The 72,089-nt window shown below is 31.3% G+C and overlaps 1 protein-coding gene across 2 annotated transcripts; it reads left to right on the forward strand.

Annotated features, from left to right (window-relative positions):
• The first annotated feature begins 25,056 nt into the window (after nucleotides 1-25,056).
• LOC134723466 (angiopoietin-related protein 7-like) lies at nucleotides 25,057-29,933 on the forward strand. 2 transcript variants are annotated; one of them, XM_063587070.1, is made up of 5 exons: nucleotides 25,057-25,534; nucleotides 26,045-26,169; nucleotides 27,449-27,545; nucleotides 28,276-28,446; nucleotides 29,609-29,933. In XM_063587070.1, the coding sequence occupies exons 1-5, from the start codon at nucleotides 25,222-25,224 to the stop codon at nucleotides 29,893-29,895; spliced, it is 993 nt and encodes a 330-aa protein (XP_063443140.1). In that variant the 5' UTR covers nucleotides 25,057-25,221; the 3' UTR covers nucleotides 29,896-29,933. The 2 variants fall into 2 exon arrangements, with proteins under 2 accessions (XP_063443140.1, XP_063443141.1); XM_063587071.1 differs by having other exon boundaries at nucleotides 28,276-28,353.
• Nucleotides 29,934-72,089: the final 42,156 nt, after the last annotated feature.

Raw genomic sequence — 72,089 nt, forward strand, 5'->3', positions numbered from 1 at the left:
TTTATGGTATACCAAATGTAAAGCAACACATATTGAAGTCACCTTATGATTATTGACGAATCATACGTAATAGTGGCTATCGTTTATACATACATGATGAAGTAAATTTAAAGGATAAATCTTACATAAAAAACGCATGTTCAGTTATTCGCATCGTCAGGATTATATCCCCCTTTGAAGTTTTATGGTTGCTCTCTAAGGAATATAGATATAGGAAGATGTGGTGTGAGTGCCAATGAGACAACTCTCCATCCAAATAACAATTTAAAAATTAAACCATTATAGGTTAAAGTACGGCCTTCAACACGGATCCTTGGCTCACACCGAACAACAAGCTATAAAGGGCCCCAAAATTACTAGTGTAAAACCATTCAAACGGGAAACTTTCAATTTTGATTCAAATATAATTACGGCAACTAATTTTGGTGACATCGTTTCCAACTACTGTGTTGTTTTTTTATACTCGTCCTGAATATGCATGAAATATTTGCCACTGGACGTTAAGCAACCAACAATCAATCAATCAATCCAACTACTGTGTCTTGTTCTGTACTACATTTTAAGTATGGTTATCAACAATTTTATATTAACTTATTTCCAGTAATTTCATGTGAACTATTTTCTAAACTTTATCAATAAGTATTTTAAGCCGAAATCATTTCTACATTCCAAAAGTGAATAAAAAAGACATATGGGTCAAATACAGTTTATTATTGGAAGGGACATAAAAAAACAACGTCAGCTGAGCAAAACGCAAGGACATTATACCAATATTCCGAAATAAACAAAAGTTGACATAACATCATCTAAATAAGTACCGATTATCAAGTTGTCTCAATACTGATATCGTAAATTATTTATTGCAAGTCACAATATAAAGCTTTTTGTCGGGTGAGCGCAGCGAACGAGTACAAAAGGCGACATATTGTGTCTAGCAGCTGATATTTTACAATATCACTATGCAGACGAAACGATAATCGATTCATCGTCTTGTATTTGCGCATTTTACATGCTCTATTGTAGTAACAAGCTTTTTCGTTGTTTCATCAGCAAATCTGAAGACGTCTTTATATGTTCCGGTCAAATTTATTATATTCATTATTGAAAATATTATTTACCTTCTGGATATTCTGTGATATTAACTTGAAATACTTAAATTGATGAAACGTATTTTAACAATTGCAAATTAACAAAAAACTGTCAGAGGAGATACAACGATTATGTTAGTACTAAATAAGGTAAAAAAAAAATCCATTTAAACAAACGTTTTTTACTATTTTGACTAGTGTCTTTTTTCAGAGGTTGACATACATTGTACAAGTATATATGAAAAAAAAACAGAAAACATAATTTATAAATGGTTCAATTTACGATATGATTTTTTTTTGTAAACTTATAGATTTGTTTGTTTGAATTTTTTTTTAATTGCTGGTTGCCTAACTACAAGTTATCAATCTTGGTTCAAAAATGGGAGGGGTTACAATTTTAATACCCAAATAAAACATATCGAGAATACATACGATCCGAAAAGAATAATTAAGTAATATTGACTTTTGAAATTGATTCAAATCGTCAAAATCCTGTATAAATATTCGTTCGTTCATCGAGATATGTTCGTTCTTCAATAACCTGGTCATCTAAACTAAGACGTAATTGTGGCTATCTCATGTTTAACATTTATATTTCTTGCCTTACATCTATTCTAATTATTGTGTGCAAAAATGGAAATAGTTGTCAAACATTTAATATTCTTACCCAAAACGGACCTTAATGCCTCTACTCTTTTCTACAATTTATTGGTTTTTATTCGCATTATTGTGTGATAAGCATACAAATGTATCTTAATGCTGTCGACATTTTGAAGTTATATGGATGATTGCTGGATATCACCGATTTGACAGTACTTGAATACAAATGACACAAAATAAACGATGAAAATTTCATATCCTAATATCTTAAATGTTCTTATCTGTTTAGATTAATATTTCGTGTAGTCTTGCCGTTTCGTTTTATGTTATTTCTCTGTTATATCTCTATGGTATTGAATTCACCTTTTTTATTTAGTCGATGTTTTACTGTATACAGTACCTTCATGTATTGTTCAAAACAGCGATGAGACTTCCAGATATTTGTTTGTGCTTTGGTGTTCTTTTTTCATGCAAACAAACACCAAAACCTGTATGATTTTCGAAACATAATTAAACGATGTCTCTTTTAATGTTTTGTAACATAATGCCAGTCCGTCATAGTCAACTTTGAAACCAAAAATCTTTGAAATTGATATACTACCGGTACTCGTGTACATATTTTACCATTTGTCGACCGACAAGGAATCTAAAATTCATGATAATTGCAAACAAATTAGGAGCGCCGCTGAATGAATTTTAAAAGTGTGGCATCAAATTTTTTTCCCTTTTTCTTTTTCTGTGCGTTTGAAATCGCTTGCTCATTATTATACGCTCTCCAACGATATAATTTTTCTAGTTTACTCTTTACACATTCTTATTTTTGCTTAAAATTATGTTAAGGTTTGCTATAACAGTTTGTCTTCAGTTGTATCAATTTTTTCTACACTATTTTGTTGGATTCGATACCTACTTTTCATTGTATAAAGGTGGAGCATATAGCACAACATGGAGATAACTCTGTAAACATCTGTTGCACGATTAAAAAATAAAATTAACAAAAAAAAAAAAAAATCCGAGGAACAATCAAAACTAAAAGTCCCTGATAAAATACCAAATTAAACTGCTGAAACACATAAAACGAATATGTAACAACTGTCATAATCATTGGTACCGACACGGTCTTATGTAGAAAATGATTGATTAACCCTGGTGTTAAAGTTAGCTAAACCTTCTTCTGGAATAAATACTCTAAATGATCAAAATAAGTGTTTATCAAACTTTATATCCATTTAAATTTTTCAGGTAGAGTAAGAGATTACAGTTTCTCTTTTTTATTAAGTCAATGTAAGTATTTTGTAAAAATTTCAGGAAAATTAACGAGCCAAATTAGTAATTAGCCATAACAGATAATTTTACTTACAACATTTCGACTACTGCACAAAATATTTTGAGATTAATTCTTTAATATTTAAATAAACAACACATTACACACGGATGTACGAATTATGCTTTACCAGTGATAACCTAATGTTTTCCGTCAAAACAGATATAATTTATATGTGACACTAGGAAACATAGGAATGTTAAAATTTTGTATACGGCATACATGTAATACTTGAAAGTCGTGTACATTAAAATAAAATTGTTATCTCTTTTAATAAGAATTGAAAATTGAATATGTTTTAATTGTTTCCTTCCAGTTTCTATCAGTTTCTTGATATTTATATTTTGGTATTGCACAATGTTTTCCTCTCAGACTTTTAATGCCGTCTTTCCTTTGAAACTACTTAATGTAAGATATAAATGTACTAATATTTTTATACTTTCAAAAAAAAGGTGATTTTATGAACCGGTCATTTAAGATTGGTGGACAAAAAGAGGAGGGTAGGCTAGGTTTTTTCAGATCAAAATATTTTGATCCCAAATTCGAAAAAAAATAATATAAAATCATCAAGCAAATGACAAAATAAAAAAAATATTCTGAATCCAGATTTTTCCCATACCTTATATTGTAAAAGTTTGAAACCAACATATTTTGATTGTTGCTCTCTTATCTTGATAAGAGATGGTGCCATAAAGGCAACTATAGTATACCACTGTTAAAAAGTCAAAAAATGGTTGAGAACAAAACGGATCCGAGTTACAAACCAAAACATAGAGAACACATCAATGGTAAGAGGAAAGGAATGGAACAACAGAAACACTGAAGTGCGACATAAACAAAATCAAACATACACAAAAACAAACTATTTGATAGGAACTGCCATATTCCTGACTTGGTACATAACATTTTAAGACAAAATGGTTGGTTGAATTTGGTTTTAAGGCTAGCAAACCGTCCGCGTATATAGCAATGTTACAAAACATCGTACAAATGATCAAACTACGTGACAGAAAGTTAGCACAAACAATCGCAATAAAAACTCATCACAGAAAAAGGTAAACAAAATTATACAATAGTTTTTACCACATGTAAACTGCAGAGGTACAGATTATGACATTAAAAACAGTGACGTTTTTTTGTATCAAATATGTTATATTGAAATTCATACAATCATATTCACAATACTAGTAGAACAGTATCATTACAATGACGATATTGAAATGCTATTTATAATAAATACTGTGACAACGTAATGATCATTTGGACAACACAATACTCTATCCTTGGAAAATGAAAGTTAACTCGACCAAACCGAAATATAAGACATATGTGAATCATAACGAAAGACTAGAATTATAACCACTAATGATAAGAAATAACAGATTATACAACCAATTCTACAACAAAAACATTATAAAAAAGAACATACATGTTGAAAAATATTGAGACACGTTTTATCTTAATGAAATTCACACTCGGCAGATCCGTAATATTCGAGTATAGGTCACGTTCGAAACTTATGAAACAGACAACATAGATGTTCAACAACAATCTAAGACGTGGCACACATGTCAGTAGTTATTCTAGACACATCGAATAGATTAACCGCTTCCTGATGGTGTCAATTAAATTTACGGAGTGTCATTTTTAATATTTCCTCCTTATAACTCATTTGGAGCAGTTATAGCGTTAAATGAAATGAAGGAGCAGTGTGTATGTTACTGCTAATAAATCGGATAATTTCGGATAGGAAATTAAACTCATCCCGTTTATTATTTATATATTAGTCATGTTAGTGTTAAGTCGTCCATCTATGTCAATACTGAGGGAAAATTCTAGGTATGAAGCAGTCTTTCTATTTTCAGGAGTATTCTTTATTTCAAGTTCTCTTGCATATATGAATAAAGTTTTCAAAGGTACCAGGGTTATGATTTTATACGCCAGACGCGCGTTTCGTCTACATAAGACTCATCAGAGACGCTCAGATCAAAATAGTTATAAAGCCAAACAAGTACAAAGTTGAATAGAATTGAGGACCAGATATTCCAAAAAATTGCAAGTACTGATTTTAATATGGATTATTCATCTTCGGATTTCAAATGTTTGGCTTTAAGCGTTCCTGATGCAGGTAACTCCAGAAAAGCGCTTCGGATGCAATAAATTATTAAACGTGTTGTTTTCCATTTTTTACATCACTGGGTCGATACCTCTGCTGGAGGACTATCAGTACCCAAGGGTATCATCAGCTCAGAAGTCAGTGCTTCGGTACTAGCATGATATAACAAACTTTACGAAAATTGTCCGTTTACAAATTTTGAAATTATTATGAAACTAAGGTTTCAACTCCCTCAGGCAAAGTTGGCTTTAGATGAATTTGGCTATTTATTTTAGGTATTTTTGACATATAGCTCGTCGACAATTTTCGATACTTATACATCTTAGGATTTCAAATGTTTGGCTTTGAGCGTTCCTGATGAAAGTAAATTCAGAAAAGCGCTTCGGACGCAGTAAATTATTAAACGTGTTGCTTTCCATTTTTTTCTTCAATGATGTACAAAATTATCCCACTTGTCACCTGACAATTTCTTTTTTGTCAAATTTTACTACATTCTGATGCATACAAAGAGTCTTAAAATATCTGATGTTAAAAATTGACACTGGAAATGAACATCATACTAGAATGGGCAAAAGACTACAGCAATGTTTCGCAGGATGTTTAATACACTAAGAATGTTGACCATAAGAGAATTACGTTAAAAAACTTGAGAAAATAAGATATAGCTTGATATCAACTCTCGTTATTTCATTTTGATTATATTAAAATTAAATACTTCGAGTTGATATTAAGCGATATCATATTCTCACTCGATATGATTAAGTCGCTGACAACATATACCTAGAGTTTAACTGAATAAGTATTTGTACTGTAGAATATTGTTAGTGACTGAGCAAAAGTATGCTTTCGTTATTTGATAAGCATAGCATAGCATTTTCTATTAACAACAAATATAGTTCCTACTTACATTCTTTCGACTCCTGCACAAATGTTTAGAAATAATTTTTTAACTTTTGAATCGTTAAATATAATACACACGGATGTATACATATTCATATACCTCTGATAACCTAAACAGACTAACCTCGATATAACACGCTAAAATTGATAATTTGAAAAATATTTCCTGTTTCGAGAGATATTTATAATTCCAACAAGGAAACATAAGAATGTTAAAAATATTTTAACGTAATATTGCTAAAAACCTAATATATGTAGATAAAATGTCAATATCTGTTGCATGGGAATAGATATAGTATATCATGTAGTCTAACTATACAAGTCATATTTTGCATGAAACTTGTGCTACTCTATTGGTTTTCTTATTTTTTCAACCATGCAAACTATTTACATAACATGTGGTTTGTCATTGTTCATTGTTAAAAGTCGATCATATAATCATAAAATAGACGTACCTGAAAAGCGGGACTGTTCATTTACCTGAGTGTTTCCAATACGCTAATATCGATAAACAGGTTCATAACTATATGCAATACATATAACTTACGTATTTTCCGAATAACCAACTATTTTGCTTGAAACAATATACCGACACTGATTGGCCTTTTGTTTTACATGCTTCCAGTGTGCAATATTGTAAACATAACAACTTACCCACTCAAATTAGAGCGTTCTTACGATTTGACGAATGATACGAACGCTTGACGAATCCTACATAAGACTCGTTTAAGGAATGAATTGGTTTGACATAATTTTGGTATCTTAATCAAAGCGTCATGGAACTTTGATGTCACCTCTCCTTAATATAAGCATATTAAAGAAAATTATATTACCTGCACCAACACGTGGTTAACTTGTTTTTTCGTGAGATATAGTAAATCCCATCAAATGTTAACCTTGTCTTTAATGACATTAACATGTTAATCGTAACAAATGTCAAACATGTTTAACTTGCTATAAACCCGTTTAACTCAATATTTCTTCCGGAAAAAGCATGTATCACCTCACAAAAACTGCACTAATAATCATCCAGACGCAAATGCCAAATTAAAGAAAGAATTGAACTTCTACATTGTACTACGTGCTGAAAGACTGAGTTATGCACCAATGGGTAATATCTTGTACATAATATGCATATTAACATTTCTCTAATTAAGTTGCATATATTTATTCATTCCCAATGTCGATTGATGTATCATACTTGACAAATTGATGTATTGTACATGTTCTGTCATTCAGAATCAAAATGCAAAAAAATGTTAAGTAAGTTTCGTTTATCTTTACAAAATAATACACAATATTACTACTCCTTGGAATTAATAAAAAGCAGGCAATGTTGCAATATTTTACGTTTTTGTATCATTTTTATCTTGCTTGCTCTTTATTATAGGGAATCATTTTCTTGTACTATTTTGACTCATATGGAATGAGATTTCCATATAATATATGCTAAATTTATAGATATTTTTAACTTAAAAAAGTGTACAGTTTAAAGGACGCAAAAACCTATCATCTGTTTTGACGTCTGACATCTTGAGATCTGTGTTACTGTTATGATCCATTTAAACTTTTCCAGTGTGTTTTCTTGTAAAATGATTCATGTGATTCATGTTCCACTGTTAATAAAATGCTTTCCAATTTTTTTGCCGGGTATTTTGAATTTTTAAATAGAGTTGATTGAAAAAAAACTCTTTGCCTTTAAAATTTAAAAAAAGAGATATTAATGTCATTCATTTATAAATACAAATACAAATATTATCCTATATTCTTCTTGTTTGGACTGATATTTGAGCATCTCTTATGTGAGATCTCTTTATTTCTCTCTTCTTTCCATTTTTTCGGTTGCAACTATGTGCAACTATCTTATATGTTACTTTCAAAAGATTCGGTCTGCCCGCAATTGTATTTGTTGGTATATTCCCTCTTTTGTTCATTGTTTGAACAGTCATATCGATTTCCTTTGTTGTGATTCTTTCGAAAATGATACATTCTATTTTAAATTTTGATTATGATATGTAGATTTGGTGCAAAACATACAATGATAAGATTTTCAAATTTTGTTAACAAATGGTTCTAAGAGAAGCATGTCTATCTATATCGATGAAATCAATTATGTAACTTCTTTCAAAGATCTTTTTTTTTATTGGTGTTCTACGATAAATTTTCTTATTTTGCATAACCAGTTATTAATTCTGGACTATAAAAGATTCGAAAATTAATCACATATTTCCGAACTAAACTAAAAGTTTGTTTCTTTGACTTTGATTGGACAGCATTAAATTAACAAAATTTATATAAAAAACAGAACACAAATAGTTCTCTCAATACATGTTGGATTCTGATTGAATGTTTAACACTATTTTTGTATGTCTGTTATGTACAGCTGGACAACTATCAATGGTTGTGCATTTGGGTACAAATTGAAAATTAAAAATGAAAATTTTGCAGTTGAAGAAAATAAAAGAATATCAACAAATGAAACCACAATTAAGGAACGTTTATTCTGATATAATTTTTATATGAATTGCATATTAGGGAATACGTTGATATGATCGGTCGATAGGACTTCCGGTAGTTGATCTTGACGTTGTTTATTTTTCGATAGACGACGTTGACCGAACTTCTATTCGTAACCAATGTAAACACGAGCGCGGCGATAATAACACCGACGTTAACAAAATTTATTTTCACTGCACGTTAATCGTTAAATAAAATTATACACAATAACAAGCGTTTGAATGATTATAAGAGTTTTTGCAATTTACTTTTTATCAGATAGCAAATTTCTTTGAGCACATATGTTTGCGTTAACCAACAAATATATTCATGGGGTAGGCCTATTCAATGACATGAAATACACTTTACGTGTGATAGAGGTAACGAGTGTGAAAAAATATATTCCCTATCTCCAATTTTAAAAATTTTAAGGATTAAACGCCTTTTTAAAGGAATTTATTGGTGTATAAACTGGACCATTTCACTCACAAACATATCGGACTTTTATGCAAGAAAATGGATAAAGCGCGAACCAGACGAACCCGAACTGGACACTTTGTCTGAATGGATCATAGCTATTCGATCATGCATTCAGAGGCGCATACAAAAACTACGATGTAATATGAGTACTAGAGTTTCTAACCCTTTCAAGAATCCGGAGGTTGTGGATGCTTTATCCTCTTTGCATGACAAATATGTCATAAAGCCTCCAATAATATTGTCTTCATATGTAAAAAACATTATTTGCAATGTCTCGCTATAGAGCTTGGAATTGATAAAACTACTGGTAATCCTACATATTCTTTAACATCATTTACCAAGGATGAAATTTTACAAAATCATAAATCTGTCCTTCTTTCTTTTTGGTATCAACATCAAAGAAAACGAAGAAAACTTGCCCTCATTATACTGGATACCTAAATTACACAAAACTCCATATAAAGAACGATACATAGCTGGGTCTTCAAAATGTTCGACTAAACATCTTTCTAAAGTATTGACTACTATTCTTTCTACAGTTAAAGATGGGCTTCAAAAATATTGTGAGGAGATATCTTCTACCAGTGGTGTTAACCAGATGTGGATTCTCAAAAATTCGAAAGATCTACTGCTCAACCTTCGATCACAATCTTTGCAATTTTGCAGCAACATAAAAACTTTTGATTTTTCTACGCTATATACTACCATTCCCCATGCTCAGTTGAAAGATCGACTTCACCATCTCTTAAAACAGAGCTTTTTCTATAAAATTGGGAATCGTAGATACAAATTTCTTGTTTTGGGATACAATAATTCATATTTTGTGAAGAATCACACTGAATCTTCCAGAAAATATACTGAAGATGATATTATTAAAATGCTGGACTTTTTGATCGACAATATATTTGTTGAGTTTGGAGGATTTATATTTCAACAGACAGTCGGTATTCCAATGGGTACTAATTGTGCACCCCTGCTGGCTGATTTGTTTTTGTATTCGTATGAAGCAGAATTTATTCAGAACCTCCTAAAAGACAAAAAGAAAAAGCACCTTGCGAAATTCTTTAATTTTACTTTCCGATATATTGATGATGTTTTATCATTGAACAAACCATACTTCAGCCAATACTTACATCTCATATATCCCAGTGAACTTGAAATTAAGGATACTACTGATACTAGAAGGACTGCTTCATACCTTGATCTTTTCCTCAATATTGACGTAGATGGACGACTTCACACGAAAACCTATGATAAACGGGACGATTTCAACTTCCAAATTATCAATTTCCCATTTCTCAGCAGTAACATACCCTCTGCCCCTTCGTATGGTGTTTACATATCACAATTGATACGTTATTCACGTGCTTGTTCACACTATACGGACTTCATATACAGGAGTGTGCTCCTTACGCAGAAACTGCTCCAACAAAGTTATGAGGAGGACAGATTAAAATTGACACTCCGTAAATTTTATGGACACCATCACGAATTGGTGGATCCATATGATGTCTCTTTAACCAAACTAGCTAAGGACATTTTTACCACATGGTAGATTGTGGTTTGTCATTATGTCGTCTTATCTTTTAATTACCAAACGTGACTTATTCCCGATAGTGACTGTTTTGCTGAATGTGAATTCGCATTACTATAAGACGTGTTTCTGTACTTGTTTATCCCAAATTCATGTATTTAGTTTACATGTTTAATGTTATATTTGTAATTCTCATCGGATTTTGTCAAATGTGTTGACGTCTTTTTATTATATTTATGTGTTACGGATAGAAAAATTAATCACCGCCTTTATTAATTATATTAAATTGTGTACGATTATTTACGTTTGAAGTTGGATTCATAACAAACTGAACATATATATATTACAGTTAATTGCTATTAATAAGTATTGCAATATGCATTTTGTTTAAATGAATTATCAGTATTTAGTTCTAATATAATCTTAAATCAATCCTAATTCTATCTCACTTTTGAATGATAGTTTTTCATATGTGACGTCATGCTGTTTCTAAATTTCATAAATTCAAATGTGGCATAACGTTTGTGCCTTTTCGCCATCGTGTGTGACGTCACATTTATTTTAACTACGTTGACGCTTGGACTGATTCGGGTGTGTCTATTCTGTGTTAAACCTAGCATTATGTATTCGGGTTTAGTTTTCTGTAATTAGTTAATACTTCAGTTTCATTATGTATATCTCTTTCATATTCATTTGTTAAAATTTACTGTTTGCAATAGCATGAATTATTCTATATAATAAGGATGTTCTTATCCCGGACATAAAAACAATGCCGTATTTGGCAAAATCTTTTCAACTTTTGATCTTCAGTGCTGTACAACTTTGTACCTTTTTAACTTTCGATCTTTTATATCTGGGCGTTATGTATTCGGGTTTAGTCTTCTGTAATTAGTTAATACTCCAGTTTCTTTATGTATATCTCTTTCATATTCATTTGATAAAATTTACTGTTTGCAATAGCATGAATTGTTCTATATAATAAGAATGTTCTTATCCCGGGCATAAAAACAATGCCGTATTTTGCGAAACCTTTTCAACTTTTGATCTTCAGTGCTGTACAACTTTGTACTTTTTTCACTTTCGATCTTTTATATCTGGGCGTCACTGGTGAGTCTTGTGTGGACAAGACGCGTTTTTGGCGTATTGAATTTTAAACCTGATGCTTTTTGTTATCTATTAATCATGTTTTTCTTTGTCTAATATGTTCTCCTATTTATTTGTATTGTAGTCCTGTAATATTATGTTGTCATTTCAATGTTATATTTAACTTTGCCATTAAAGTGCGAGGTTTGGCATGCCACAAAACCAGGTTCAACCCACCACTTATATTCCCCTTTAAAAGTGTCCTGTACCAAGTCAGGAAGATGGTCATTGTTATATTATTGTTCATTTCTGTGTGTGTTGCATTTTAACGTTGAGTCGTTTGTGTTTTCTCTTATTTTTGAGATAAGACGTGGCACGGTACTTGTCTATCCCAAATTCATGTATTTGGTTTTCATGTTATATTTGTTATTCTCGTGGTGTTTTGTCTGATGCTTGGTCCGTTTCTGTGTGTGTTGCGTTTCGGTGTTGTGTCGTTGTTCTCCTCTTATATTTAATGCGTTTCCCTCGGTTTTAGTTTGTTACCCCAATTTTGTTTTTTGTCCATGGATTTATGAGTTTTGAACAGCGGTATACTACTGTTGCCTTTATTTGTGCAACTTGGTGTTCTGGTAATCCAACATGTTGCTCTGCAAGCTATAACAAGGCATCGAAACAGTTTCAGATATACTCCTGTTGTATCCCGGAAACAGTACCATTTGCAAACAGAAATGTTTTGCGGAAATTACCGGGTAGATATACGTGTTTTATGATTATGTAACATTTATAATGTTGTATTTAACAAACTCGTCAAGAATGCAAAAATCAAATGAAACTTTGAAATCTGTTCTAGGAAAGATAAAAAAATTGTCAAAAGTAGTTGTAACTGATACATATATTTTCATAAATATAACTTTTGTGAGAAATACGTGTTTTTCAAATTATTTATTTGTCTTGTTTTACCGTACTTTATGATATAAACCGTAATTCCCTATGATTAGAGAAATAATGGTAGATTTAGGCATTATTACAGAATTAAATTTAAAAAGTCTTCACCGAAACTAAAACCATTGCAAGAAAAAGTTGCGTTGACAAATTAATTCATATTGATCGGTAGTTTACTTCGTTGGCATATCTCAAAATATAATATTATACTGTATTGCAGTTACATAATAATATTTAAATGTCTTCATCGCCTAATTTAAGTTTGATTTTGTTGATATGCGTAACCTGATGTTTTTACATCATTAATTTGTTTCCATTTGTGTAGGATTAATTTCATTAAAGTTTAAAACATAACGAAAGAAATTAAAAGAAAAATAATAAGCCGCAATGAGGGAAAATAACTAGTCACCAGAACAGAACTGAAAATTTGGATTCGTACCAATAAAAGCGAAACTCATACATGTTGCAACAAGTGGTTTGTAAGAATACTTAAAGGAAAGTCAAATCTGATATTCAGATAATAATCGCAAGCACTGTTGACCTGATATAGTTTTAGTGTTTTGTCTAGAGCCAGATTTATATTAATTCAATGCTAGCAAAATATTTGCTTCTGATTACATAAAAAAAAATCTGAAATATCTTCTTACATCATCAGCTGTTGTTTTTTTTAATTTGGTATGTTATAATTTGGTTATTTTGTATCTTTGTGTTAGAGTTTATATACTACGAACAACGTTAACGCATCTTATCTATATTGTTTGTAATGAAAATATATAGTGACTTGGATTTTCTCATCGGTACTCTTAGATATATATTTATATTTATTTATAACCTTTTATTGAAAAGTTGTTTAATTATGAAACGTGCAAAGGCGCATTATTCATTACAGTTGCCATATCCTTAATAACGAAACAATATGCCCTTGCAAATATGTTAAGTTCCTTAACATGTGTAATAGTGTATCTCCTACAATAGATAAAATAGAATGTGGTATGTTGTTTTTAGTAAACCATGCAATAACAACAATAAAAAGATTTCATAGATTTATATAACCTACAAAATAATTTGTTTAACAATGTTGAGGTTATGATTGGTGTTATTTAAAGTTGTTAATTTTATACATTGTAAGTTTATGTTACATTTGTATTTGAAAATCATATAATATTCATTAAACTTACATAAAACGTATTATCTTATTCTGAAATGTATTTGAATGGAATGCAAAAGAGAGTTCCCTCAGTGTGTGCTAATCTAGAATTTGATAACAAAAAAATGATAAAATGATCTTTTTAAAATATCGAATATTAAACTTCTTTTTGACAGTCTCAAGGATTAATGAATGTTTATGCATCAATTTCGGTATTAATGTTCTGTGCATATTAGCAAAATATATAAGTTCAACAGAAGTATACCGCTGTTCAAAACTCATAAATCCATGGACAAAAAACAAAATCGGGGTAACAAACCAAAACCGAGCGAAACGCATTAAATATAAGAGGAGAACAACGACACAACACCGACACGCAACACACACAGAAACGGACCAAGCATCAGACAAAACACCACGAGAATAACAAATATAACATGAAAACCAAATACAAGAATTTGGGATAGACAAGTACCGTGCCACGTCTTATCTCAATATCTCAAAAATAAGAGAAAACACAAACGACTCAACGTTAAAATGCAACACACAGAGAAACGAACAATAATATAACAATGACCATCTTCCTGACTTGGTACAGGACACTTTTAAAGGGGAATAAAAGTGGTGGGTTGAACCTGGTTTTATGGCATGCCAAACCTCGCACTTTAATGGCAAAGTTAAATATAACATTGAAATGACAACATAATATTGCAGCACTACAATACAAATAAATAGGAGAACATATTAGACAAAGAAAAACATGATTAATAGATAACAAAAAGCATCAGGTTTAAAATTCAATACGCCAAAAACGCGCCTTGTCCACACAAGACTCACCAGTGACGCCCAGATATAAAAGATCGAAAGTGAAAAAAGTACAAAGTTGTACAGCACTGAAGATCAAAAGTTGAAAAGGTTTCGCCAAATACGGCATTGTTTTTATGCCCGGGATAAGAACATTCTTATTATATAGAACAATTCATGCTATTGCAAACAGTAAATTTAATCAAATGAATATGAAACAGATATACACAAAGAAACTGAAGTATTAACTAATTACAGAAAACTAAACCTGAATACATAACGCCTAGATATAAAAGATCGAAAGTGAAAAAGGTACAAAGTTGTACAGCACTGAAGATCAAAAGTTGAAAAGGTTTTGACAAATACGGCATAAATAAAAACGCTAAAAACTGACAGGACTTATTTTTATTACCAATTGTATTGCGCATGTTATACGTGTTTTTATGGTAATATTAATATATGTAAATATTAGCAAATGCATATATGTCAGTGACTATAGATGTCTAAAATTGTACTTTTAAATTTGAATTAGCTTTTCACTGTAGCATATGCAATTCCATTTTGTACTCAATTTACTTAAATATACAAAGTATCATGCCTCTCATACATCTAGTAATATCATGGTTGAAAAACGTACATGTAGAGACCGTGTATATAGAACATTTTGTCAGTGAGCTTAATGTATTGTTATACATTGTTAGAAGTGGTGTTACGGCCCTTTATATACACACGATACTATATGTAGCAATGCTTTTATATACATGCTGTTTTAGAGATACTGTAAATAAAAGAATGATCTGTTGAAATGTTGTTTTAAAATAATCAGTATAACAAGGTTTACAGCTAGCACACTGTGTAACTTGGGTACGAAATGACAGACGTACCAAGCTTTCTACCTTGTTGAATAAAAACATATATGTTAAAATAATTTTTCATTTTATAAATATAGATTTTTACATTGAATCAATTATTACATTTTCGTTGTTTGTTTGGATTTATGTTTATTTTTATATTAATCATTTTGTTTTGCTTGTTACGTTTTTGTGTTTGTTTTGTGATTGAATTTAGTATTCTGCATTAAGTTTGGTTATATTGCAGAGGTAGACAAAATTCTGGACTGCACTGACATTTCGAATGGAAGCTCAAGTGGTGTCTATACAATGTATCAGAAGGATGGACCTTTTGATGTATACTGTGATGTGAATTCTGACGGGAAATGGACGGTAATGCACGTTTTTTTTTATAATTAAAGAAGACTTTTAAAAGATAAAAAAAGGAATCCTTTAGAAATGATTGATGAAGTTGAACAAAAAAGGTTTTGATGATGGTTACACCTAGTAGATGTTGGTTACAAAATGGCAGACGTACCAAGCTTTCTACCTTGTTGAAAAAAAAACATATATGTTAAAATAAACTTTCATTTTATATGTATAGATTTTTACATTGAATCTGGTGGATTACACTATTTATCCAATCGAGATATTTAAAAAATCATTTTTAAAGTCCGAGCCATAATTTTACTATAAATTTTGGATAAATAAATATGTTAATCCACGAGTAACTTTGTACAATCTGTTTCTTTAATGATAAAACAATACTTTTTCAGTGTTTGTTTAAAGAAATACATCTTCGAGTGCCTTCCACCTTACACAACGTTGTCATTTCATTATTACATGTAAGCATATTTTGACTGAGCTGATAAAGGTAATTACCTTTAAAATCTTCCAATGTGAACGCAGAATCCTGGTTAGGTTGGTAATCGATTTGTGTTTAGTCTAAACATTACATTCTCACAACGTCGTACTAATGTAATGTCAGTCATGACCTTCAAGCGACCAATACATAACGTTGCAAGGACGTCATTGGTTTCCAGGGCACTAAATCCCTTTCCCAACTTCGTTTAACAACAGATACAAAAATCTTAAAGCAAACGAATATCATATTATTCCTCTCAAAAAAGGTTGAAAAATCCTAGACATAATGTTTTCATTTCTATTCGCTTTCAGTGAAATTTTAAAAAATCAACAAACATTAACAAACATTCATAAAAATAGGAATAGAGCCTAGTTTGATTTTCAACTATGAATTCTGCTCAAACTTGTGCAAAAGGTCATCTTGAACTTACTACCAGTTATGAGAAATATTTATCATTGTTGAATCCCTCGTTGTGACTTGAAGATGAAGGACAACAAAAAAACGTTCCATATTTGGGTTTTTGCCATGTACATTTACTCAATTCACCGTCATATTTTCATTGGGTATACGACAGTCTAAAAAAACTGCTTCATACTACAACTAAAAATTAGAAAGCCTCAGACAGTATGGCAAATTATTCTTTTGGTAACAACTGACAAATCTTAAACAAAATACGTTCATTTCAAATGTTTAGTTGCAGTAAAATTGCAAAGTAATAACAAACACCAAGTGGATATTTAAAAGGTTATTGAAACATGTTACCTATAAAAACTCCCGAGCTCGTTTACGTTGAAAGTAAAGATATCTTTATCATGATTATTTTTTTTTTATGGAAACCGTATATACTATAATCTAAATAGAATATAAAATGAGAAAATAACGGAAAATATAAACCATGTTCCGACGACGAGTTGTTGTAAGAATGTGGTACCTTGTTTACATTTCTAAAAATAAAGGAAGGACTTCCACATAGTTTAGAAAATACGTTAACAGCTCTTGATCGTTGATTTTCATCTCATTGTTATTCGTTCAGTATTGATATAGGGTCTTCTTCTATGAGTATTGCAATTAATTGAGATTATAAATATTTTATATTTTCAATAATCTGGTTTAATTCAATCAAAGATTTGTGTGGGTGCGTGGGTGTTGAAGCCTTTAGCTCATTGTCATAATTGGCATAGCCATAGACGGCGCTCGCAGCTTGAATCAGAATTTTGGAAATCCCGAATCAGATTGAATTAGAATTTTGGAATTCCCGTATCGGGCACTTGTTAATTTGCTGTCAACAAGAAAGCAGGTGTTACACAAATTAGTTAAACTATTAAAACCAATCCACCCTCCTTATGAAAATAGTTGCTGCTGTTTTTTTTATTTTCAGGCACTTGTTTGATGTATTTGGTTGCAATATTATGGTTACCAGTATCCCAGCAGGCCCTTCATAGTATTGGACCTATAATGGATAATTTGGAAAAAACTGCGTTTCTTTGATCTAGACATTTCCGTCATTAAGCACGTTATAAACATATGAACTATTGTGATTTAAGCATCCAGAATCAATTGCAGTTTTTAATAATTAACAATTTTAATACTTGGAAAGAAAACAAGACATTTTTAAGAAATAAATTATCTTCTACTATCCTTAGGCGCAGGGTCAATTTTGAATGGGGGGATCCAGGGAGAATGATAGTTTTTGGGGGGCTATTTAAATCGGCTCTTGCTCTGAGCCTGACAAGTTCTACAATTTGCAGGTTTGGAAAATGTGGTTAGTGATAACGGTGGGGTCTACAGATGGGTAACTCTGGGACCTCCACCACCTCATCTTATAGAGAGGAGGCCTACACCTGCTAACCGGTGGGGCATTAATAACTGGAACATTGGTAATACGAGTGTGTTCCCCGGTCACTCCCAATGGTAGGTTGTGGTGTAACCGTGTTTAAGTACCAGGGGTTTTATGACAATATGTCAACATAGGTCAGCTGATAGCCATTGTGTATAGGTAATCGGTAGTCACCCTGGCACCTCAACAAAATATTATAGAATACTCTGCAGCCAAAGAAATGCCACAAAGTAAAAATGTATATTCTAGTCATGAAAATGTAAATACAGGTTGGTGTAATAAAATGTATGTTTATTCAAAGGATTGTTTTTTTAATAAGTTGTAAAAGTTATAAATGAAAAACAGAGAATGAAACCTTTACACAAATGAATATAATATACAGAAAGTCTGTATTATTTTAATTTTGGTATTTGTGAATTACAGTAAACAACAGATAAAGAGAGACAACTCTAGATTTATTTTTTAATCACTTTGTGATTAAAGGAAGGACTTCAACATAGTTTAAAAAATACGTCAACAACTCTTGATCGTTGTTCTTCATCCCATTGTTTTCGTTCAGTATTGATAAAGGGTCTTCTTCTATGATTATTGCAATTAATGGTCACATGGTTATTTTTTGTTAAATATTTTACTGCAGAATTAAATGATCCGTTTAAGATATGCGACTGGTTGTTTATTTGTTGAATTTTCGAAATTTAATATAAAAGCCATTCACTAAAACAAAATATTCAAAACACATAAACATACAGACATAAATAGACTTATCCTTTTTTCATTTTGCAGGAAACGATAATTAACATAACATTCTGTCTACACTACGAATTGAACTCAAAGATTGGAACAGGGAGAAAAGATACTGAAGATGACACATTCTTTGTTGGGAACGAGTCGACAAATTATATACTGACAATTGGCAATCACAGCGGAAACGTTGGTGAGTAATATAATCCAGATTTAACTTTTATTATAAGAAATATTCATTGACTCTCAAAAATATTCAATGAAAGTAAAACTCGTTGCATTCTTTCGAATGGCTCACCTAGAGCTTTTGGAAACGAAAGAAAGCAGAAAAAAAAAACACAGACCAGTGTAGTTATCAATCCCTCATCCCTTACAACAACACAAAACATAAAGTACAGATATTTCGATATCAATGTTTCCTCTTATTTTAATTGTTTTAAGGATATCATATTATTAAGATACACATTCTATTTGAACATGATTTTATGAAGTTCTTTAGGTCCGACGGTATATCAAATCTTTCAAAATCTATCCAGGTTGTAAACGTGCATGATATTTTTTCCCACGAATCTTCTTTGATCGATGCTTATGTAAGCCCAGAAGATATAACAAATTTCCTGTTAAATCTTAGAAATATTGCCAATAATTTTGAATGAAGCGATCTAAGGTTAATCTTTTAAGTTGATTATGTTCTGGTAAAGCTGTAATTTAGATTTCTTTTGTTTTGTTAATCAAAGATATTTCTATTATTCTTCTTTTAATTGATTTCTTATATCGTTTACATTTTTATTTACTCAGAAGACAGCATAGTTTATCTAGGACAAGAAGACTGCTAAATGAATGGGATGACCTTTTCCGCTTTTGATGCTGGCAATGATTACAGTTCAAATAATTGTGCTGTTACACCGGAATGATGGTGGTTGCTGGTACAATTCTTGTACTAAAGCAAATCTTCACGGGATGTATTTCAATGATGGCATAATAAGGATTGATGGAATGTACTGGTACAATTTGTTTTATTCTGATTACTCACTGAAAAAAGTTAATATGAAGATTAAACCGAAAACTCGTAAATGCTCCGAACGCAACGGATAACAATTTCAAAACTTGAATGGAACCAAATCCAGACACCTTTACCTAATTTAACATTCTATCCGAGTATTTTGCCTTTGCTTTTGTGTGGATGAATGCTTATGTAAGACCAGATAATATTATGATATTCCCGATATATATTATTAAACAATGATTTTCAAATCATTATAATAAATCATAGTTTTAAATGGCATCGGATATTAATCTATACAATTTTGTTACTTATGACCACGTGAACTATATGACGAAACAAATGTTTAAATTCCATGTTACTCCAATCGTTTTTCTTCACGACAGAAAGATATTATGAGATTCATTCATTTCCAAAAAATGGACAAGTACTAGTTGGGTCGATACGAAATAACCATTTTTTTAGTTTATTTTGTGTTAGTTCAATCAAATAATATTCAATACATATATATAAATAGAGATTGTACCACTGAATCGAGTGGGATGCGATATTTCTATGCTCGAGACAGTTAGGCCGTGTTCACACCAAACTCCGTGTAGAGTAAACATGTTTACAATTAGTTTAGTGTAGTGTACACTGGTTTCACATTACATTTGTTCACATCTATACACCTTGTTTAGCTACCTGTACATAAGATTTGTTCCCACTTTAAACTTTATGTCATTTAAATGTTCATTACGTAGAACTGAATTCAAATTTTTTGGAAATTTTTTCTAGCGGTAAGGGAACAACCATTTGACTTCAAAAGGGGGGTGGGGGATTGGAATGAAAATATTCCGATCCCCAATTTGATAAAAAAAAAAAAAAAAATGGTCATACAGATAATAAAAAAAATATTCGGAATCAAGAGTTTCCCCATACATTATAGTGTTAAATATTGAAAAAAAAAGTATTTGATCACCAGCATCGAAAAAAAAGGAATAAAAACGTAAGCGCGAAAAAAAATCTGACTCAGATAAAAGAAATAACCCATCCCGTTTTTTAAGTTAAGTGGTTGCTACTTTATGAAAGCCATTTTTATAATTTGCAGTAGTTTAAATATACTAGAGATGTCTTGAAAACGCATTAAAAAACGTTAGCTGCGACAACGTGCTTACAGCCAAAAAAAAAAGGATTGAGATATTAGGGATCACTACATTTTTATCTTTTCTGTTTGTTTCAAATGGTATTTCTTCTCCAAGGAGTATTTGGTATATATAGGGTAACGTTTTTTTTAAATTTATTTTACGTGTTATTTAACGGATCTGATATACTAGACAAACATATCATTTACCTCACACTTTTTTAGTCGTACATTTATGCGTGAATCGTTTTTTTTTTGTAAAGACCAGTGGCGAATATTTCTGTGTACGTCAAGTCGATTTGGGAAGACCTTTTCAAATGAATTTGGCAGCAACTATTTACTTTATTTTTGTGGAGGGGGAGGGGGCGTGAGCTATTGATTTTTTTCAGGACAAATTTTGGTGACAAGTCGAAATCAATGTTAGCATTATATATAGTGGCAGCTGAGAATGAAACAAACAATTTTTTTCAGGGCCAAAAACTGGAAACATTTTTGGTTTCCAAAACAAAATCCATAGCTCACCACCCCACCCCCTTGCCTTTATGTTTTATACTCAACTATAAAAGCCCCCCCCCCCCCCCCCCCCGAAAATCAATTGGTTGCTGCCTCATGGGTTCGGCAATGATGCTGCTTTGAGTCTTGATTAGGGGTTAATAAAGTACGTTAATTTTTTTTAACAAAAAAAAATCTGTAAAATTTACACAACTAATAATTATCAAAAATATCAATTTTACTCAAAAATAGTTTCCTCCTTAAATATATACACGATAAAACTAATGTCCTAAATGCCTAGTTTTGTGTACACTTAACCTACACAAGGCCTACATTGACTATCGACTGAGTGTAGGTAAAACATGATTTAAACTACATGTAAACATTGAGTTTTATCAATGGGAACGCAATTGTGTTTAGTTTACGTGTGAGTTACACTAACACAACACCGAATTTAGGTCAATGTGAACACGGCCTTACATTTTTAGATTTAAAACGAGAGGCTCGCTGTGTGAATAATTTTCGTATTGTACGAGATTGTGTGGTAGAATCTGTTTCACTAATAATATTTAATGATAATAAGACAATCTCAATCGTTCTTTTTGAACGACCTGCAAAAAGATGTATTTTTTCTTCGTGTCGTCATCAGGCATAGTTCAGTTTTTGCATAATGTTACAGTAAGAATTTCAGAAGAAAGCAAATATTGAAGAAGTGTGATCAAACGAACATCATAATGTATGATATTTTTTATAGTTTGTGAGTGGCTTTGAATATCTGTCAGTAACTGCGAGTACTCAGCTATTTACTAAGTTAAATCTTTTTGGGGATATGCAAGTATCCGGCCACGTCCAATATGTGTTTGTGTAAGCTGTACTTCTTTTTGTAGCCATCTGATGAGTTAATCCTTTTTAACTGATGTTGATAGTTCTTCTTAATGTTGTATTGTTACACAACTGGCCCAGGTTAGGGTAAGTTATTTCTATGTCATTTGGTCTTTGGTAGAGAGTTGTTTCATTGGCAATCGTACCACATCTTCTTTTTTTCATATAAACGTTTATTTCATGAAAATATTCAACAGGTCAGGAAGGGGATAAATTGAGTACGATTATAAGAGGAATTATTGATCGTGTTTATATTTCTATCATGAACATCAAATTGTAAATCTCATAAAATCCGGTCAACTGTTTTCGAAGCAAAGTTCCTTTATATCTGAAAGAGGTTTCGATGTTTAAATTACATATGTACAATATGGCTTTGACATTATTAGCTTATTAAAAATTGGACTATAAACTTTGATAAAAAAAAAAAGAATAACTTCCAGAATATGGTCCATGTATGAAAACAAACATCATGACAACTAGATAGTCTACTTTATGAGCAGTCTGAATTTATGTTTTACTATGGGCGCCAAGTTTTAATATCACGCTAGTATTGTAAAGGCTATCCCGTATCTATGAGAGTAAGTACTAAGGTGAAATTAAAAACAAAATCGAACATTTCAAATTCATGTTATAAGTCGTTTAAACATCAATTAAAAACAAAATAAGCTATACTTTAGGTTGCATTTCTGTAAACAGTGACAATGCAATTCCCCACAGGAACTCCTTTTACGGCTAAAACTGTACCACTTTTACTATGAAGTTTTGAAAAATATCTTATCCTAGAATTGAAAGTTCATATGCTCTACAATTTTTTTCAAAGGTCAAAATATAGGGCTGTGCGGCTTTTTTTCAACGTTTATATGCCGTGAACTTCTCAGAGTTTAAACTAACACTAATTTTCTAAACTACCACTACCTCGAATGAAGGGTTACAACAAATTTCAATATAAACAATATGCACATGTATGTTTACTGGTAACATTCACAAGTAATGTCTCTGTGAGAGCATAAGTGGAAACCAGTATGTAAACAAAATTAATTTTCTGTGAATATGCAAGACCTCCCCAAAAAGACGTGGTTTAAAAACCAGCTGTATTTACAAAGTGCAACCTATAATAGGTTACAGCTCCCTCTCATTTTATTTTACAATTGCGAGAGATGGTGACTCGAATTTTATTTTATATTTGCATTGGTATTGTTTAGACTCAAATGTCTGTTATGTTTTGTTTGACCGACATGTATCAAAATGATTTTACTTTTGATTTTTTAGCGTTTTTAACATCAGAAATGTAATGTTCGTATATTTTAATACGTATACATAGATACAAAAGTCAATTTTAAGTATTGGTTTATTGCTTCATAGTTGCAAACGACTTACCGAAAATGATTTTACTATATAAACATACGTTGCATCTACCTATACAATCAAATGTTAAAAAAACCTCACCAAAACTCATAAAGAAAGATAACTCTATTTTCAATATCATTTAAAATGTTATGGAATCAGTATTCATAATATTTACTATAATATTATATCTTTGTTTACCATGTTGTTTTAATGTAAGTATGTTCTCTAACTTGTATTGTTCATTAACATGTTTAACTTACATACCCCATGGAAGCTTTCGTAAAATAAAATGTCTTATATTTTATTATGTTTTCTACTGAAACTGTATTCAGCTTTCCACATTGTTAGTCGTTTATTTTTGATAATTGTGTTTTCAATAAAGCTGATGAAAAAAGAAACATTTTGCCTTTAAAATCTAAAAAAAAAGATATTTATCTCACTCCTTTATAAATACAAATACAAAAAAAACCAATTAGCATACCATCGTTTGTTTAATCGATTTTTGCTCGTCACTTTTGAAACACCTCTTTATTTTTCTCTCTTTTTTATTTTCTTTTTTTATTCAACGATATATTATTACATGCTGTTTACGATTTACTACTCTAGTCCAGCAATCTAGTTAAGGGTCTCTATACTGTTCACAAGAAATCAAGGGTAACTCTCTATTCATCAATATTATATTACAATTTATCTTCTTTAAATCATTATGTTTCATTTTTAATCATGAATAAACAAGGAACTAATATATAAGTATAAAAATTTGCTTCATTGCTTTGTATTACATGTATCTAGCTTGAATGGTAGACCATAGTTTCCGGAAATAGTTCTAGTTTTAAGTTATCAATTTACTGGTATTGTATGGAAATTATATAGCCTTGTTTGGAAATTCACCAGTTCTAACTAGTTATTCAAAATATGATTATGAGCTATTCACAGGTTTGTCTGAATAAAAATTTCAATATAGGCGTTTATATTCTTAAATAAATAAAGTATGTAAATATGTTCCCTCTTTTTCTTTTTCTTCTTTTGTCTTCAATTATATGCAGCTATCTAAAATGCTACTTTTAAAATGTTTGGTCTGCTTTCAGGTGTACTAGTTTGCATATTTCCCCTTTTGTTCCATGTTTAACAGTCAATATTGGGTTACATAGTTGTTATTCTTGAAACATGGATTAAATCTAGTTTAATTTCTTATTTAATTTGGATATCATGGTTCAAACATAACATTATAGAATTTTCAATAACCGTTAATATATTGTTCAAATAAAGACATTGTTCAAATAAAGACATTGTTCATATCGATAAATTCAGTTTATGTAAACCTATTCATATTTTGTTAATTGATAGTTTATTTATCTTTTTGGAGTTTTTAATTTGGTCCTTCACATTATTTTCTCATTCCTCAAGACTTGTAATGGTTTATGAACGTTGGACTACAAAATATTTTAACATTAATCAGATATTTTTGATAGTTTTCAATTGGTAATTCGACTTTAAAGTTAAGTTTGTTACTTGGACATTGATTGGTTAGTGTTTATAAATAAAAAGACTAATATTGTTCTTCTATGCATTATGGATTGTGATTAAATGTTTAACATCATGTTTTTAAGTCTGCTATTTTACACCGGGACAACCTCTATTGCTTGTGCATCTGGGTACAATATGAACATCAAAAATCAAAAATTTGCAGTTGAGGTCAATAAGAAAGTATCATCTAGTGTAACAGTAATTGAGGAAATCAGCGTTCACTCATATATAGTGTGTGCTAGTTGGTGTGCGGGTAGTCCAACCTGCTGCTCCGCAAGCTATAACAAAACATCAAAACAGTGTCAGTCATACTCCTGTTGTGAACCGGAAACAGTACTATTTGAGAACGGAATTGTTTTGCGAAAATTACCAGGTAGAGATTCCTGTTTTATGAAGCTGTATTTGACAAACTAGAAAAGTATACAATAGTCATATGAAACTTATAAATCTGTTGTAGAAAAGATTTAAAAGAGTTGTAACCAATACCTGTATTGATTAAAATAACAATGTTTGTGAGAAATATAGCACAAACTCAAAATCTTGCATAATTTATAAGTTCTAGATTATGTTTGACTTTACTGAATCTGTTTACATATATTATATATGAAAAAAGTAAAAAATCATAAAAATACTGAACTCTAAGAAAAAGTCAAAACGGAAATTCCATTATTAAATTGCAAAATCAAATATTAAAACACATCAAACGAATGGACAATAACAGTCATATTCCTGACTTGTAAAGTAACAAGTCACTGTGTAGCTAATAATGTTACTTCTTCATCGTTTGTTTTGTTTTCATCCTTTATTTTTGTGCTTGTTGCTTTTGCTTTTGTATTTGTTTTGAAATTGGTTTAGTTTTTGACATTTTTTTATTTTTTTTTAGATCAGGACAAACTCATTGACTGCACTGACATTTCGAATGGAAGCTTAAGTGGTGTCTATGCGATGTATCATAATGATGGACCTTTCGATGTGTACTGTGATGTGAATTCTGACGGGAAATGGACGGTAATGCACGTTTTTTATTATTGAAAAACGATAAAAGAACTGATTTTTTTTCCATAATTGTTTTTTTTCAAGATTTTTTAAATAACTAATTAAAACGCAACGCTGATGTGTGTTTTTCCCCACGTTCAACTCATAATTACAATTTTACAGTTTTTTACAACGTTTGATATCGATAACAGCAGTTGTCGGGAATATTCAGATCTTATTCTAGATGAATAGATAATAGGCTTCTAGTGGACACTTTTACAGTAAATTGCAGAAAATCGTTTAAATAATACAAGACTTACAGTCAAAATTAAAAAAGTTGCTTCTGTTGTCAATCATACCAAATATGATAAAAAAAAAAAGTATAAATATTTATACTATGAACGTTGAATTAACATGGCATTGAGTTATCGCTCAAACATATACATTATTGAGATGTACAAAGAAATAGGAAGATGTGGTGTGAGTGCCAATGAGACAACTTTCCATCCAAATAACAATTTATGAAAGTAAACCATTATAGGCCAATGTACGGCGTTCAACACTGAGACTTGGCTCACACCGAACAGCAAGCTAGTAAGGGCCCTAAAAATGAGTAGTGTTAAATCGTTCAAACATTTGTCAAACGGGAAAATCAATGGTCTAAAGCCTGTCAAATGTTACCGTTCAACCTGTTGTACAAAAGCATCAAATTATAGTAATTTCGTAACTTAATCATTTTGTATCTTGACTATTTCGTACATCATCGAATATTTGTATGAATGACATTTCGTACCGTACCAAAAAATTATCTGTAAACCATTTCGTCCTGTTCCTCGCGTATGATTTATATATTTTGGAATTGGACATTAAGCATTACACATAAACAAAAACTTATCGTGGGGCATATCTGTTCTTTTTAATTCTACATTTTTGTTTTACAAAATCTCAAAAACGATGTTGAAACAACAATGCTTTGCAAATATATATGATAGGAAATAGTAATCATATATATAGTCTTTGAGCTACGAAATAATTTTTGCAGTTGGTCTTTTAAAAATTTCCTGAGTAAAATTGGGTACGAAATGGTAAAATTGGGTACGAAACGTTAAATGTTGGATACAAAATTGGAGGTACCCATACTGTGTACTTTTATGGAAGAACAATCTTTGTGTTTTAAATGATTTATCAGTTTTCAACAGTAAAATATAAAAAAGATAAACAGAACATAACGTTAAAAAATATGTTATCTGACTTGAAAATTATAACAGGTTGTTGCACTATTACTAGGTAAATATTATTTGTACTTGAACAGATTATACAACGAAGATTAAATGGGGCCGTAGATTTCTACAGAAATTGGCAAGATTATAAACTTGGTTTTGGAAATGTGAACACAGAATTCTGGTTAGGTTGGTAATGCATTTTTGATTAGTTTACAATAACATGAACAAGTCTTTTTAGGAATCCACTGATTATACGACGTTGTTAAATATATAACTAAATGGACAGAAATATCATAACAACTAAATTTTTTATTGATTTTTTGTTTCGAAAAGAAATAAAAGTCGCTCAACGGTAGAGAGCTTTTGTAAGAAATTTGGATGATATATTTGATCTCAATAATGACGACTTTTACACTATAGAGATGTATCCTGCCGAAATGGTTCTAGATATGTTAATACCAACAAGAAGTTGGAACCTTTTTTTCCTTTACTGGAACTTGATACCAAACTTTATGAAAAAAAGATTTTACTATTGTTGATTATCCAGTTATAGATGGTTATAATACCTTTTAACCATCTTAATGTGTCTTTATATCTCAACTTGTTCGATTCGGTTTTGTATGTATCGTCGGCACAATAACATCATTCATAAATATGAATTAACATTTGTACATCTTAAACGCCCGAGTATTTCGCACCCTATCTTTTATCTTCAAAGCACAAAAACACAAAAAAAAAATTAAAACAAAACAGACCTTTTAAGAGGGAATATAGTTACAATACTAATCGAGCTGCTTTGTTATTTGTTGAATTATTCAAATTTTATATAAAAGCCATGATTCTTGATCGGAAAAATCAATACACCTGAAAAATTATTGTATAAAATAAAAAGACAAATTCATATTTTATGTTTCAGGAAACGACAATTTACATAATATTTTGTCTTTGTCAGCAAGAGAATATAAGCTAAGAATTGACCTCGAGGATTGGAACGGTAAGACAAGATATGTTGAATATGACACTTTCTTTGTCGGGAACGAAGCGACCAACTATGTACTTACTATTGGCAATTACAGCGGAAATGTTGGTTCGTATTGTTATCTGAAAGATTGTCATGGTAGAAAGAAATGTCATTGTTTTTTACGATCACTTAGTATAGCTAACTTTTCTTAAAATTTGTTTGTTGTGCATCATCTAAATAAAAAAAAATCGGAGCTAGCTAAAGCACGCTCCCTACCCCAGGATTTTTCGCTGTGTTGAAGAACCAGTGGTGGTCTCCGACTGTTTTCTGCTCTCTGGTCTTTGGTTGGGTTGTTGTTTCTTTGACACATTCCACAATTCAATTCTTAAATGAATGCTAGTACTTAACCTAATCTTTTACTCTAAAAAATATACCACCTAATTTTTACGAACAAATTGATTCGAAATAGAGTAAATGTAAATCGACCAGAAGAACTTTTTATTATCATGCAAACAAACAAAACAAAATCGTCGTATTTGATCTCGATCATCTGTATACGACCTAGGCTACACATTCAACTGCTTAAGCTAATCCCGAAGTAATCTAATTGCACTTGGACAAAAGAGGGACGAAAGATACCAAAGGGACAGTCAAACTCATAAATCTAAAAAAAATCCAGGGGTGATCTCATGTGCTCCAGGAGGGTAAGCAGATCCTGCTTTACATGTGGCACCCGTAGTGATGCTTATGTGATAACAAATCTGGTAAATAGTCTTATTCGGTAGGTCACATTCATGAAAGGAAAAGGGATTGTAGTTTCGACGTGAGGAACATATCCGATATCATTTGTGAAACGGTTATTCCATAACGGTCAACCAGCTCGTGATGGCGTCCGTCAAATTTACAAAGGGATGATTTCAACTTCACCATTTGGAGCTCTTGGTTTAATAGCTTCCTTGTGAGCAGGATTGATATAAAAAGTACCATTCAATAACACTATATTATGTTACTTTTTATTATATGTGTATAAGTAGTAAATATCAATTTAGATGCGTACCTTCTATTGGTGATGACGGTGATTTTGTCTAGCACTAGGATGACACTGCCACTGGTGCACTATTAGTAATCGTGGTTTTATTATCTAAGTAGCCATCAATTTCATACCGACCAAAATATCAATATGTCTTTTTAATATCACATAATACATTTTATAATATGTTATATACAGTAGTAAATACTTGTTGTTTTTGTGGACTGCCTATTATTTCAAACTTTCTTTTCATTTTAGGAGATAGCATAGTTTTTTCCGGCAAGGACAACTGCGATATAAATGGAATGGCTTTTTCCACATGGGATGTTGACAATGATGTTGACAATATTGATAGCTGTGCTAAAGACAAGAAACATGCTGGTTGGTGGTACAATGCATGTACCAGGGCAAATCTAAACGGGATTTACTACAATGGTGGCGTAGAAGAGAATGATGGAATATACTGGAAAAACTGGTATAGCTCTGATTATTCACTGAAAACCGTTACAATGAAGATCAAATCACATTATCGCAGATGTTCTTAATCACCCTGTGACTATTGTGTTACTTAATTCTTACGTTATCAAGGCATCAATACTTGATATAAAATTTTAAAAATCAGCTCATTTTTGTTTTATTTCTTTTATACATTCTTCTCACCATTTCAAATGCCCATTATATCACCTGGCTTGTTATAAGGAGGACTCAGTCCTCTTATAAATCAATCATATGGGGCAATATCCGTAATTGTTTCTCCATAGGCGGTAATGTTAACGTTTTCTTTTGTTGCTCAGCCCATATCGTAAACTTGCATATGGATGATGACTTGTTTCGAAACTGAGACATTTTTAAATATGTGGTTAAATTTTCGGGGTACGAAGTGTGATTTATTTTCCCGTCAATTAGTATTCGTTTGCGATGCGGCTCCTCCTGGTAAAAATTAACAAAATAAGTTCTTTGAAAATTTAATACTTTGAACACATTTAATAGCTCCATAGTTTGTACACATTTATTTTGTGTTCCTCTACTCTCTAAATTAACACACATGGTTCAGCTCAGTCATTTGTTTATCATAAAAAGCTGTCAAATGTCACTACGCAGAGATTTTTGGTTTATACGTGACTTTTGTAATTTCTCATTTAAAGGCGCATTAGGGATATTGTCCCATATGCGGACTTGGCTTCACCGTGCATTCTTTTTTCCTCTCCGCATGCTTCACCATTCTGATATATCAAAATTCCACCTAATAAGCATTGATAAAACAGATTTCTTCCATCTTGTCATAAACTGTCATGTATCATTTTGACAGACCTGTGTCCGAAATTGAATTTGAGAAAAAATTGTGTTCTCATTTTTCGGTATCAAACGCTTTTAAAGAAAAGTTATAGGTGTCATACCACCAATTAAAAGTCCCAATCTGTTCAACCAAATTTGGCAATTTTCACAGCTTTCTAAGAATGTTACCTTAAGTTAAACTTCATAGAAACTAGGTATATCCTGAATTGTACAGGTGTCACCTTTCTGCATGCCAATTTTCAATATACATTCAAAGTCATATAAAAAAGAAGAGAGCTCCCAAAAGGAGGTACCACTAAAAATAACCCCTGGTTTTCTGGAAATCTTAAATAAGTATACTATGGAGCGCATTTATCCTCAATTTTAAATGCAAACTCCTAGACAGGTAAAATATGGCTCAAAAAGGTCTTAATATATTTCTTTTTCAACAAAAGTTTCATTCTGCAAATTTTGTTATTATTATTATTATTATTATTCTTATTATTATTATTATTATTATTATTATTATTATTATTTTTATTATTATTATTTATTATTATTATTATTATTATTATTATTATTATTATTATTATTATTATTATTATTTTTATTATTATTATTATTATTATTATTATTATTATTATTATTATTAATATTATTATTATTATTATTATTATTATTATTATTATTATTATTATTATTTATAACAGCGCATTATATAATATTAAACTTACCCCCACGCACTTTACAACATATATCCGTTCACATATTAACAATAACATATGAAAGCTCATTATAAAACCTTCTAAAACAAACATATTTTTAAAATATTACATTGATAAACAATACAATTTATATAAAAAGGGCATGATAAAATTAAGGAGATATTGAATCCGTAGCAATAAAAGAAAGTTCAAAATTCAAAAGTATTTGATAAACCAATTCTAAAATAACCAATAAAAGTAAAGTAAGTTAAAGATTCAAAAAAAGTAATTGCATTACAATTTGGAAAAAAATACGATGATATAGACATATTTTAAAAACAATGAATAAGCATGTCTGAATAAATAAATTTTCAGGTTTTTCTTAAACACGTTCACAAAATGGACGTTCCGTAAATCCCTTGGTAAATCATTTAAAAGAACGGCTGCTGCTTAATTTGTCGAATGCCCCATACGTTTTAGTTCTTACACCTGGAGTTGATAAAATCATGAAAGGTCTCACATTGATTAATATATTTAAACGAGTTAGTGTATATGTAAGTAGACCGGTGCCTTTTCGTGCAAAGTGAACACATACACTAAAAGTTTATACTGGCATCGAAATGTTAGAGGCAGCCAATCGAGAGACTTGATGTTTGGTGTTATGTGTTCGTACTTCCTCTTCCTTATAATGACCCTTGTTGATGTGTTTTGGAATCGTTTTAATCTTTGAATAGATGTTGCTTGGAGTCAATACAATAATGCGTTCCTATAGTCTTAACCAGAGGTTACAAGATCATACTAAGGTTTTGAATGCTTCTTTGGTAATACATGTTCGAACTCGTCAAATGTGTCTGATCTGACTAAAACATGATTTTGAAACAGCACAAATTTGGTTGTCCATTGGCAAAGTTGTCTCAAAAAAAATGCCTAGGTTTTTTACACACTCAGCATCACTAACAATGTTTCAACCAAAATTGAGATTCAAGTTTGAAAGGTTATCACCCTTTTTGTAGCAAATACTATTCATTCCGTTAATTCCTCGTTTCATCTGAACATGTTCGAGCACAACCACTTGCTGATATCAGCTACGTAAGCCTTAATTCGCTTTGATATGTTTGTCCAATTTTCAAGTGGATTTAACATGAGTTAAACATGTATTTCGTCTTCACAACAGTTATAACTCATGTAACGGCGTTTACATATTTTGTCAATTAGTCTTGAGAAAATGCAATTAAGTTTTGGTCCCAGGACTGATCATTGAGGAACACCAAAGCGGAGATGTTTTCAATGATTATTTCTTTGAACTTCCGGAAACTCACGGACTTTCTTTGTCTTTGTGGTTTCATTATATTAAGTTCACAAAGAACTGCAAAATGATTTAGCGCAAAAAAGTCTATGTCATCATAGATTTGTAGATCCTCAATTGACGGCTGTCTGGCATGAATGGAACTATTATCCCTACATATGATAACGTCGAGTGTCTGTCCACGGATATGCGTAGCGACAACAAGACCCTGGTCGCTTATTGTTTGTTCAAATTAACGGTGTAGTAAATTATAATCCGGGTACCTTTGCGAGTGTCACAATTATTTTTTTCGTTGAGATGGAAATTAATGAAGACCCCAGTCAAAATGACAAGGTAGTGAAAGAAGTCTGACCACTCCTCAAACATGTCGAAGTTTTTAGTAGATTTTTTTTCCGAGACGGAGGAGGAATAAATCACATAAAGTCAAAACTGATAATTTTGTGCATTATCACTGCATTCAAGAAGTTCAAAATGTGTGAATTTCTTCTTTATTAGACCAGGGTAATATAATTCTAACAAGTTAGTTAGACAATATTTATTAAGACAAATAAAAGAACACTATAATGTACCATATTACTAAGGATAAACAACGTCAGTACGCATAATCTATACTTCAACATCCTCGTGTATTATTTGTGAAGTTTATACGGATTATCCATCAACACACATGACACAGTTAAATTTGCAATGGGAACCATTTGATAATTTTTTTTTAAAGATTATTATGAAACGATCTCTGACATACATCTGGTTCATCAACTTTCTTCTCAGACACTGGTGTCGTTGTACAAAGTTTGAGCAGGACCTTTTCTTTTAATTCACTTTTTCCAATGCGAACTGGTTTGTAAAGGCTGACATGCAGTATCAAGATGGTAGCTGTTAGTTTGTAATGGTTTGAATGAGGGGTTGAAACATACTAGTGGTTTCCGAACATAAATTGAACAGAGCATGAAGTTTTGGAAGGGGTAATGAATAAGGTATCATGCAAATGTGATGTAGACCTAACGGTTATTGTAGATGTACATGTATCAATGGCAGCAAGTTATAAATAAAGACATCATACCGATCTACTTAACGATATATTATGTCGACGACCATGACTGTGTCTATGTCGAGGAGTACAGTTGAAAATTGTCATCACATTCACCGAGCTACATGAAGGACAGATAGAATACCTATACCATCATTTGTTTTTCAATGCAACCATATGGTGCTGCAATTCCCAATTGTGGAATCCAGTAGTACATGTTGTACTATTTTTGTCTACGGAGAGGCGATGCAAGATGATGATTGTTAGTGCTGTGGTATCTTTTTTTCGATAATGCAAACTTTCATTAAAACGATTGATTGATCATGCTGATGAAAATACTTGTAAAAAATATCGCTTGCATTTTGGTCGTTGTCTGATCAGTGGGGTCCCGCATATGGGTGTGTTGAGCCTTCTGTTCGTTTCACCGACGTATACCAATCCGCAAAAGTTACAATCTAATCCAGAGAAGATATTTATAGATTTACAATTCAGATAATTTCAGATAAAATTGGTCATTTGAGATAAATTGCTGACAGAATGAGCATCTGTTTATAAAATTCCACAAGTTTAGAAGCCATTTACATCACATTCGAAATGAGACAGTGTTGTTCAGAGTCATTACAATCCAGCAAAAAAAGCTCAGTGTATAATATCTACAAATATAATGCCTACACATGAGCATAGAACATAATATGAGTGAACTATTTCTAGATTGTAATCAATTTTCATAGTTCTTATTACAAATGCAAAACAAGGCCTTTTGAAATAATAGAGATTATAAAAATTTCATATTTTCAATAATCTGGTTTAATTCAATCAAATATTTGTGTGGGTGTGTGGGTGTTGCAGCCTGTAGCTTATTGCCATATTCGGCATGGCCATAGAGGGCGCTCGCAGCTTGAATCAGAATTTTGGAATTCCCGTATCAGCTTGAATTAGAATTTTGGAATTCCCGAATCGGGCACTTGTTAATTTGCTGTCGACTAGAAAGCAGGTGTTACACAAATTAGTTAAACTTTTAAAAGAAAAAGAAAAGATGCCAAACAAGAGAAATGCCGTAGGATCGCCATCAAGGGCCATGGGAAAGAAGAGAAGAACGGCTAACAGGACAGGCGGACAGATAATGCAGAACGAGGAAATAACCCAAAAGAAGGACGGAGCTGGCCGGAGAAGAATTGCAAAGAAAACCCAAGGGGTCGGACACGTGGTGGCAGAAGGACCGGTGGAAACTACTGATTTTTCATCAGGTAATGAGTCGGAGGAGGATGCACGAGCGTTCACCTCTTTAAGGCACGACCCGTTACACAAAAACTTTGAAATTGCAAATAATTCCATTGATTTCACTCCTTCACAAGAATCTAGCATTCATGACACAGTGGGGGAACACGTGCCTTTTAAAATTAAGGAAAAAATTTGGGAGGGAAAGTTTATTGAGCTGCATTCTCTTTTTAGAACGCAAAAAGCAATGGAAGAGGTGGACGAGGGCGATTTGAAATTAAAAAGGGGAAAAATTTGCATTGAAAAAAGATCGTCGAGTGTTAATTTGTCCATAAATGAATGGACTTCAGCATTCATGGTTTTTATGAGTGTCTACATTGAGAAATACTGCACACGGGCACAGGAATTGTTAAAATATATGCGCGATATAAGACTAGCGGCAACGAGGTCAGAAAACTGGGCCACCTATGACGAGCAATTTAGGCTAAAAATAGAGAAGAATCCAAATTTATCTTGGGGAAATATACACGGTGAATATTGGCTATTACACATCACATCTCCCATAGTACAAAACAGCGTGTCAGTGCAATCACAGGGTTAAAGGACAAATACACAACATCCGCTAATCTGATGATTATAAATTCCTAACTGTCAGTATTAATTATAAGCCGATTCAACTATAAATTAGTGATAACGTATAATGTAAACATAACCAGACAAGGTCGTTAAACACTTCCATTTGTTTGTTGTTAACATAACAATCCTCCCCCTTTTAATTAAGAAGGTCAAGATAAACAAGATTAATCTCTAGTGAATGAAAGCAATAAATTCACTTTGCACTCAATTGAACTAAATAGCTACATGTCAAGTTTTAATGTTCAATTATGAAATCCTAAACCTACAGTTATATCACTGCACTAACTTAACCACAATTAGTTACAGTCATATATGTTTTCAATAAGTCTCTCTCAGTCTGGTGCCTTTCTTACTCTTTATGTGCGGTGCATAACTATAGTATCATTAGCATCTACTTCAATTGTTTTCGGTTATTTTAGTTTGTTCGGATTCATTCTTATTTTCAGATTTTTCGGTATCGCAAGTGAATTACATGTTGGTTAGGTTATTAATTCAGTGTAAATATCAGATATGGTAATTTCAAGTATGTTTGGTATGTTTTTATTTTCCTGCGGTATGAAGTTACGAATCTGAAAAATATGTCACTTCTAGATAAGTTACTGTTACGAGTTTATGAACGATAGCTCCTTGTTTCCACTTGTTATTGTCTCTATAGTCTCTTTAAGATTTGAATTCCCTACTGGATGCAAAAAGAATATTTGTTTTTACCATCTCCCCATTTTATTATTATTCTCTGTGGAGCTATTGATTTGACATATTTAGAATTGACATCAAATGGTTTAATTGAAAATGAAAAAAATGGTCTACCCTACGTAACCAGGCTTTATTTAAAAAGGTTATTATAATATGGCCTTTATTGCTACAGTGCGATACTGGCATGTTGCACCCTTGAATGTGGGTGCAATAATAGAACAGAACAGAAAAAGAGTGATTTAGTGGCCAACAAAATCTTTGTTACGGAAAAGAGGGGTAAAGCTATATTACATGAGAACATTAGGGCAAGTGAAGTGTCTTTATACAAAACAAATGGAACTTATTTGTCACAAACTGGAAATCAGGTTTTTCTTGAATAATATACAAGGGTTTGTGTAGGGGGGAGTCGGTCCTACGCACAACATAATCAACTTTTCCTTAGAGTCAATAAAGAAAATTTTGTGGAGGTGAGAACCCATGTCAGATTTGGAAGCTGACTTGGGCTCTCATGTGGCGGTCCAGGGAGACTGGTAGTGATTGGGGGATTAGTTCACTCGGCCCTTGCTCTGGGCCTGACAAGTTATAAAATTTGCAGGTTTGGAAAATGTGGTTAGTGGTAACGGTGTGGTCTACAGATGGGTGACTCTGGGACCTCCTCCACCTCATCTCATAGAGGGGAGGCCTACACCTGCCAACAGGTGGGGCGCTAACTGGAGCATTGGTAATACGAGTGTTTTCCCCGGTCACTCCCCATGGTAGGTGGTGGTGTAACCGTGTTTAACTACCAGGGGTTTTATGACACTATGTCAACATAGGTCAGCTGATAGCCATTGTGTGTAGGTAATCAGTAGTCACCCTGGCGCCTCAACAAAATATCATAGAATACTCTGTAGCCAAAGTATTGCCAAAAAGTAAAAAATGTATATTCTAGTCATGAAAATGTAAATACAAGTTGGTGTAATAAAATGTATGTTTAATTCAAAGGATTGTTTTTGTATAAGTTGTATATGAATTACAGAGGATGGAACCTCTACACAAATGAGTATAATATACAGAAAGTCTTTAGTTAGTATTTGGTATTTGTGAATTATAATTCACAACAGAAAAAGGGAGACAACTCTTGATTAAGTTTTAATATGTTTAGAAAATACGTCAACAACTCTGGATCGTTGTTTTTCATCTCATTGTTATTCGTTCAATATTGAAATAGGGTCTTCATATATGAGTATTGCAATTAATAGAGATTATAAAAATTTCATATTTTCAATAATCTGGTTTAATTCAATCAAATATTTGTGTGGGTGTGTGGGTGTTGCAGCCTGTAGCTTATTGCCATATTCGGCATGGCCATAGAGGGCGCTCGCAGCTTGAATCAGAATTTTGGAATTCCCGTATCAGCTTGAATTAGAATTTTGGAATTCCCGAATCGGGCACTTGTTAATTTGCTGTCGACTAGAAAGCAGGTGTTACACAAATTAGTTAAACTTTTAAAACCCGCCCGCCCTCCCTATGAGAATAGTTGCTGCTGTTTTTGTTTTATATTTTCAGGCATCTGTTTGCTGTATTTGATTGGCATATTATGGTTACCAGTATCCAAGCAGAACCTTCATAGTATTGGACCAATACAGGATAATTTCGAATAAACTTGCGTTTCTATGAATTGGACATTTCCGTTATTAAGCACTTTATTAACATATTATGGACTATTGTGATTTGAGCATCCAGCATTAATTTTAGTTTTTATTAATTAACAATTATATTAATTGGAACAAAAACATGACATTTTAAAAAAATCAATTATCTTCTTTTATCCTAAGGCGCAGAGTCAATTTTGAATGGGGGGAGGTCCAGGGAGACTGGTAGTGATTGGGGGATTATTTCACTCGGCCCTTGCTCTGGGCCTGACAAGTTATAAAATTTGCAGGTTTGGAAAATGTGGTTAGTGGTAACGGTGTGGTCTACAGATAGGTGACTCTGGGACCTCCTCCACCTCATCTCATAGAGGGGAGGCCTACACCTGCCAACAGGTGGGGCGCTAACTGGAGCATTGGTAATACGAGTGTTTTCCCCGGTCACTCCCCATGGTAGGTGGTGGTGTAACCGTGTTTAACTACCAGGGGTTTTATGACACTATGTCAACATAGGTCAGCTGATAGCCATTGTGTGTAGGTAATCAGTAGTCACCCTGGCGCCTCAACAAAATATCATAGAATACTCTGTAGCCAAAGTATTGCCAAAAAGTAAAAAATGTATATTCTAGTCATGAAAATGTAAATACAAGTTGGTGTAATAAAATGTATGTTTAATTCAAAGGATTGTTTTTGTATAAGTTGTATATGAATTACAGAGGATGGAACCTCTACACAAATGAGTATAATATACAGAAAGTCTTTAGTTAGTATTTGGTATTTGTGAATTATAATTCACAACAGAAAAAGGGAGACAACTCTTGATTAAGTTTTAATATGTTTAGAAAATACGTCAACAACTCTGGATCGTTGTTTTTCATCTCATTGTTATTCGTTCAGTATTGAAATAGGGTCTTCATATATGAGTATTGCAATTAACAAGCGTTTTATATAGAAATTTGAAACAATACAAGATTCTGTTGAAAATTTGCACATTAAATGAACCTAAAACCGTGCAGATGGGGACATATTAAAATTTCGTTTACCCTTAATTGGATGTTGACATTTTTCTTAAAATTTAAAACTGGAGGTAAATATCGAAGATTTGTCTAAAATATAAACACAATTTAAACGTTTACTGTTTTGAAAACAAACAAATGTTCGAGTTATTAAGGATTTTCTAACCTATGAGAAGATTACTTTAGCTGTATTTGACAAACACTTCAGTAATCTCTTGTCAACAATGCTCTCCAACATCTGTACTCTGGATTTGGATTGGACTTTTTTATTCGAGCGCCACTGATGAATCTTTTGAAGACGACAAAATTCGCGTTTGGCAAGAAAATGTAAATAAAGTTTAAATATATCATGTTTATATACTTTAGCCAAAGCCTGTCATGGATTGAGATCTACATTAATGAGTGAACGAGATAATTCCTTAACTTGAATGTTATCCTTGTTTTAAAACAGTAAATTATTATATTTCTATAAAATACTACCGGTTCTGCCCATTCCAACGTAAAATATTACCAGTCCTGCAAGTACCGACGTATGGGACTGCAGATTAACAAACCTAACTTTATAACTTTTAAGATATCACCGAATTGTCTGTCAAAAGAAATAAGAAGAAGTGGCATGAATACCAACGAGACAATTCCACATCCAGGTCATAATGTGAATAGAATATAAACTACTATCGGTCAAAATGTAGTCTTAAAAACGGAGTCAAGGCTCATACCGAACTGACAGCTAAACAGGGTCCAAAAAGACAAAATTAATGAAAAACAATCAGGAAAAACAGAATAACATAAACATAAAACGAGAAACACCAATGTACAACCTCAACAAACGACCACGACTAAACAACATGTTTCTTACTTGTGCTTAAAGATGCAGCGGATTTAATAAGTTTAACCGGCGCCATCCTTAACCATACCCTGGAGGTACATATATTTAACATAATAACATAGAAGACTCCTTAGCCTTTTCCATCTCAGTTTTTTAAGACCTTATCATGCTAATATTTTGGTTCGTGTTAACTCTGCTAAATTGTCAACAAATAGAAGGTTGCTTGGTGTTGGTTTTTTTCTGTTAGTCGTTTTTCCTTATATCTGATTTGACCATGTACGATTTGTTTAAAGAGGACGACGTATTACATGTAAGAATAAAAAGCAAATATCGAATTTCAACTAATCCTTGTCATTGAATTGTTTAATCAGTTTATTGATCATGTAAATTTATCATGTTTATACTTTGAACTTCGAACTTTATGGTTTAAAAAAACATCAGACACCTCAAAAGTATCAATCTAAGTATTTTTTTTTATAAATAAACAGCGAAAGTAACATAATATTTATCATTTATATTTTTCCCAGTATCGTTAGTTCCCAGTATCGTTAGTTTATAATTTGCATTGCATCGAATTTTTAATTGGGCTCAATGCTCGATTTTGGTTTCATGTACTGTATTTTGATCTTTTTGTTTGTTTCTTTTTGTTTTTTATAACATACATATATTGTCAAAAATTCATCGACTTTTTGATTAATCATCTTAATTTAACCTTGAATCATTTTTTTTTATTTTTTTTCAAAGTAACAATATCTTTATTGCAATTTTACTGTAACAAATTACTAAGTTTACAGCTTTAACTTAATATCCCTCATGTTAGCTTAACAAATAGTTAAGGGAAGCACTATTTGGCAAGGTATTATTTATTCATAATATTAGTATTCATAACATAAAATTTTTCAGAAAATATATTCTATAAATTAATGTGATTATAAACATACATTACATTTTGTTTCTCTTTTTTATAGTATTTATTTTTTCCGGAATCAACTCCGTTATCGATATGATCCGTGTTTCCATTAGTATTGGGCACAGTATGTGTTGTTTTTCGCATACATGTGCGTTATCGGGTATAGTTTGGATGTGTGTCTAAATTATATAAATATTATCCACTGGATTTAACGATTATATATGATGAGTTTGCTATTTAAGTTTTCTTTAGTTATTTACTGATCTTTTTTGTCGAAATGTATGTGTGTAATTCACAAATAGGTAATTTGAGTGTAACACAAGTTGAAACACTCGACATCCGAAATGATACAATATTTTTTCCACATTAATGAATAAACGTACGGATACATTTATACTATAACTTTTTTTTTATCATTGTAAATACACATTTTAAAATATAAAAAAAAATGCTGTATAATTTACATGTGGTGACTCATGCATGGCTGAACATGCTTACAAACATTGAACATGCATGGTTGAACTTGATCATAAATATTACCATATTTGGCTTGTGTACAATAATCAGTTTTGTACACAATGTTTAGTTCTTCGCAAAAAGATTAGTCCTGATTCAATTGAATCTTTGCAATGAATCTATTTGTTTTTAGAATTATATGATTAGTTTTTTTGTTATTAAAGTTGTTTATTTCAATAATTTCTGAAATTTCTTTCTGGAAAATTTAAAAAACAAAATAATGTTTATTTTTTTTGTCTTCTTTTCTGAGACAAAATGTGATTTGTATATTGAGAAGGATATTATAGTCAATATGTAATTGATATCAAAGTATGATAAATCTTCAATTTTGAACCCTGTTACTAAATTTTCAAGGTTTATAATATCTTTTTCAATACCTAGGGATTTCATTAATGTCATTATTATTTTTAGAAAATCATTATAACATCAATTGATAAAAAAAATGTTCATAGTCTTCCTTTTTTTTACAATGCTTACATAAGTTGTCTTCAGTTATTTTCCACTTTTATTAAGAGTTCATTACTTGGCAGTATGTAGTGAATAAGTTTCCATCTAAATATTTTCAATCTATTATCAGTTAGATATTGAAAAATGAAAGCAAAAGTATTTTTCAATTTAGAATTCAAGTTTTTCTCAAATATTTTTTCCCACATAAGAAAACCATTTGGTTTATCACAACTATATTTCAGTGTGAATATTTTATAGAGTTCTTTTGTACTCATCAAAGGAGTAATTGTCCTGTGCATAATTTTTAAGTCGTTTATAAATTTAACTTTAGTTTTGAATGAATCTTCAGTGCAAAGATCTGTTTTCCAATCAATTGGTATTTCTTTTTTAACATATATATTTGCCTTATCCAATTTTGCTTATATTTTAGTTTCTTTAAAATGGTTGTTTCAGAGATATTGCCCTGTTCATCAATTACATCATTTATATTGATAATGTCACTTTTTATCCAATCATCAAAGTTTAAACATTTTCCATTAAACCGGATATTATCATTTCCCCACAAAACTTGTTTTCTAATTTCAAGAAAAATTTTAGGATATTTTGTTTTACCTCCCTTTACACTTATCCAATCTTTAAGTAGTTGTTAATAGAATTCCGGTAAATACTGTAACTTACTTTTATCAACGTCGTTTATATTCTTTAAATTCATTTTAAATACAAGAAGATTTTTTCCTAATTTGTTGAAGTAAAATTTGGGAATAATTGTCCAGTTGTCATTTTTATTTTCACTTAATTTAAGAATCCAGTTGATATGCAATGATTTTATATAAGCATCAATGTCCGTCATTTTAAGTCCACCTTCTAGAAAGTCTTGCAACATTCCCTTTATAGGAATAGTAGTGTTTGATGCAACATATGTTAGGTTTGGTAAAACAAAAGATTCGATGACAACTATTTTTCCTATGATAGTAAGGTTTCTTTTATTCCAATCAGATATTATTTTTTAATTTTTAACAGTTGTTTTTCAAAGTTAAGTTTTTGACATTCTTGTTTAATGTAACCAAAGTAAATTCCGAGGCTTTTGATTGGTGCAGTACACCAATTTATATTTCCAAATTTTTCCCGACTGTGTTTTAATTGACCAAGCCATATTCCTTCAGTTTTTGTTTTATTCAATTTCAAACCTGAGAGAGTACGAAATATTTCTATTAGATTAATTGCTAGAGATACATCTTTTTTTGATTGAAGAAATAGAGTAGTGTCGTCAGCTAATTGGCAGATTTTCAGGGTGTTACTCTTACCATCTAATTTTATTTCTATGCCTTTTAAGTTTTTATTTTCCCTTATCTTTATCGCCATAACTTCTACAGCTAGAACAAATAGTAACGATGATAACGGACATCCTTGTCGGATCCCGCGATATGCCCTAAAACGAGAGGAAACCCATCCATTATTAATAATGCATCCTTTAATATCAGAGTACATTGTCTGAACCCACCTTATAAAATTGTCTTTAAATCCAATTTTTATTAAAGTCTCAAACATGAAGTCCCATTCTGATGAGTCGAATGCTTTTGTGAAATCCAGAAATAAAATTGCCCCATCAATTTTGAAAGTTTCAGAATAGTCTATGACATCTTGTATTTGTCTAATGTTGAAACCAATATATCTATTTTTGACATATCCTTTTTGATCAGTATTAATTTATAATCTTTGGTAGCAGGGGTTTTAATCTTTGTGCTAAGTCGTAAGCAAGTAATTTAGCATCATAGTTTAAAAGAGTAATAGGTCTATAATTGTCAAGTGAAAATGGATCATTCTTTTTTATAAATTAGAGATATTAAGCCAACTTTCTGAGTTTTAGATAGTTCTCTTTTTTCATAGCAGTAATTGAAAGTGGAAACTATAAAAGATTTAAGTTCATCCCAGAATGTTCTATAAAATTCCACATTAAGTTCGTCAAGCCCAGGCGCTTTATTAAGTTTCATTTTAAAAATTGCATCAGTACATTCATCAACAGTTATTTCCCCTTCGCAAGAATTACTTTCACAATCATTTAATTTTTTATATTCCTTGAGAGAATCTAAATACTTTTTAGTTACTTCTATTTCAGGTTTTTTTGTAGAATATAAATTTTTATAATAATTTGCCTCTAATTGTAATATTGTGTCTTGATCTCTTGTAATCTGACCTTTATCATCATATAATTGGGTTATTGTTTTTCTACTCTGTCTTGGTTTTTCCATCCCTAGAAAATATGCGGAATTTTTTTTCTCCTTCTTCAACCCATTTTACCCTTGCTCTTATTTGATTCCCTTTTATTTTTTAGTTATAGAGTTTTCCTATTTCATTTTGTATATTATTTATTTCTTTTAATATATTATTATTGTTTTTATTGTTACAACTTACATGTATCAATAATATCATTTAATTCTGTTAAGTATTTTTCCAATTTGCTGATTAGGCTTTTTTTATTCTTAGCATTTGTTTTGCAATAGCTTATTGTCTGGTCTCTAACTTCTATTTTGAAATTGTCCCACAGTATGTCAAGATCTGTTCTTGTTTTAACTTTGTTTTTAAATTTTTTAATTAATTCCTAATTATTTCAGTAAAGTCTTCATTTTGAAGTACACTGCTGTTTAATTTCCAGTATCCTTTTCCTTTTTTTGCCTCTGTTAAGATTTATTTTTAAAGAAACACAGTTGTGGTCTGTGTATTGTAATACTATTGGTCTAATGTCACATGAAACACAGTTTTTGAATACTTCTGGAGCTATTAAAAAATAATCTTTTCGTGTTGACTCTGACCTATCTTTTCTGCTCCATGTAAATTGAACTTTATTTGGATTTTTGGTACTCCACACATCATTGAGTTTTAAGGACTTTATAAGTTTATTTAAATTGTGAACTTTTTTCCTATTTTTTTGTTGTTTAGTTTTACTTTTTGAATCAATTTGTGATAAAATTTCATTATGATCTCCTCCTAGAATAAGTTGACCTAAACTTTTTTCTTCTATTAATGTATGGACAGTTTTGAAAAAAGTATTTCTGCTTTTTGGATTGTTTTGTGCATAAATATTAACTATTGTTTTTATAGTATCATTTATGTCAATATTAACAAGTAAAAGTCTTCCTTCTTTATCTTTAAAGTCATCAATTATTCTAAAGTTTAAATTTTTATTCAGCCATATGGCAATACCTCTTGAATTGCTAGAACCATTACTCAGTAAAAGTTTACCTTCAAATTCAGTATTTAAATTATTTATTAAATTATCTGTAAAGTGTGTTTCTTGCATTAGAAGAATGTCACATTTTTGGGATTTAGACCATTCAATTAATCTTTTTCTTTTATCAGATTGTTGCAGACCTTTACAATTAACTGTACAGATATGAAGATGATTGTTAAATACCATGGTTGGTGAGAAGTTAATTTTATTTGTAGTCTCTTTACGATGTTATGTGTATTTTAAAAATTAACATAGGTAAATTCCCGTTTAGTGATACAATTGGGTCACGCTGAAGTTGACCTTCACAGAGCACGAGACTATAAATAGACTTCTTTTCAGTTGTTTTATTTTTATCACTTTTGTCTGTTCTAGGACATTTATCTACGATTTGTCTTGTGAATAAGCATAAGCTATTGGTTTTTCTTCTACATTTGGAAATTAAATTGTTTATTTTAAAGTTTATACAATTTTTGCTTTTGACAATGTTATGATTGTCATGATTGTTATCTTTGTAAATAATGTTTATAAATAGGGTTAAATTTTTACCTGTATTTGTTTTTACAATCCTTTTGCAAAAAGGAAGAAAAACGTATTTCATTTGAATGTTTTTACATGGATTCACAAGTAAAGTGTTAACACAATTTGTTACTATTAACCTTGAATCATTATCAAATCTGTTGCACAGTCCAGACACATCTGGGTTTGACCAGAAACCCATAATGAGTTTTTTATTGCTATATGACATTTCGATACTATGTATTTATTTAATGCTAAATACTTGACAATTATAACGCGTATGATTGTTTTTGTTTGCTAAACGACCTTCAACACCTCTAAAGTTTATCATATGTTTTAATAAATAAACACCATAAATAAATACAATCTACGATCACCTTCTACACGCCTGAAACTTTTCATCGCTTTTGACTAGTGTCTTATGCAAACTGGCCTCATTATACCATCGATTGTAACTTGCCATAATACTGGTAACAATATATAGTAGTGTATATAATATGTAGGATAGATAAACATTATGTTAACCCTATTCCCTGTGTTGTTTTATTTTTATATAATCTTTTTGATATGCATATGTTTTTTTATTTTTTTTTTGTCAAGGAATTGACATTTTTAGATAGATGAAAAGACTTAAATATTGACACATGCTGTTCCTTATAAACTATGACATTAAAATGCAAACTAGATGTACAATTCGTTGTTTGAATAAAGCGTTCTGTTCGTCAAATATGATGTCTGCAAATGGGCTGTTACTATTACCTTGATATCTTACAGGAAAACATCCAATTCAAAGTAAAGTGTGATTGCAAAGCCGAGTTCATTTGAGTGCTCAAATAACATTTATTATAGCATGGTCTTTGTATACATGTTATATGAATCATCATCATCATCATTTGGCTTATCATTATATTTCACATTATTTGCCAAATCCATCATTTTGTAAATTCAGTAGTGTTCTGTCTTTTTTAACATGAAAGACAAGATTAAATAAAATTTTTAAAATATCAATTGTCAAATCACAAAAATACTGAAATCTAATCGGAAAGTCCATAATCAAATGGCAAAATCAAATGACAAAACACATAAAAACGAATGGAAAAGGACTGTCATATTCGTGACTTGGTACAGGCATTTTCAAATGTAGACAATGGTAGATTAAACCTGGTTTTAAAGCGCTAAACCTCTCACTTTGATGACAGTCTCATCCAATTCCGTTATATTTACAATGATGCGTGAACTATACAGACATCATAAATAAATAGTCAAGATATGGGTACAGCAGTCATTATCGTGTAACAATTTTAAAAGGAACAATTTAACAGAACACAACATTATCTATCTACAAACACATTCATTGATTCGCGTGTCTGACGTGAGAACTTTTGTTTACCTTTTTCAACCAATATGGTTGACCCATGCATATGACTGGACTGTAAATGGTAGTTGGTTCATTTAATGAAATTAAAACAGATCCGTAAACTACACTTTTTTTCATAAACAGTTCAAGTATAAAAGAAGGAAGTCATGGGGGAAAATATGGGTATCGAAGAATTCAGGTTATTGTAGAATGATTTGTTTGGCCAATTAACGTCATGCAACATGCACAATGAACATATGTTGCAGTCATATTTATGATTTATTTATATTTTTTCATTATTACTGTTACATATATGTTACTGTTGCAAAACCGTACTCATGGTTGTGTTGATCATTGTCAGTTTTCTATATTTTGGTTATGAAGATTGTTGTTTGTTTGTTGTCATTTTCTGCAATTGACATTTTGTTGCACATCAGTCCTTAATGTTTTGACTGCCGAACAAGTAAAACAAATCTCCAAAATTATAGCTTATACATCATGTATATGTTACATATACTTCATAAAGATATCAAAGAAATATACTTTTCAGATAGTTCTTTTTCTTAAACATGGCAGATATATATCGGTTGCACATGAGAATACAAAAAGTAGCAAATCCTGAACATATTTTTAACATGTCACATATACATTTAATAAAAGAAATTGTTCATATAGATGAAATTAAAAATATATATAATGTGTTTAATATGTATAATTACAATTACAAATTGTTCATATAGATGAAATTAAAAAAATATATAATGTGTTTAATAATATGTATAATTACTGTGGATTCATTATTATTCGTTGGATACCAATTTTCGTGTATTTCTTAGGAACAGTTGAACCACGAAATTAAATGATCAACGAATGACAAATGTTCTTATGGGTTGTATGCAGACTCCGGCAAAACCACGAAATCAAATATCCACGAACATGTAAGTTTTCCTCAATCCACGAAAATTGGTACCCACTAAAATAAATAAATCCACAGTACATGCCAACCAACTATGTTACAATCAAACAAGAAAAAAACATATCTTATACTGAAAATTTCATTTGAATTTTTATTTAGCTTTTCGTTATTAGATGTTTGTTATAATGGTGTGTGATTTAGGGAGGATATTCAATATGTGTACAATTCTGACTCCCTTTCGTGTTCCATATGTGTATTGTGACATTCGTTATTGTAACAACTGATCAGTTTTTTCGTTTTGGTTTTAGATTATATATTTCAAATTCGAGTAATATCGTTCTTGTTTAATGTACACTGAAATATATTTATTTAACAGGTTAAAAGTGTATCGTTATTTGGTCATTTCACTAAAGCTTGAGGATAACAAGTCAAATCTAGTTCAGTTGACTTCAAGTGGAGCTCGATGCTCAAAATTCGGTTTCATGTGTAATGTTTAGAGTACCAATACTTGTTTTCTGTCTCATTTTACATATGCAATGATCATGTTGATATTGTTCCTGATTTTCAACTAATTGCTTGTTTTAACCTTGATATATTCGTAAAGCTTTTCCAAAAAGCAATATAAAAAACATTAAAAAAATCAAAGCAGAGATGCAAACTGGTTTTTTTTCACACTTTGCATTTTTTATGTACTTATAGTTTGTTATTTTCACACTGGATATTTATTACATGGTAAATACATGACATTTATTATAATTGTTTTTACAAAGCTTGAACACCTCTAACCAAAATCAGTGAGAAAGGTATTATCTCGCATACGTCATTGACTAATTACCCTTGACATTCTCACTATTCAACTGATGCTTATAGTTCAGTAAAGTTGAGTGCAAGTTAATGACAATTGTCTTCGTATATGTAAGAGCATGATAATCTATTTCTTAATGATTAAGTATGAGCAATAGCGAGTAATTATCATGAAGTAAGGGGTTATAATTCTCTCACAAATATTGTAAAGTGTCTAAGGCTGAAATGATTCCTTGATTGGTTTTATTCAAGAATTAGTTTCATTGTCAGCATGGCCAATGTAAGTTAAATGTTTATTATTGATGCATGACTTTATTTTAAATCATGTAATATTTTAGTGAGGAATTATCCTACTTTTTGTATTTCCAGTTTAGATAGTAAAAATACATGTGTCATTACAACTAAGTTTATTTCACAGTCCGGCTTTTTAGATCAAATATGGGTTTTTTAAGTAGTAAGGTAAATGTTCTTATAAAATGCTTTTAAAACTTTTGAATATATTCAAGTTTCTTGGTTGGTTTTTTATTGTTAATATAACGATTCTTCCCAACAATTCAGTAATCAGAGTTTTTGAAAGCTTAAGATTCAGGTGATTTTTCTTTTTTTGAAATTGTTTTTTTTACACTGATTATTTGTTTTAGTATTACGAAGTTATAAAGATATTCGATTCATAATTACAATTAGGTACAAATTTTACTGAACCAATAAACTTAAACTTATTTATTTAGATTTCTTTGTTTGTTTCACAATTCAGCTTTCAGATTCAGCCACTGTGATAAATCCTTTCTATCTGATAATTGTGCTTAGGGGCAGTTGTAACTCATTTATAGAATCTCCTTATTTTGAACTGTTAATAGACCCAAATGATAGTATAATTCCTTACTAAGAACATGATTACCATTCATTCTTTACAATTAAGAGCCATCAAATTCTACAGCTTCATTGGTCGAGAGTACTATATTGGTGTTAGCATCACCCGCAGTAAGTTCTCGTTATAAGATACAATAGTGCAGATGATGTTTAGATAAGATCCTTTCTGTGAAGGCTTTCGTGGAGTCTTTTTTGAGTTATTCTTATTTTTGAAAGGGGACTTATGTTACACACTTGGCGTTTATGGATTTGAATAAAGACTTTTTGGTAAAAAATATGTTTAATTTGTCAAGGTATGGTAACTATTTGTAGGTACTCAATATATTTTAACATTACATTCATATATATTATTGCACTAACGATTGGAAACAATGCCCCTTAATGGTACAACACTAACACGCGGAGTCTACCCTGTTATGATAATATTTTTGTTGTTGCATTATGACACAAAAGTTAATTCATCTTCACGAACGGTGTTCGTTTGTTGGTTCACAATGTTCAATATATTTCATTGCTGTTCCAACAGGACGCTATTATCATGATGAGGAAATGAATCATGTGTCAACATTCTAAAAAGGATTGTTAAGATATTGTTGAGAGGATTTAAGGTGATTTCTAACGGAATAATTGACATAACTCAAATGTGCATTTTTAGGCACAATGTATTTAGCACAATGAAATTGTATTCTCTGATTCACGTAAATAATCGCTAAAAAAACAATACTTACAAATGTACATCAAAATTAGGATGCCTTTATGATAAATAAACTCAAACTGATACGGTTTTCTCTTCAACTTTAAACTTGTTTGGCTGTTTAGCAGTTTTGATATTAGTGTCACTGATGAGTCTGATGTAGACGAAACGCTTGTCTGGCGTATTAAATTACAATTCTGGTACCTTTGATAACTGTTTTGATGTGTTAGAAAAGTTATTATTTATCTATTAAACAACATGCTACCTGTTGATTCCACTTTGCTATTACTTTCTGATCCTTTGCAAAAAATTAAGCTTCCCTTCCCGAGAACTGTTACATTGATTTTTAGCTGATAAAAATAATAATCAACGTTATTGTATTTTTCAACGCTGGACTTATGTACATGTCATAAGGCTCATGTTGTCTTTAAATGCATATGTATTCGACAGTACACATAACAATTCAATCATTGTCAAGGTCAATACAATTATATTTACATTAAAAGACGAAACACTGTAATTTAGAATGCTTTTGATTTAATGTCTTTTTCCGTATCCAATCATCATAAAAATGAGAAACTCAAAAAGGAAAGTACTTTACAAAATAGCAAAATCAAAAACACAAACACATCTAACCAAAAAAATGTCATATTCCGGATTGAGTACAGACATTTCTCTATGCAGAAATATGAGTATTGCACCTGGTTTAAAAGCTATCAAAACATTTAACTTGTATGACAATCGCATTGAATACCATTATATTGACACCACGTATAAGCAAAACAAACAGGAATATTAGGTTAAAATTGTAGTACAGTTGTCAACATTGTTCAAATTAAAAAAAAATAAGCGTTTCCTCAAAGACACATTATGCGTATACCCAAAGTAGATAAGCAACAATGAAGGACACTACTTCAATATTGACCATCTCACAATAAGACTATTGGGAATGGATAAGCGCTAAACCACGTCATAGGTATACTATAAAAAATGGACAAAACGGTAAAGGTTAAAAATATACAAGGACCAAACTAGGAATCATTAACTCGTAATTAGGATTATAATTTGCGTCAGTACCTAGGAACTTTAATTCAGTCTTCGTTGTTTATTCTTGTCAATTAAATTGAAAATGGAAATAAGGTTTATTTCAAATAGCAGAAAACAGCGAAGGCCACCAATTTATCTTCATTGCAACCGGAAAATATTGCACACGGAGGTGGTCATTCCCTAGCTAATAAATACAAATGGGAACAAGCTCAGGAAAAGGGATGTCATACTAAACTCCATATCATATGAATAAACTAAAACTAATACACATACAAAAGTAACAAAGGTAATAGGTCAATGACTTAAGATAGGCGAAAAATTGCGGCGGAGTGAAACAAATTTTGTGAGATCTCAACTCCGTCCCCCTGTTTATCTAGCCAATGTAGTAGGAATAAACACCCAACAATACAGATTGCATTTAAAAAATTTGGATTTATTTTGCTCATGTTCATGTATAATACACTTATTATGTTAGACATGATTAAATTTTTTTTTAAATGTCGGATTCCAATAAAAATGAAACAATTCGTTGACGTTCGGTTGTCTTGTTTCTACAATGGTAAAATATTCAAATCCAGTCCATATGTATAACACATGGTTAACAATTTAAGGGTTATTACATTTTCCAAGATCCTAATTTAAATACAAATACAAAAACAAATATTTTATTAGCACAAACTCATCAACAATAGATGGTTAAGGCTCATGGTATATCAATTACATAGTTGGCCAAACATGATAAGTATAAATGAAAGGAATTGGACATATCTTCTAAATCAGCATACATTTTGTATATCATCTTTTCGTAGCTACGTCGATTTTAGATGTGCATCATATAGTTGCCCGATGTCGCCAAAGCCGTTCTCTTTAATGTAGTCATGTGCAGTTTTACCATATATATCCCGTATTTCCAAGCTAGTTTTCCTCTTCAATAGAAATTTAACAAATTTGAGTTTACCCCTTTTATCCGAACACAGCGTTTCTTGACAAACAGCAGTAAGAGGAGTTGCACCAGATATGTTACTGCAAGTAACAGACACTTGTCCAGCCGTAATGATAATTTCTGCAAGTTTATAATTGTCCATTTCAATTGCAGTGAATAACATGTCTAGGTCATACATATGCTGCTGCCTTTTGAAACTTTTTTTTCCTTTCAATTTTTCAAAATATTTAGCAAGAAATGTTAAACACATGTTGTTGATTTGATAGCTATGAATGACTACCCTTAAATAATGTTATTAGAATCATATTTATACTTTTTTAACCAATGGCTATTCGATAATGATCTTTATCAAACGTGATTTTTTTTGTGAATATGCCAGTAAACATATGCCGTTAAAGGTTATTCAGAACACATGGGGTGTGTTTGAGCTTGAGGTTTGAAAGGTTTAAATTCATTAAATTATTTTTTTCATACAAACTGACGTATACCAACTTTTAGTATTTTGCTCCACTGAAGTTCAGCGTGAAGACAACCGCGTTGGGTATATAATACTGATTGATTATACGTATACATCGTTTGAGTTGTGCAGTGTGAGGACCACGGTATGGGCTAAACTTTACTTTTTTTATTATATTTATAATAGTTTGATTTGTGCAGTGGAAGACGATGGTGTGGGGTAAAAACAATACTGATTGATTATATTTTCAATCGTTTGATATTTCTTTGTGGGGAGAATATCTCTCTTGCTGCTCAAAATACGAACCGTTAAAGACAGTGGTAAACAGAAGAACAACATTATATCTTTATGATAGTTTTCGATTCAATTATTGCATCACATGACTATTCTTTATATACATTTGGTTTTGACATAACATCAAATGAAATAAGAATACGAACTAAATCAATGAGGATAATTCATTAATACGACAGCATTACATTCTACAAGACAATAATTGACGTAGCTTTTACTTCAAGGAGTATATTATTAATTTCAAACCAAAGCAAGTGTTAAATGTCCCCAAAGATAAATAATGTTTTACCATCCAAAAAGTAAAACCAACGGTATATGCTATAAAAAAAATAACCAAGAAACACGTATGAACACATCAACAAACGATAATCACTGAAAATCAGGTTCCTGACTTAGGACAAGTGCCAAAAAAATAAACACATGCAGTGGTTTAGACGTTCTAAAAATTACCGACCATCGCATTTACCCACAACAAAAGATGAAAATACAAATTGTTTGTGTTATTAAAATTTGCTGTTACAAAATATTAGAAATTATTATTAATTAAGGAATGTATCTCCATCATGCAAAGCTCTGATTCCGTTTACGGATTTGGCTATACTTTTTGGACCTTTTGGAGTATAGCTCTTCATCTTTTATATAAGCTTTGGATTTCAAATATTTTGGCCCCGAGCATCACTGAAGAGACATGTATTGTCGAAATGTGCATCTGGTGCAAGAAAATTGGTACCGTTAATTTTATTACAAGAAAAGGTAAAATCACAAAAATAACAACATAGAAAGACACACTTTGAAATATCAATTATAACGGCTTATATCAATAAAAAAAAATCAACAAACACAAGAGGACATGTACCGAACGAATAAATTTGATATATGACACAATGTAATATACAAATATAATAGAATAAGGGGTGAGATGATAAACGATAGCGGAATGACAACCATAACATTGGACAACATGCCGTTAGTTGTGTGTGTACATTAGTTGTAAGGTATACAGTTATGGAATACGGAAATATTTTCTCCAAAAAAAATAATTTTGTGGTTAAAAGTACGAAAACCAAAGTGAAAATTTATAGTCATTCAAAACACTTATGAAAGCTGATGTATATTTAGATAAAAAAGATAAACGAAAATCAAAATTAAATTATATCAGCAGGTCAAATTAACAAGAAAGTACGATTTAAGATAACTTAGTTACTGAAAGCTAGTTAAAGCCCAAAACAATGAATAATAAAAAAAAATCATGCATCGGGGTCCAAAATCAACTAAACCACATCCTAGGTATTTAGGTTTTTGACGTCATGGACAGCCAAAGTAGACATGACTTGTCTAATGCAAAAAGTAAAATTATCGACCGACAGGAGGATAGTTAAGAGTTAACTTTTTAACAAATAAGCAGAATGTAATACACAGACCGAGTAATCTATATATAAAACATGAATGCTGATATGTATTTAATATATAGCATGAGTGTCAATGGTACAACTTTATCATCCTAGTCCCAATTTCTAAACCATTATTGTTGAAGTACGGTCATCGACACGGAACCTTAGCTCAAACTAAACAGCAAGATAAACGGGTTTATTCAAAGGTTAGACTAGTTTACAGGGATCACATAGTGATTTCTGCGCTTTTGGTACAATATTACCTTAAAATTCAGAATGTGAAATAACTTTTTTTAATAAGGTACAGCCACATTTACTGATCAAATCTTTGTGTCTATGAAAGAATTTAGTACAACGTTTAAGTAATCTATGAAAACGAAATCCCTGACTTAATAATTTACCAATTATTTATTGATTACGTTCGTTAAAGTCTATTACATCTCTACGCACACGGGCATAACTAACGAATTTGGGATTACCAAACACCGTATGATTGAGCCAAAGGAACATCGTTCATGTCGTCGTCTAAAAAGGGAAAATTAACAAAAGCATCGAATAGGGAATGGAAAAAGCGTGCCTATTTTTTTGGTTAGTTTTAAAATGCAGTTTCTGTTTAGAAAATGAAATGTCTAATACACCAAGTAAAAGACGGCTACTGCTGTTTATGCTAGATTTATTTTATTAGAGTAAAAATCGTTTGGGTATGTTTTGCCAGTATATATTAAGAGAACTTTGAAATATTGAACGAACCTATATCATCAACATAACGATAAGATTTGTAAATTTTTGCAACCAAATGTAACATTGACATTTCTTACTGAGTTGGGTCATAAACTGAGATAAATAGCAATACAGGTAGTAATCTTATATTAAAGGGGTGTAGTTAATGTCCATAGGAATACCTACCTGTTGTGGATACATTTAACACCGAAACGTACATATATGTTATCAAGCAGAACATTTAAAGCTTCGATCATATCTTCACATTTCCAGTTAGTGTGTTAGAAATACTATCCTTTTCCGCTACAGAAAAAGGCTTTAAACGGGTTACGAATGTATTTTTTCAAAATACATTTTAATCAAATATGAAAACTCTTTCTTGTTAAGATTGTTAGGAATTGTAGGGTAGAGAGTAGAACAATTACAACTGTCTACAGAATTAAAAGGACAATTAAAAATGTGTTTTTTATTTTTAAAAACCTAGGAAATTATTACAGTTCCACATCCTAAATACCATTCTTCATGTTATTTCATAAGCCTTATTACAAAAAGTTAGTTAAAAGTTCTTTGATATTAGTAAAAGAGGTAGTAAGAGGCACTGATATATTCCTAGTAGATCACATTCTAAAAGCGGAGATGAAATGGAATATAAATGTTTTTTTAGGTAATGAGGTAACTAGTACATAAAGTCGGGACTTTAAAATGTCTAGAAGAGGCTTTAAGCTGGGAAGTGACAGTAAAATGCTATTTTACATGAAGTGTATGCATAGGTTGTCATTACAATATAGCTTCAGGGTAACAAATTAAACCTAAATTTCCTAAAGAAGTCGGCATTTGATAGGGGTCATTTGAGAAACGTTACTCATTTGTTTATCAGATGTTGATTTTGACATTATGGTTTGATTTAACATTGACATATATGTTAGATTGTTGGAAAAAGGCAGACAAAACTGGATATGAACTGATTCGCATTATGATTAATTGTTAACAGTATGACATTTTGAATTGATTTAATTCTTTCGGTATGACATTTCCATTATAACAAATAATTAAATGCCAAATACATGGCATTTATTACACGATGATATTTTTTTTTTCACAAAACCTAAACACCACTATTTCATCGCTGTTTAAAAAACATAAACACAATGAGCAAGACAAAATCAGCGAGAAATGTTTCATTCGCATCAAAAGCTAATTGATATCCATATGCATTCTAATGCACTAACAGAAGTTAACAGGGAGCTAAGTGTTACAACAATGACATCGAGGCTCTTCCTGATTTTTTCTTCTTCTAAGTCATTCTAATAGAAAATTATATTTTAGCTTTTTAACGATGCGCGTATGTTTAAGGGGGTACAGAACACCTAAGAAAAGATAACTCTTACTCATAGTCTGATTCATTGCTGCGTTTTAAAATTATGTGCAATATGCAAGCTTTTAAAAGATCATGATCAGAATGTTTACATTATTGCTAAGACCAGCTGTACACCCTTTGTTATTCATTTAATCCTTAAAAATCATTTAAAGTTAATCATTTTCAATAAATGAACCTTCAATGAGACTTAATAGGGAAATTTCAAAGTGAAATGAATTCACCAAAAGAAAACAAAGACGTTTGAAAAGGAGGGAAACATAAAGAGAAGGGACCATAACCGTTTTCGTTTTTTACTTGGCAATGGTTTTAATAAAATGAAATAAAGTGCAAAATGTCTAAGGATGCTACAATTTGATATTAGGGGGGGGGGGGGGGGGGGGGGTCTAGGATTTATAAAACTTTGTCCCGCATTTTTTTTTTATAGTTGAACTTGTGATTATATTGTCCTGCATTTTTTATGTTTCATTCTTTGCGGACCTGTAATTTCATTAGTTTACTGAAATTGTTTTCATAAATTGTCATCCTGTTATGTTAAATTACTGATCCTGCCTTTGTTTGTTCCAAAGCCTGTCTTGCCTTTTTCAAATTTCATCCAAGCCCCCCTCCTCAAATGAGGGTGGATATGACCTTTATCAGGACTCCGGGATCGAGTGTTTCTAATGTTAAGATTTAGGGATTGACCCTTTCGAGATCCAAAATTCTATTTTCGGATATTGGGATGTCAGGATTTAAATTTTTCTAAATTTGGGACCTCGGGATTTCATGTTTTTAAGCCGGGATTTCGGGATCAGGACCCCTCCTACCCTTCTCTCAAATGGTAGCTCCCTCCGACAATAAAATTTTAACCAAATAAATAAGAATCCCTGGACAATTTCACAATGCTTATGTTCGTAGATCTTCTTATCTTAATTGACTTCTCATACTTTTTTTTGTTAAACGAAACTAGTATTTTTAAATAAAATACACTATGACCTTAGAAATACATGTAGTACAGTAATATAAAAAAGATTACGACTACTTCATGATTTTATAATTGCTGTCATATTATTTAAAGTGCAATTGAATATTTTATTGAATTATTTATATTCATGAAAAAAGTTTGAAGATACCCAGAGGGATACTCAACCACCAGTGCATCATTTAAATGTCACGGAAAAAGGCAAAAAGAAAAAAAAACCATCTCATTCAGTCCAAAAAACATTACACATGTTTTTGCTTTCTTAATTCATCTAAAAAAACTTTATCTTTCTAGTATCTTTTTCCAACCTTTATCTTGACATGTGTAGAAAATTAACGGGTGTCATCTATTCCGTCCGCAATTTTAGGGAAAGTAAAGTCTATATTTAGAATCATAGTTGAAACTGAAACTACACACATGTATGATATAAATAGAACATGTTATTTTCGCTTTATCAAACTTCAATTTCGAAGGGATAGCAAAATTTGCTAATTTCTTTTGTTGTTTCATTGTCATGTTTGTGTATCTTTCCAATTTTTTTTTTATCAAATGCAATTTGGAAATAAATATAAAAAAGAAAGTGTGATGTTATTGCAAGTGACAAGTGAAAATGTTTATTTTCAAGTCTCAATTCAAGATTATTACCGAATAGAGTAATCATTCTCTATCATAATAAGGGGCCCAAAAATAATGTGAAACTTGTAACTGCCGTGCTTTTAACTAAAAATCAGTTGTATCTAATTGTCATATTTATAAACCTCTGCAGAAATACTAAAAAATGGTCTATGTTTAACGAACTTGATTTAACAGTATAAGGATTTTGCACAGTCAGCTCTGTTTCATCTCTCATAAGCCGTAATTCTTTGCACCAATGGTTTTGACGTTATGTTTTGAATCGTATATTCTGGCCAAACGACCAATAAATTGAAATCTTGATCATGTAAATCATCTGCCAACTTTAAAGCTTTTGCCTATGTATCATTTGTACTTTTGGTGTGTCATGCCTTTAATTTCAACAGCTCGAATCTCAAATCAAACATCAATTACATCCTTTTGTTCCCCCTGCAACTGATTGTCGGTTTGGGGGGGGGGGGAGGGGGTGGTTGATTTTTTTTACCCCTGTCCGTCTGTCCCTTTATTGGTATATATATAGTTATTTGGCAAAACTCCTCCTATAGTTTGATTCCTAGAAAGTTTTCACTTCGCTGTCTGTTGAGTATTTAAGTACGTACACTGCGCTTCAATAGAAACGATTCCCTTTTCAAACAATTCTATGTGACTACATGTCCATTATGTATTCCGTGTGCATTGAATGGCTTGAAATGGCTTGAAATGTCATAAAATGTGTCTATATTGTTTTATGGTCGATTAAAGCTTTTGTTATATGATTTTTTTTTTAAATAAATATGAATTCATAACTACATGAAAGTCATGGCCTGTACAAGTGTTTCTTACCAAAAAAAAACACATAAATCGTTTGTGAGGTCAAAGTTCAAGGTCATATGAAGGTCAAAATTTTAAGAAGGCACACCACCTCATGGTGATACATCCACATGCCAAAGATGTAAGGCCTAGGTCAAAAGGCAAAGAAGTTATGGCCTACATGGTTGTGTTTTTCACGGAAAAACACCCATAAATTTGACCTTGAGGTCACATTTGAAGGTCACACAAAGGTCATCATGATGTCAGACACTTAACCCTGTGATGATACATCCACATGCCAAATAGCTACGGCCTAGTTCAAAAGACAAACAAAATTATGGCCATTATGTACTTTTTGAATAGATTTTGCTCTTATTTAATGAACCAATTTGAGGGTGGGGCCTAATATAAACTTAAATTCCAAAAATTCTAACGGTTAAATTTAAAAAAAAAATTGCAAGAACAACCGACTTGTATAGCACTCCAAATGCTTAGTCTTATGAAAAAATTAAACGACACATTTTTTTTCAAAAAAAAAATTCTTCTTCAAATACTAGAAGCACAGCCTTCACTTTTCGGGGCTAATTCTGATACCCCCTTTTAAAGTTCTTACAATTTTTTTTAACCGGAATAAAAAACTTACAAGAATGGGGTATCAGTGAACTAATATTCTCCTCAGCTATCATTATTAGCTATGCTATTGTCAATTTAGGATTAAATTAAATTTTTTTTTACAAATTCAACCCTATACCCATATTTCAGAAACTTCCAATTTTGGCCGATACTAGTATGTAAAAGATGCCATATTTGAATTGCCAAATCTTTTAAACCTATGGTTCAAATCTTTTAAAATTTTTACAAGATGTTAAGGTTGGCCTAGTTTATCAATGAAAAAAAATTAAGAAAAATTAAAAGACAGGAATTTTTTGGGGTATAGTGTTGGGTACCCCCTTAAGGATAACTTCTTTATTCGGGACCAAATATGTATTACTCTCAACAGTCTATTTAAGTTTAAAATTAATAAGATATTCTGAGAAAAAACGAGGTGACAAGCATTTTTAAAATGTGTGAATTCATATTTATTGTTTCTTTTAGTTGTTTAAAATAATATTCGTACGCTTCGGCGATTTATATGTGTATGCATAAGGTATTTTCTGCAAGCAACGGTGCTCCTTTTATATCAGGAACGTCAACGAGAGAAGAAATAAATAGTAATTAGGATGCCTTAATGATAATTAAATTGTGTGTAAATGAACAAACTGATAAAAGGTGGACATAGTTGAACAGTGATTACACATTTCTTGTTATTATATATTGACATTATTTTGTTGTACTTTTTGAGCGTTTGAAAATTCAGTTTCCTTTTCTGTGCAGTGTTACTTTTACAGCTTCATGTCAAATATCTGGTTGAACGTTTTGGTCCATTATATTATGTTCTATTAGAGCAATTGTATGACAGTTATATACGGTTGGCTTTAGTTCGCTTATGTTCACGACTTTGTATAATTCACATTTATTGACATCATGTTTTCTATTCATCAAAATAAAGTTAGATTCAAAACAAAAAAGGAACGATTCTTAGAAAATACAGAGAACACATTTTACGATGAATGCAGTAAATTGAAAAATGAATAACTAATGAGATCTTTACCTTCATTATTATGATTTATTTTCCCTTGCCTATGTGACTCTGAAGCATGTAAAGGTAGTGTGTGTCCTTGTTCAACGAAATGCGTATGTGACAAAAAATACAGCAAATTATAATGAGAATATAACGCATACTTTTTGAATTTTAAAAACCTATTTGAAGTCATATCTAATGGTGATACATATGAATTTGAATTTTAAAAACTTATGTGAAGTCATATTTAATGGTGATACATATGAATTCTAATGCTACAATTATTCATGTGTGTGTGTTATTTCATTGATTTAGTAATGACCAATCAAACACTTTAGTTCGATCATATACCGTAAGTACAAATGTATAAAGCTGTTTTAACATTGTATTTTTCTTTAAAAAGAACAACATGGTACACTTTAGTATTGTTGTTTGACAATCTGGATAATCAACTAATTTTCAAAGTAATAAAATAAGTAGAGGTTACGTTTAACCTGCCTAACAAATTAAAAATAAGAAAATCCAAAAACATATTTATATATTTATTATCAAAATTTAGAAATAACATGAATCATGCAATTTTGCATTTAAATGTCATATCTGTCATATCTGGACATGCCTTAAGTTGCAGCTCATAGCTCTTCATATCAATATGAAATTGAACTGTTGATATAACATTTTTTGACGTACGATTAAATTGTTTTAACCACCTAGTTTATAAGTATTAAACATTTCTGCTTTTAATACATCTATCAATTTCTTGACAAACAGCAGTTAAAGGAGTTGCACCAGATATGTTGCTGCAAGTAACAGGTAATGTTCCTGCTGTAATGATAATTGTTGCAAGTTTATAATTATCCGTTTCAATTGCAGTAAATAACATTTCTCGGTCATACATGTACTGCTGTTGTTTTAAACTTTTCTTTGCTTTCAATTTTCCTAAATATTTCTCCAGAAATATAAGACACATGTTGTTGATGGTAATAATATGGATAACTACCCTGTAATAATGTTGCACAATCATATTTATACCTTTTTTTAACCAATGTTTTTTCGATAATGATATTTGTCAAACATGAATTTAATATGACATTAACATCTGCTGTTAAAGGTTAGTAAAAACACCTGGTGTTTGTTATAGCGTAACGTAGGAAAGTTTTCTGTTAATTTGATTAATTTTGTAACAGAAATTGGCTATATTTTACTAACACCGTATGCATGTTATCACTTACAAAGGAAAAAATATGTGTATAAAACATATATTAATTAATGAAAACTGACGTATAATACCTTATAGTTTTCCGCTCTACTGAGGTATTGTGGTTTTTTTAACACGACAGTGTGAGGTAAACCAAAGCGGTTGATTAATGTAAATATCGATTGACACTTTCTTTGTTGGTGAGAAGATCGTTCTTGTTCCTAGAAGTAATGACCGTTACAGAAAAGTGGGAGACTAATAAATAAAAGTATATATGTATGCCAGGTTTCGATCCGAGCCTCCTATTTTAACAACTGACTACTTTTTTACATCTTAGGTTTGTGACTTACATCATATTTTATGATGCTATAAATTAAATCGATAAGGATATATTATAAATACGACAGTATTAATTATGAAGGCAAAAATTGGCAAAACATTTTTGCACATATATACTAAAATGTATTAAGGAAAACAACAAATTAAATGGCCGATTACTTAGGCATGTGTTGCAAAGCTGATATGGGGTAAAAGATGTCAAATGTTATCTGTCTTATCATGCTTATGGTAACGATGATATGCTTAAAAAGTATACTAGGTTTTTCTCAAAAATATAGCTAGGGTGCTTTCCCTATTCCAATCGAAATCCAAACATTGTACATTTACAACCCTGTTAAATGGTAAAGATGATATGCTGGAGAGGTATACGAAATATTTCTTAAACAACTAGCTAAAGTACTATTCCTTTGAAAATGTGAATCCAAATAAGATCTATCTTCATGGTACATTTCAAGCTCTGTTGAATGGTAAAGATGATATGCTTGAGAAGTATACAAAATTAGATAGAGTGCTATCCGTATGACAATCCAAATCCAAATAAGATATATCTTCATTGTACATTTCAATCCATTTAAATAGTGAAGATGATATGCTTTTAAAAGAAGTATACAAAGTGTTTCTGAAAATAATAGCTAGAGTGCTATTCCTTTGACAATCCCAATCCAAATATGATCTATCTAATTGTATAATGTTCTCTGACAGCTATTTCATTTTATTTAAAGGTTACATCTATATAAAAAAGGTAGGTTACTTGGCATTGCAAAACTACAAGAAGGATTACTTTTAACATTCACTAGTATAGTCTACTTTGGTCGCTCCAAATGCTCAAAATTTAGTTTTATGTGATTTTGTTATGTTATTATTTCTCTTATCTTGTTTTTTTTTTGGCATGATGTTAATTCATATTCTTCATCAAATTGCTGGATTCAACTTTAACATATTCTTAAGACAGTTGCACATGCCAGTCACAACTGGGTTTAACCAGAAATTATTTGTTTGCTATATGACATTTCGACGCGATTTACTTAATAAATGGTAAATGCATGACATTTATAACCTAAATTATTGTTTTTTTCGGAGAAAGAATTCTAACACCTATGAAGTATTACATATGTTTAGATAAATAAACATTATCAATATATACAATCAACGAGATAAGAACCACCTTCTACACGTTTTAAACTATTCATCACTGTAATTTGATTTGTGTTTTGGGGCAATCTGGTTGCATCATATCACCAGGCAATCTACTCTTATACTTAGAGATAGCAGTGTTTAGAAAATGTAGAATAGATGAACATTATTTTGAAGATATTCGCGGAAGAGTTCTATTTTATTTATGATTTTGTTTTATATGTTTTTGATTTATTTTGGGTTTTTTTGTGTGTTTTTTGGGGAGGGTGATAGTTAGGTCTGAGAAAAGAAATTAAAAGATATGAATATTAGCATATGCTGTTTACCTGTTAACCTTGTTGTAAGAATGGAAAACTGACTGTTCAATCATTGTCGGAATAAAAAGTCTACAAAGGATAACATATCTTGTAATGGATAGCCGCCATTGTTTGCAAAAAATGAAATTTGATTTGTCTGACACATGACTAGCAACACCTTAACCTAAGAGCTGTCTTAGTTTTTCACAATTAAAACTGTATTACATGTTTGTTTTTAAAGAAAATAACAACCTGAAAGTATGCAGCTGACATTGCCTTTACATGTATCCTCATCATTATTACCTAGACAATCTTAGAAATGTTTGTCCGCTCAATATAAAATGAATTTGAAATGCCACTATCTATACTATTCAACGAGAAGACCTCATTTTGTGTGTCGCTTCTCCTCCTTCCACACTTACTTAATCATCATGCCTCTGTGTCCTATAGGTAACATGTATAGATGCATTTGTCATCCGTTTTTATGATCATTCAGTTTGGATTATTTTGGGATAAAAACGAAAAAGAATGCGTCCGGATATTTTCCCGTCATTGAACAAAACTTTAAGTCAGATTAGACTTCCGGTTTGTGTTTTTCTGTACTTTGAACATACAAAGACTATGAATAAAGTATATAATTGTGCTTTCTGCTATCATTTTGAGTTCTAGCATGTATCATGCTTGCTTAACGTGTTTCAGTTTGGGTTATTATGTGAGGAAAACGAAAATGAATAATATTTGCTATTTACTATCAATTAGTTTACAGTGGCGGATCCAGAACTTTTCATAACCGAGGGGGAGGTGTCGCTGACTGACCTATAAAGGGGGGGGCGTTCCTCTCATGCTTCAGTGATTCCCCATATAATAAAAAAAAATCAAAGCCGCCCCCCCCCCCCTTTCGGGATCCGCCTATGGTTTACTATCAACGGCGGTCACTGCGGATATATTTTTGTATACTTACATACATTTACTATGAATAACTGTATTTGTTATAATTTACTATAAATTCCAATGGTTATCTGTGGGGGAGGGGGGGGGGGGGCTCTTTACTATTCATGGCGTTCACTGGTGTATATAAATATATCTATATGTCAGCACGATTTAATAACAACATTTTCGTTTAATAACACCTTATATCAGTACCGTTGTTCAAATCTTTAGACTGATATAATGTTTTCCTTATCTGCATAGTATCGCCTATTCTAGACGATCCGGTACATAGTAAATTTGCTGGTTGGTCCTTTTTATAGACTTTTATATATATATATATATATATATATATATATATATATATATACCTATGACTTTTGATACTTCTCCTGGAATTCTCTGTATAGTAATTAAAGTATATATAAACTTAAAATTGAGAATGGAAATTGGGAATGTGTCAAAGAGACAACAACCCGACCAAATAAAAAAAACAACAGCAGAAGGTCACCAACAGGTCTTCAATGTAGCCAGAAATTCCGGCAACCGGAGGCGTCCTTCAGCTGGTCCCTAAACAAATATATACTAGTTCAGTGATAATGAACGCAATACTAATTTCCAAATAGTACACAAGAAACTAAAATTAAAATAATACAAGACTAACAAAGGCCAGAGGCTCCTGACTTGGGACAGGCGCAAAAATGCGGCAGGGTTAAACATGTTTGTGCGATCTCAACCCTCCCGCTATACCTCTAACCAATGTAGAAAGGTAAACGCATAACAATACGCACATGCATGTTCATAGAGTACAGAAAAACAGTAGGCATAAAAATCGGTATTTGGAAAATAGGGGGAGCGCAAAAAAATGTGCCCAGTCCCTAAGTACCCTTGACTATTGATACCTCTCCTGAAATTCTTCAGTCAGTATATTGTTTAACTGTTTACACACGCTCTATTTCCAATGATTTCGTGGGTGGGTTCTAGTTAACAGTGAAAGAGCGAGAGAACAAATGAAAAAAAAGTATGCAATATGACAAACACAACATATTTGATAAAATGTGGAATATATCGAAACTACTTTAATTTGTAACCAATATGGTAAAACTGTATATACATTTGTAGGACTATTTGAAAAGAGATGGGGGTATAAAAAGTTCAAATAGGTCGCTAGAAAAGTAGATACAAATAGATAATTGTCAAATTCTGATTCCTTCATTTAATTTCAAAGAAAATTACACAAATCAATTTATTACTTGTATTCAATAAAACGATGTTGATATAAAAGATAGGAAGTAGGATAGAAAAGCGAGAAATATACAACTCAAATTTGTTAATTCATTGGTTTATGTGATTTTTTTCTTTATCATATTAACATGGTATAATTTTGTACTTTATAATACACTTTTTATCATCCACATATAGAGGAACAATCGGATTATGTCTATCAGAGTATTTCAAATGATTTAAAATAAACGAAATATGGTTAGGCTTAGGTTTTAAGTACCATACTGGTTAAACCAATCCTGATTAGTATAATTAACACATGTTACATATACGTATACGTACAATGAATTCACAGAAATATGTTTTTTTTCGGACAGTTAGAATTAACAAAAGGGGATAAAGAGTAAAATGCATGCGAAATCGCTACTAGACGTACATAAAAATAAAATCGACATCGCTTACTTTTTTTATTCATTTTTATCTTATTCAACAATAAGTACAATCTATACTGCATCGTTAGTTTAAAACCCCAAATAACCATTGATAATCTCTTTTCTTTTGGTTTCTATGGTACATACAAGGCTAGAGAAAATATGTCATTCGTTGAACATTTCATATCCTAGTTCACCTATTCATGTATCTGCGGAGTTCTTTTGGTATTGTTTTTGGTTTTTTTTTTTTTCTAAAGAAACTGTAACTCCTTTTGAATATGACACTTTTTATATTGGTGTGCAAATTAAAATCAGTGAGAAAAGTCTCACCTTTTTTACGTCATTAACTCATTGTCATTGACATGTGACTTTCCATGACCATTCTACATATGTCAACATACCTGCAAATGACATTTTACTTCATAGGTGTTTGGAACAGCAGAAACTGTGTTCTCGTTAAAAGATATCGTAGTTTATATTATGTTAAATGAACACTGCGTAGAATCAACATGTGTCCATAGAGTTTGTAAAACTTTGTTATTTTTTAAATGGGATTTGTAACAGTGCAAAAAGGCGTAAACATCTTTTAAACGATGTGAGTTTGTTTATGGATAATTTTTGGATGCACACAATGAATGATGTTTTTAAATAAAATTGAGAATGGAAATAGGGAATGTGTCAAAGAGACAACAACCCAACCATAGAAAAAAACAACAGCAGAAGGTCAGCAACAGGTCTTCAATGTAGCGAGTAATTCCCGCACCCGGAGGCGTCCTTCAGCTGGCCCCAAAACAAATATATAAGAGTTCAGTGATAATGAACGCCATACTTATTTCCAAATTGACACAAGAAACTAAAATTGAAATAATATAAGACTAACAAAGGCCAGAGGCTCCTGACTTGAGTCCTTCCCAAGTCTATTTAAAGGTTTTGTTAGTTTCTGAGGTGAATACTGACATTTTTGTGCTTTATAAAGAATATTTCCATAAATAATTGGATGTGAAATACCTGAACGTATACGAAGTCTGCATGTTGAGCTATATTTACGAATGATGTCCTTATACCGATGATAAAATTTAGTAAATGTTTTGACGAGTTTGTGATATCGAAAACCTTGGTGTAACAATTTTTTAGTAATACATAAATTGCTCTCGTTAAAATCTAAAACATTGTTACATACACGAGCGAATCGTAAAAGTTGAGATACATAAACATCATAAGATGGTGACAAGGGAACGTCACCATCTAAAATGGATAATTAACGTTAGGAAATGCAAATTCATCTCTTTTATCATAATTTTTAGTATTAAGCTTCCCGTTAGTGGTATAGGAAACTTATTATTCCTAAGATATTATGTGAGGAATGTTATGGCAAAAATTACTTGTCAATCTGATAGATAAACAGCGTACAATGCTAAGGTCAGGTTAAAGAGTTGTAAATGACAAGATCGTACATCGGTGTAAGCTCCCCGTTAAATTTACATTTTTGCACTGAGATATAGTATCAAGTATTATATAGGAATTATGCTATAATAATGTTAAATTAGTCTCGATAATAGAGGGACGAAAAATATCAGAGGGACAGCTAAACTCATAAATTGAAAACAAACTGACAACGCCATGGCTAAAAATGAAAAAAAAACACAGACAAACAATAGTACACATGACACAACATAGAAAACTCAAGAATAAGCAACACGAAAACCACCACAAACTAGGAATGATCTTATGTGCTCCGGAATGGTAAGCAGATCCTTGTCCACATGTGGCACTCGTCGTGTTGCTTATGTAATAACAAATCCGGTAAATAGTCTAATTTAGGGGGTCACATTCATGAAAAAGGGATTGTAGTTACGACGTAAGGAACATATCCGATATCATTAATGTGAAACGGTGATTCCATAACAGTCAACCAACCTCGTGATGGCGTCGGTGAAATTAACGAAGGGAAGATTTTCAACTTCACCATTGGAACTCTTGGTTTTATAGCTTCCTTGTAATCAGCAACCCTCTATCAAGAAAATCATGATAGAAAATGCAAACACGGGAATATAGTATCCATTGGTATACATATACCCTGTATGCAGTTGCTGCTGGAATGTTACTACTAAGAAATGGAAAGTTCACTATTGAAAAGCTGAAATCGTGTGAAAGCAATGATTGTTTGCTCAACTACAGGAAAATATGTATCAGTGCTTGGACCCTATTTAGCAGACTATCGCAATAATGATGTATCAATCTTGACCCATATGTTGAAGACAAATGTGGAAGAAATTCGTGATTGGGTAAATTTTTGTTTTAGACAGAGGGTTCAGAGACGCAATACCACTTTTAAAAGATCTAGGGATTCAGGCTGAAATGCATAGGTTTCTTAAGAAGGGAGAAAAGCAGTTCTCGACTGAATTCGAAGATGCAAATATGTCAAGATTGGTTACGAAGGTAAATATTTTAAGTAATAACCTGTTATAATGGTTATACATTGAACGAGATCAATCAACAAATTAAGAGCCAGTCTGCCAGAAAACCATGCAATAGGCTCCAAATGCAATGTTATCATATTGACCTGAAATTTTGCATAAATGATACCTTCATGACAATAACTCTTTGTGCAAATTTTTAAAAAAAATATTTAATGGTTGTCTCTGTATGAAGCGCCATCTATAAATAGCCGTTTTTGGTCAAAATAAAGCAGAAAATTAGGCAATTTCAGCAATTTCAGCTGACAAATATCAGTTTTTATCATCATGTAACTATTTAATTGGTAAGATAATGTTGTATTATTGTATTTAAACTGTCAAAATATGTTAATACCTGAGGTAAAAAAAAATTCCTATATTTGCGAATTCTGGTCTATATATCTATATATTTACGAAATAGCCAAAAAGGTGAAATTTTCAAATTTTAAAAGTTTATATTTTCTAAAGTGGGAAAAATATTTGAATGCCATTTGATTTTTCTTGAACCCTGATCATATATCTACAAAATATAAAAAATCCAATTTTGGCAAATGATCATAGTGCTGATGTGAATATTTCAGGATTTGTGGTTTTTCAGGAATTATCCTATATTATGGTACGTCTATTCAAATCTGCCATTACCCCTCCACCCGCCCCCTTATGGATCATTGTGGGAAATAAATGCATTACACACAACTACAATATTTAGTCAGTATCTCATATAACTTCACATCAAACCCTTTAGTGGTTTAGCATGAGTTGCGAGTTGCAGGGAGCTACATCACACTGCTACTGATTTTCTACTTTTTGGTCCAAAGTTCCCCCGATTTACCCTAAATGGATAAAAAAAAAATACTTGGTGCACACCTTCACTTTACCCTCACAAGACATAAAGGTATGTTAAAATCCATCAGTTCTTTAAGAAGAGTTGTGGATTATAGATAAATAACGAACAAACAAACTGACAGACTACAAACATCATGATTTTTATCTAACCCCAAAGTATTGCTCTTATCAATCTTCCCTAATGAGTATCTAGAAAACCTATCAACTGGCCAATAGCTATATCTTAATTGAAAGGAAGTGACATGTTGTATAGATTCATGAGAAAAAATATCCTAACCCTAACCCTAAAATTCCAGCAAATGAAAGAGCTTTTATTGTTGTTCTTCATCCAAAAGTTACATTGAGGTCTCCAACATGGACTTAAACCTCACATCTCACTGCTAGTTTGAAATGACCCCTAGAATTGGTGTATTTCATCCAGATTTCAACTGTCAGATCTTTTGGAAAATAAAACAACATGTTTCAATCATTTTTTATTTTATAATGATTCAAAATATCAAGGCACAATACTGGAAAGTAAAACAATAATACGATGACAGTGTGATTTTTTCATACAAGTTTCCACATAGAATTTTATAAGCATATGAATATCACAGGCATTTATTGGCAGATTTTAAAAATTAAGACAAAAGCAGAATACAAGTGTACTGGTTAACAAATTTTTAACAGAATTTTTTATACATACATGCAGCTTGGACTTCAAAAACTCACTTCATTCATATATCGAAAATTTCCGAAAATCGTAACACTTATATATATCTCAATGCAAAACCATTCTCAATTATCACATACACAATTTTGACTGATCTTCATCTGATCTAAATGTTTAGCAGCATATATACAGACATTTAATCAAAAGATGAAAATTACTGACCCAATCACAATTTACGTTGGCGAAAATGTAACCAATAGATATATATATATATATATATTATAACATATAAATGTAAAAAAAACATTAGGCACACCTGAGCCTGTATCGCTCTTCTGGTGAAGAAAAAATCCACCAGCTTGCTAATGAGAACTTTTATATGTTCATACTTTACTTAGTTTTTGTGTTGCAGATAATTTTTGCAATTTACTTGCTTAACCTACATGTAGTTTTTTTTTTAGACAACAACCAAAACTGTAAACAAACAGTAAAAATCTACATTTCACGGGAATCGACTTCAAAATGGATTGCCAAAGTATGCTGATTTTATTTTTTGGCATTTTAACCTAGATCCTTTTGTTTTCAAAATATCAGTAAAAGATAAAAAAAAAAAAAAAAAAAAAAAAAAAAGGTTGACAGATTTCTCTTCAATTTTCAGGGTAGATACATCTTGTTATGCTGATCTTTTTTGCTATCAATACTTCTAACCATAACAGCCAATTCAGCAACTGCTAAAATTTTGCCCCCCCCCCCCCCCCCCAAAAAAAACAAAATTGGCAAAGGGCCTTCATATTTACAATGTACAAGTTACACTGCACTGTTTTTGCAAAAAGAATGAAAGTTAAGATGAAATGTCTGCCATAATATCTGTTGCTTAGTCCTCAGAAATAGCATGAACACCAGCACTGTCCATTTCTGCCAAGGTGTTTTGCAAATCCTCATCATCAACTTCATTCAAATTCTTAATTTTAACAAGAGATGACTTTGTTGGCTCTTTAGATCCAAGTTTTACAAAGTTTGCAAATAAACTCCTCACTTGAGATGTGGTTAAATTTCTTTGTTCCATCATCATTTCTTAAGAGCTTCAAGTTGCCACAGATTTGATCAAAATTTGGTCTTTTTCCTGTAGCACTGCATTCCATATATATCTCATGTAAAAATTCCTTGACCTTAGCACTAAAACGTTTTAATGGCTTAGAAATCTTTAGGGCCCAGCCTTCTGCAATATTTAAATTAGTTGTCATAACCGATTGTAGCAAAACCTTGTGCTCATGATCCACAGCTACACATGTCTCTCCCCAAAGAAGCCTCACTTTGTCATAACTATTTTCTTTGTTTGCATATAAATGCTTGCCTATACATATATGTTGTTCTAAGAAGTGAGGTTTTGTGTAAACCTTTGTGCAATTTTGTTCTGGACAAGCATATAAAGCTTCATTATCTGAATTATCAGCATTCTCTGCCATAACATTTGGTATTGGAAAATCGTCAGTTTCTGTTGTTACATCAGTGTTTTCAATGTTATATTTGTAATTTGTAACAGAGCATGGCATGAAAGATTCCTTCAACATAAATGGCCTATGTACCTACAAACAAAAAGATAACCCTATTATCATAATTTATACTGAACAGTCAAATAGCATTTACCATATATTTAACATTGATATACAGTACTGACCTTATATCTCCTTGTTTATGATTTTGACAATATGTTTTTATAAGGTTTTAACAATGACGTCAATGAAGAATAGAATTTCACAGAACTTTTTTTAATTGTCTGCTTTAAATTGAAAATTTATGCTGTCGTATCAAGCATTGCCCTGAGGAGCATTTTATTATTTAATTGCTGTTCAGTTCCAGTTGCATTTTTCTCAAAAATAAAAACATCTTTGATAATTTCAAAATTTACAGTTGAATACATAGGTCGAATTGACAAAGTTTGCATCGCCTTGCATTGACAACACAAATATAAATTTAGAGTGTTTTCATTGCTACACTAACTGCCCAAATTCGAACTCTGTCTATTTGTTGTGTTTCTCAGCATTGTGTGTTTAATAAAATTTAAATGACACAAACTTAAGTTAGAGTGCGGAAACTGAAAATTTGTAATTTTCTAAGTTAAAAAGAGGCATAACTCTTATTGGTACTAAGGTGAATTTTGTTTCTGAATGATCCTAGATCTGTCTCCCAATAATCTTCCGATGTCAAGCAAAAGTATTTTTTTAATTATGACGTCAAATTTGTGATATAATATTTTGCAGAAACAAGTGTGATCTAAAGTAATGGCGAAAAAATTTGCATAACGTGTCTATACTTGCCAAAACTGTTCATGGTTCGACATCTGCAGTCGTATAAAGCTGTGCCCTGCAGATCACCTGGTTAGACTTTATTTTACATATATTTTATGT

Source organism: Mytilus trossulus, chromosome 6, assembly GCF_036588685.1.
Source record: "Mytilus trossulus isolate FHL-02 chromosome 6, PNRI_Mtr1.1.1.hap1, whole genome shotgun sequence".
NCBI classification, from domain to species: Eukaryota; Metazoa; Mollusca; class Bivalvia; order Mytilida; family Mytilidae; genus Mytilus; species Mytilus trossulus.

Bases quoted from the DNA above. Each gene is read 5' to 3' on its own strand.
- LOC134723466 (XM_063587070.1), top strand. From the start codon at position 25,222: ATGTTTAACATCATGTTTTTAAGTCTGCTATTTTACACCGGGACAACC. The intron at 25,535-26,044 runs GTAGAGATTCCT...ATTTTTTTTTAG, and splicing joins TGTTTTGCGAAAATTACCAG to ATCAGGACAAACTCATTGAC. The intron at 28,447-29,608 runs GTTCGTATTGTT...TTTTCATTTTAG, and splicing joins CAATTACAGCGGAAATGTTG to GAGATAGCATAGTTTTTTCC.